Source organism: Pinus tabuliformis, chromosome 1_1 (assembly GCF_031772625.1).
Source record: "Pinus tabuliformis cultivar Carrire ecotype Pingquan chromosome 1_1, CPIR1, whole genome shotgun sequence".
NCBI classification, from domain to species: domain Eukaryota; kingdom Viridiplantae; phylum Streptophyta; class Pinopsida; order Pinales; family Pinaceae; genus Pinus; species Pinus tabuliformis.
Window position 1 is genome coordinate 428,401,082 of NC_142297.1, and position 72,089 is coordinate 428,473,170.

General features: G+C 36.6%; 1 protein-coding gene and 1 pseudogene across 1 annotated transcript; both read right to left on the reverse strand.

Annotated features, from left to right (window-relative positions):
• Nucleotides 1–16,781: 16,781 nt before the first annotated feature.
• LOC149213535 (uncharacterized) lies at nt 16,782–22,960 on the reverse strand. The gene is made up of 2 exons (XM_089389059.1): nt 21,086–22,960; nt 16,782–20,810 (listed from the first exon to the last, which is right to left on the reverse strand). Exons 1-2 carry the CDS (start codon nt 22,958–22,960, stop codon nt 16,782–16,784), a joined length of 5,904 nt encoding a protein of 1,967 aa, XP_089245185.1.
• Nucleotides 22,961–52,277: 29,317 nt separating this feature from the next.
• LOC149213536 (WUSCHEL-related homeobox 8-like) lies at nt 52,278–53,968 on the reverse strand (annotated as a pseudogene).
• Nucleotides 53,969–72,089: the final 18,121 nt, after the last annotated feature.

Genomic DNA, 72,089 nt, shown 5'->3' on the forward strand with positions numbered 1-72,089 from the left:
ATTTGTCCACTCTCGCCCATCGCACCCCATAGAAGGGCTTTCCAAGATGCATCGCAACTCCCATGTGTATTTAGGTGGGATGCAACGCACTTTGACCATGGAGCAGGTGAGATGGTCCAGTTTTGACCAGTTCTGAGCAGTTTTTCATGGAGAACTTCTGGGAGAAGATGTAATCAGTTGACCTTGTTCTTTTAGAGGTTAGAACAACACTTTTAGGGACTTAAGAGCCCTTGGTTTAGGGACATTTATGATTGGGGTTGCAGTGCCCAAAAATGTCTATAATAGTTGCCCCCTAAAGCATGAGGTCGTTAATCTGTTGATGTCGGGTGAAATGCTTTATCATGAGGATCTGAAGTTCTTTCAAGCTGGAAGGCAACCTGTAATAAGATACAATATAATACATTATCTTCATAATATTTTCATGATCTAGCTGAGGTGGGCATTCCCATGCTCAGCTTTATAAATTAATTTTCATGTACATAAGACAGATAATCGTCTGAGTGTAGACTGATGATTCTCGTAGAGCCATCATCCCTTAGGTTGGATGATCATCTGTGCAGTAATGATGTAGATTCGATGTCTTTATTTTCCTGAATATATATCGCAGCCCGGATGGATGAAACTAGATCCGGGGTCTTCTATCTCGTTCGATCTTCACTCAAAGTACAAGTCGATCCATGTGAGAGATGTTCTGGAGTCGAACATGGAAAGACATCGCTTGATTACCAGACAGTGATGTAAGCTGTTAACAGGCGCGAGAGGAATCACCGATAAGGATGATGACCCTCAAGGTACTACAGTACATTTCACGTGGTGTGAATAAGGGACTTGGCGTTGAACACCACGCAAAATCTTTCGGCCGAAGGCCATTGATGTAAACCTGTCGCCGAAAGTGAGAAACTTGCTATTGAGGCATGCAAGCTTCAAAGTACTGAAAGGGTTGTTCCTAGATCGACTTCTTGGATAATGAGCTGATGTCGACAAGAAGTGATCCGTCATAGGAGGGCCTTAGTGAATCCCACATCAATGACACGGAATGGAGCAAATGATTTTAATGGAGGTGAAAATGATCTGGTGATATAAGGTTCAGGGTGGCGGTCATGAAAGAATGGAGAGTGAATGTATTGCAGTGGGTGAGACATAGGTGAATTCTCTGAGTGACTTCTCTTGAACATATCGGTGACACTTACATGATGGATTGGTAGCATTAACCCCAAATATGGATGGTGTGATGGAACCATGGTGATGTGACCAGTGAATGGAACAACCCAACCCGACTCGGATGCAAAGTGAAAGTGTCATGTTCAAGAGCGACTTGCTACCAATAAAGTTTTTTCAAGTTTTCTTCCCAATTTTTCCCCAGTCATTGCTAACTAGTACCTCTTTATTTTTGTCAAGCTTGAGGAGGATAACATATGCTTGTTCTATAATTTGCCCTTTGGGCAAACCCATCGCTATGTTTTAACGAGCCTAGCGATAGTGAAACTCGTTCTTGTCTTTATGGACAAGTTTGTCGCTATTCGGTTTTAACGAGTTTAATGACAAGGATAACTCGGTCCTTTTCAATTTTAGAGAGTCTGAAAAAGGGATGTAAAGAAAACTCCAATAATCCTTTTTCATCATATAATCCATTGAGTCCGAAAAAGTATAAAACAATAGTAACAAAAGGGATGAATTTTCGGTACTTTTAACGAGCCGAACAAAACAAGCGCTTGATCTTTTTGTGTAATAATCCCTCAAGTCCAAAAAGATTAAAATCTAAAGGAGGGATAGCACTTCCAGTCCCTTTAACGAGCTGGAGAGGCCAATTTCTCGGCAATCTTTTCATATTTTACGAGTCAGTTGAAAAGAGCTTAAAGGAGACTTGTTTTTTGAGGAACGAGTGATAAATTCGGGTAGCAACTGATTCCAGGTAAGGTTTGGAATTTTCCAATCACGACAGTGTCACAAGGGTGGCTAACAGGATCACTCTTCGAAACTGTTCCTCAAAAAGGGTAAACAATCAAATGGAGGTGACTGATCCGCCAATGCAGAGTGGAGGTGATGATGAGAACACTACCAAGGCTTCAAAGGCTGATGGTAATACATTCACAATGGTTATTTACTGGAAAATGGTTCATTTTTTAATGAGCTTAAACTTTGGGGGAACATTTGCTCATTGCTTATGTTTATTTTTTAACGAGCTTGAATTCCGCGTTAAAACTGCTCGATCCAGTCATATAATAAGGATGTCTCATATAAAAACGGCATTTATTCAAAGCTTTGCCCCGCATCCTTTCTTTATGCAAGTTAGGAAACGCCCAATCCTATGAGTTTAAAGGGTTAGAGGACCTATAAATTTAAAAAAATAAATGGTCGCTTTTTGCTTGCACGCCAAAAGGTTTGCATGCCCCCAGGTATAGCAAAGTAGAGTTTCCAGGTTACCCCTCAATTTGCAGACAAATCATTTGTTTTATCAGGAAAGGCCTACCTTTTCCAAGTTACCCCTCAATTTGTAGACAAAACATTTGTTCTATCGGGAAAGGCCTACCTTAACAGAGGTATCTTATTACGGTCTAATCCAATTTTCCAGAATGGACGGGTGTGTCAGCCAGTCATATATCCTCTACGGAAACCTGCCCTATACCCAAGGTTTTCCTGTCGAAACAGGCCATGGTGCATGCCCCCTAGGTTTCAGTCATATCCTCCGAATTACTCGCGCTCATCGGGAGGATGGACTGGGGATTAATAAGACATTCCTTGCGTGCAAAGACCATTCAGGGTTGGTATATGACTATTTTCTAAGTGTGAACCAGGGAATGAAAGCTGGTCTATGAGCTTGACCACTCTTCCTTCATGCGAAAAACACATTACTATAAAGAGTGAGGAGACAATGGTTCCCACGCAATAAATATAGTCTCGTCCAAGGAGTAGATTATAATCTAGGGGTCCTTGGACTACCATTACGTTCATGTGAACGGTTTTCCTTCTCAATGTTATTGGCACATCGGGAAGGATCCCTAACGATCCACTGGTTCCTTTGTCAAAGCCCGTTAGATTTCTCATCTCAGGCAAAAGCGCTGGCAAACCAAGCGCTTTCCAAGCAGTTGAGGAAAGGATACTCACAGAAGCCCCTTCATCTATGATGGTACCGGCCATGACCATTCTATATATTTGAGCAATGATTCGAAATGGTACACTAGCCGGTAAACAGGGTCTGCCTAGTAGATTCCAATCACAGGAAACAACCAGGTTGCTTGGAGGTGGGACCGAATAGACAGGCAGGTATGACTCTGACGAACTTCCTTCCTGTGGTAAAGGAACGGGTAGACTGCCCCCATGTTCATCGGAGTCTGTGCTTACGAAGAGAATTTGAACGGTGTCGTTCTTGTTTTCTTCGATGACTGTATCATCTGAAGATGGATCCTTTGAAGGAAAGACCGGGTCAACTGCCACCTCGACCTTTTGACTTTTGTCTGGTGTGGATTCAGATGGTTTATCTTCAATGGTAGACACTTCAGCCAACCATAAGGGCGTGTCAGCCCGATTTTCAACTAGTGACAGACTCGGCAAGAGCTTCTTATATCCAGGAGGAAGCCGTAACGGTGAAACCGAACGGTCGTCCAAAACTCTTTTAGCCTCGTCTAAGAAGGGACAACGGTGGATGGCGTGATCGCCTTCACACAGTTTACAAGGAAATTTACATTTTCCTTTTTGTCCAGGGGCTTCACTTTCACTAGTTGACGGTGTACTTTCAACATGATCATTAGAGGTTGATGACATCGGATTGTGCAAACGAGGAGACCAGTCCCTTAAGATCTGAGGGATGCAAGGACAATCTCGATGATAGTGGTCTCCTTTGCAAATGACACATGGCGATTTAGGCCTGGATGGTGCAGTGTGTGGATTTTCGCTAGACGATGGTTGGTTGCCCCTTTTCGCATTTGGCTCCTTCTTCTTCTTCTCTTTCTTCTTCTTCTCCTTCTTCTTCTCGGTTACTTGATTTTTGTCTTTACCAGCTTCATCAAGCAAAGAGGAAGGAGGAGAGGAAGAATTGGACGAAGTAGAGGGTTGGGGGGTAACTCTGGTATCGTTTAGTTGCTGACTTGATTGTTCAGGAATCACGGTGTTCTGAACGATAGAGGTTGAGAAGAGCCGTACGGGCAAGCCGATTGTCAATCCTGGAAGCGACAATGTAGCCATATGGGGTGCACCAACATCTCCCCAAGATGAGAAAGGACTAGGATTTCCTGCAAGGGGAACTCCTTGGTTGGTGGGCTCCATTTTTCTCAACCTAAGACCAACGTAGGAAAGGTGATATTTATTCCGATTAAAATAAATTTTAGACGCTTTGACACAACTTGCTTTTTCAATTTTTAAGAGTTGAGAAAAAACAAAAGATGACTCTAGTCGCCTTCGATTTTTAATGAGCCTAGAGTGACAAGTGCTCAGATGGACCTTTTCCTTTAAGGATTCTGAAAAGGAAAGAAAGAGACTGCTCTGGAAATCTAGACAGAGGGATTACCAAACCAATCGCAAAACTGCAGAATACTTTTTATGGTACGGCAGTCAATCTTCCCGAATGCTATGTTCAGTGCATTGCGATCGATAGGGTGGCAGACACGGCTTCCTATGGATAAAGGATAAAGCCTATTGTGGTCTCCCAATATATACTCGACGGTACGTGGGAGCACAAGTCCGTACTGGCACTTATCGTCTCAAAGTGGAGGAATCACCCAACCATCAATGAAAACAACAGTTACCAGGCTTTACAATGCCGGAATACGTCTCTAGCCTAGACTTCTAAATGTTGTGCGTTAGGTTCCAAAGCGTTTTTAGATTCATTAAATTTATTTTACAGTTGATCTTGCTTAAGAAATTTTCCTTTCAGGTTCACCGCGTGATGTAGATGTACAATTCCTAAAATGCAATCTAAGATGATAAACAATCGTTTAATCTTCTTTTTGCAATGAAAATCCTAGCTACTAAGGAAAGAGAGATGATGTTCTTTCAACGTAGAGCAGAGAGCACACACTATATGCACTGTCCTAAATCAAACCAACAAACAGTATAAATGAAAATGCACATGAATGTACTTTTTTTCAGCCTTCTTAATGTGTGAATGATAAAAAGAAAGCTAAGCGCAAACCTGAATTATTTTTCAAAGCGACATTACTAACAAGTTTCTTTTCAAGGCAAAATGAAGACAATGACAACACTTTGCGATTTGGAATTGAAAACTTGCTTTTGACACTTGAAAAACTACTAATTCAAATCAAATACAAGAGTAACAGTGTAATCGACTATCAAGAACAATCGGATTCTCTTCTATGACTGAAAACGACACTTGCGACACTTTCAAATCAAGAAACGACAGTACAATTACACTACTTCTTTGTAAAAGAGAACTGAAAATGGCTCAAAATACATAAAAACATTTACAGTCCTTTACACAATGGAGGCGGAATAATGGCAAGGAAGGGGGTTTCAACAGAGGTGTACTGACTACAGGCAACAAAAACCTTGAATAGAGCTGAAAAGAGTGAACACAAAAACCAAAATCTAGGAGCAGGAAAGGCCTTGTCTGATCAGAGCACCTGTAACACAGTGAAAAAGAGATGTAGCGCACCTACTACACTCGGGAAGTGCGATGCATCTAGAATTCACAGAAGAGACAGTGCGCTGGACCAGGGACGAGATTTTAACTGGGTTTTGGATCACAGTTTGCAGCTCAGTTCAGGGATTTATGCCGAGCAAGTGGTAATCAGTAAATCAATCACAGGGGTAGATCTAAAGAGGTTACTAGAGCCACCACAAGGGAAATTAGAGAGCTTGTAAATCAATTGTTCAGTTCATAAACAAAACCCGGAGATAGACTGAAGCAGCATTGATCTACTTTGCACTTGCATAGAAAATGCAGTTCAAAGGCTAGCTGGCTTAACTTCAGGCTCCGTCTGTAAGTTTATAAAGTAAAAAAATGTAGATAAACAAACAATCTATTCACTCCCTAGCGGATTTGCCATTTTGTTATTGGGAAAACTAGTGTGTATGCAGAGCTGCTAGTCCCACTAAGGCTGGTAGCTACCTTAGAAACAAACAAACTAAAACTACTTTCGTTTTCCTTTATGAGAAATAGATAAGAGGGGAATAAAGGAGACCAACCTCTATCTTTTGCTTGGTCCCTTGCTTGATTCCTCTCTCTTCTGATAGATCTTTGCCACTCACTTCCTTGTCTACCCAGCTTCAAAGAGCACCTGTAGAATCAAAGAAGCATAACACTATCCAAGAACATAGATCTATTACCATAAACAATATAGGACCAGATATATATTGACAACACAAATGCATATATCATCAATCATACAAGAATGTGGAGGAAAACTTGAATAGCTTTATTGATAATCAAGAAATAGCAAAGAGGATTACAACCAATTGTTCTGACCCAGCATCATCCTCTCAGCAAGAAAGCCCTTCTTCACCTCATGAAAATCTTAGATCACCCAACACTCTGATGTTGCACCAAGAAACCAGCAGCACTTCCTTACAAGATACAAAATTCCAGCCTCCGGATCTCTGGGATGAGGGATCCATATATAGATGTTTGCAAGGGGTTGCAGTGCCCAAAAATGTCTATAACACCCCTACAACTATGTGCATAGGGTGGATCGAGTCTGTACTGAACTTGAGATATCAATAAAGAGAATTATTCTACAATCATTGTGTATTTTGTCTCCGTTTAATACATATGATTATATTATGTTATGATCTGGGTTTACATTATAATGCTTATTTGATGCGCAAATGTATTTGATTATATCTGTTAATTGAACGCAAGCAAGAGTAAAGGATTACACGAAGGTAATTATAAATGCATTGTAGATTACATAACACTTAAGATAAGTTGGGAACTTATAGAACAACTCAATCATAGAGGGGTGTACGTTCTTGGACCTCGAGTTAGGAATGCAGAAAGATCAGTTCAATACCTTTGTAGAGGTACTAAAGAGCGAAAGAGAAGGGACATTGATAAGCCCTAAAGAGTTATTGATCTAAACAGAGGCGGGATCAGTAAGTACAGACCGACATCATGACCATCTCAGGGTGCACGAACTTGGTTCCTGCATCCCCCCATACTACTTCAGGTGAGACTTCGGTCCGTGCTCTGTGGGATGATGCCGAAAGGGCCAGTAGTGTAGGGATTTTCTTGGTTGACTAATGCTGAACTCACGTCAGGGCCCATCAAGCCAACAAATGGTTCTGTTGCCAGGACCGGGATATGCGTGAGAGATGTGTGATGTCATATCATTGGAATCCAAGTAAGAAAGAAATTGAAACCTGGTTGGATAGAAATATGCACGAATTCATGGCGCAAGAAAAAAAGAGCCCGCGATTGACAAAATAACAGTGGTTGGACAGATACATGTACACAAAAATACACGAAATCTTCTTATGTTCCTTCCCAGTTGAGTTATATGAGAGGATCGCTAAGTTGGCAAATGGTCAAGGAATGTGGAGGCTTGACAAGCTAATTGTTTGGACACCAGAGCTAATCCGGAGGTTAGAAGCTTCTGAATATAAGATCATGCACATTTTCAACCATTGGCTTGACCACATCATAGGAGGATTTGTGACCAAGTTCATGGTCGATAACTCTGTCAATTACAGCAAAGCAGAGTGCCACTTCTTCAAAGGACCGGGAGGTAAGCATTTAAAATCACTCAATACTTGGATTAGGATGCTCTTTTGTGAACAAAAAGTTATGTGATTACCTTGATGTTTGAAGCTACACAAAGCGGAAAAAATTCTAGGGACAGAGGAAGAAAAGGTCCTGAGTATATCCCATTGATCGGACTCCCTTTAAGTGACGACAAAGGGACACTGCAGATTTCTCCCCTGAGCGTTAGTTAGTTGATAAGACGAGGGTTCCTGTGAATACCTACACTGAATTCAACCTCATCACATCCATCCACACCACCTCCATCCTCATCTCCACCGCTCACCGCATTACCCACACCACCGCCACCTCCACTGTTCAATATTGTGAACTCCATAAAACTACCTGTATCAAGGACATAGGGAATGAGGACCCGGAGTAAATTTGGTTCGTCATAAAGGCTGTATGGGAAGCTCAAGGCGTTTTATATGATCACATGAATAAGGCGACATTAGTTAGTTCTTTACAAGATCACCTGTTAACCTAGTACATTAAGTAATCTAATGATAACCAGGCAGCTACGTTAGACCCCTTGGGAATTAGATCACATATTGAAGTGTAAAATCCATGAAGCTAATATGAATTTTACAAATGGGCAACACCGCGAGTTATTTGTGGCTTCGCTTTTGCCTCACCTGAGGATTGCACTGTCACAATAGAAGATTACAACTCAAGCGAGAGCCTTATAGATTGTAATGAGACTGCATGAAATGTTGATGCAAGACCTGAATCTGGGGGTTTAGCAGATTCATGCACAGTTGCAAAACCTTTGTCTCAAAATTCAAAGTCTGAAGCAAGACAGAATTGCTCGACTGGAGGCGCGTGAATAGGTTTGGTGCATAAAATGCAAGAGTCAAGGGCATGTCAAGGATCACTTCCCAGTGTTCGCGAACTATGTTGCAACAGGAGGACCAATGCCTCTATGACCGGAGGCCACATCAGGGCCAAGTGCAAGACTTGAGTTTTCGTGTGCTATATGTCAGGTATTAGGGAAACACACAATTGATAATTTCTCTTTGCTACAGAAATTTGTACAAACACTATAGCAACTCTTCTACAATTTCTGTCAATTAGTAGACCATGACTAGCACAATTGTCGAAGTTACGAATTGATGATGGATAGGACACTTGCATACAGAATGAAATTAGAGATGTGACCTCTAGACCAAGGTGTTGGGAGAATGTAAGGTGAATATAAGGGACGCGGCTAAGGCTGAGGTGGAGGATGGCCTGGGAGAGGTCGAGGACAACTGATTTATTCCAATTGCAGAGGCCCAAGGCACTATGCGAGGGACTGTCTGAGTCCAGCGCGATTGTCATGCTGCTACTGTACTCAGTTTAACTATGCGACTGAGGATTGCCCAATATTTTTGGATAAGATTCGTGAAAAGGGAGCCCAACCTCCGCAACCCATGCAGAACCTCAAGATGATGAGGATTGAGCCTTGCGAGGAAGACCCCAAGGTAAAAATTATGCTGCCGAGTGAACCACAGCTGGGGAGGATAAAGGGAAGCAGCCTGTAGAAGGTGTATGGGTCTGCAAAGCAATGAAAAAGGATACTAGGTTTGATTTGGAGCGTGCAAAAGAAACATCTGTGGAAGCGAAGAAAATATTCGTTGAGGCCTCTACCTCTGGAATTTAGGGGAAACTAGCTGAAGAAATGGACCTATCCATGCTTACCACATTCTTGAAGACCTGCATGAAGCTTCTCCATGATAGTAAGGTTGTGAAGGGCCTACAAGAGTTTATTAATTGGTGTGTTGATAAGGATATCACTACTAGTGAACCGTGCATGGTCAGGAAGCTTGGCAAGCACAAGGCAAGGACCGAGCGGGAGATGAGACTCACTTCGTAGATAGGGGAATACAAGATGGACCAAGTTATCCTGGATTTGGGGTCTGACGTGAATGTTTTGCCAAAATAGACATGGGAAAGAATGGGGATACCTATGCTCTAGTGGTCTCCGATACAGTTAAGGATGGTGAATCAACAAAAAATTATCCCAATGGGGAGGCTGCAAGGGGTCACAGTTGACATTGAGGGTGCAAGTGCACTGGCGAATTTTGAGGTAATAGAGATTGTGGATGATAGAAATCCCTACCCTATGCTCCTTGGAATAAATTGGGCCTCTAACATGAATGGGGTAATCAACATGAAGAAATGGAAGCTGATATTTGAAAACTAGTCGCTTCGCGTAGTGGTGCCATTAGATCTCGTGGAGGGACCGTGCTATACAGAACCAGTCCGAGATTACAAAAGTGATGATGATCTGGACCAGATTTACAGAATAACGGCATGAGAATAGGATTGGGTGAATTCGATAGCGGATGGATGCATTGCATGGGATCGCAAAAGCACCTGCACTTCAAATTCGGATGAATAATTGGAGCATTCATAGAATGGGTTACATGAAGTCTTGACGCTGCGTTGTAATATGATGACCAAATCGCTACATTGTGTGTCATCCGAAGTCAGGAATTTGCCTCATTATGATGGTCTAACTGATGTTGATTTCTTTTTGGATGCATTTGACAGAGGATTACCAGAGAAACATCATTTCCAGGCCTTGAACTTGGTACTTCACGCTACACCTGCAAGATGGCGAGTTACACACAAGGATAGTATTAGTGATTGGCGTGACTATAGGAGGATAATGAGAATATGTTTTGGGCATCCAAAAGTGCAGATGATAGATAATTATGATAAACGAGATGACCCACACGGTCACTTGGCTAAATGGAATAAGGCTTACGGCACGGACCCCCAACCTAAATGGGTGGATCTATTTTGTCATACCCTACGCCTCATACCAATGAATTGGTACTTGGAAATTGAGCTCCGCCATGGCATGTAGGAATGGCACGTCCTCTAGTAGGGATTTTTAATGACATTCAGCTTTGAGGATGGGTTTGACTATATTGACGCGGTGCTACAAGAGGATAAAGTAGTGATGTTTAGGATACCAAAAGATCCATTGTACCTGATCCATCCTGATTGGACTACCCAGTTGAGTGATGCACTAGAATGCTATAACATGACCGTTGAATATGAAGACGAGGATCCCCGAAAAGTTAATATTACAGAAACTTCAGGTCACGACAAGGTTGAAGATCCACAGATAGAGGATCCTGACACAATCGCGCCACTAAAAAATAGGCAGGTCAACATTAGCACAGAGGAAGAACCAAAATTTGCACAAATTTGGGACTATTGAGATGGTGCGACAGTACACAAGGTTGCTGAGCTCCTACACGAATATCAGGATTTGTTCCCCATAAAGTTCTCTAATCTAAAAGGGATAATAGGGGACTTCGGTGTCATGAATATCAACTTGAAACCAGACGTGAAGCCTGTAAAACAAAGATCTTCCCACCTTAATCCTAAGTATAAGGAAAGGGTTCCCACTGAGTTGGATAAGATGCTCGCGACAGGAATTATTGAAGAAGTAGAAGAGTCTGATTGAGTAAGCTCGATAGTGGTTCAAGAAAAGAAACAGAAATAGGAAATAAGGATATGCATGGATATAAAAAAGTTGAATGATGCTTGCATGCATGACCCCTTCCCGGCCCCATTAACTGATGAAGTCCTGGATAATGTAGGCATCCAAGAAGCATACTCTTTCACGGATGGGTTCTCTGGGTATCATCAGATCAAAATTGTGCTTGAAGATAGAAGCAAGATGACCTTTGTAATGGAATGAGGATGTTTGCAATATACTGTAATGCCTTCCCAGCTAAAGAATGTGCCAGCGATCTTTTCACGCGTAGTCATTGCGACATTCAAAGAATTCATTCATAAGTTCCTGGAAGTGTACTTTGACGATTGAACAATGTTTGGATTGGTCAAGCGTTATGTGGGAGGTCTGCACTTAATGTTAGATACCTATCGAAGGTACTAGATTGCGCTCAATCAGAAGAAGTTTCTTTTTTGTATCCCCTTTGGGATCTTGTTAGGGCATGTGGTGTGCAGAAAAGGATTAATGATAGACCCTGCAAAAATTGCAGTGATAATCAACTTGGAGGTGCCAATGAATGTGAAACATTTGCACGCGACCCTGGGGCATACTAAATATCATAGGAAGTTAAACAAGAGATATGTCGAGATCACTTTTCCCATGGAGAATTTATCGAAAAAGTATGCTACGTTCTCTTGGAGTGATGAATTCCAGAGGAGCTTGGACATACTAAAAGAGAAAATGGTCACTATGCCAATCCCAGTCTTTCAGGACTGGAAGAAGGAGTTTCATGTGCGCATAGATGCCTCATGTATCACATTGGGGGTCGTGCTAACAAAGGCAGGCGAGGGGGAATCAGACCATCTTATAGCATTTGCAAGAAAGAAGCTATCCAAGGTTGAGAAGAACTATTCCACTACAGAGCTTGAAGGACTAGCCATGGTATATGCACTCCAAAAGTTCAGGCATTATCTGCTAGGTGGACATTTTAAGATGTATATAGATCATTCTGGATTAAAATACCTGGTTAATAAGCCCATATTGGGCAGGAAAATCTACAAGTGGTTGTTATTATTTCAGGAGTATGATTTTGAATTTATTATGAACCCTGGATGCTTGAACGCAGGACCAGATCATCTGTCACACATCGAAATGGGAGAGGAGCCCACTAATTTGGAGGAAGGACTGCTTGACATGCATCTCTTTGTGTTACACGTCACGAACAGTCACTTTGAGGATACCATACAATTCCTGACAACATTGACTGCCCAAGAAGGGTATACAAGCCAACAGAAGGAGGAGTTAGTAGTGCGCGCAACAGACTTTTCCATCATTGTAGGACATCTGTACAAATGGCGTATGATGAAGTATTATGACGCTATGTACCTGACTTTAAGCAGAGAAGCATCCTCGCAGAGGCTCATGGAAGAGCTATAGGAGGAAACTATGGAGGAAAAGTGACAATGTAGAAGGTTCTGCATGCTGGATTGTTGTGGCCAACTCTGCATAAGGATGTGAAAGCTTATTGTAGGGCCTGTGACGGATGTCAGAGGATTGGCTAGCCATCACGAAAGGATGAACTTCCATTAACACCATAGATGACATTACAACTGTTCAAGAAATGGGCGATTGACTTTATGGGACCAATTCAACCTCTGAGGAAGAAAATAGTTGCACGGTACATCATCACCGCAACAGAGTACTTGACCAGATGGGCAGAGGTGTAGCCTGTGAAGGAATGTATCAAAGCGACAAAAATGAAGTTTCTTTTTTAATATGTGTTGACAAGATTTGGCTTTCCAAGAATCTTAATGAGCGATTGCGGTACACACTTTCTTAACGAAACAATCAGTGTGTTGACAGAATAATTTCAAGTATATCATTAGAAAAGTACACCTTAGCATCCATAGGCTAATGGGATAGTGGAAGCATTCAATAAGATACTGGAGAGCGCACTGGTGAAGGTCTGCAATTCTCAGAGAAATTACTGGGATTTACCCATACCCACGGTGCTATGGGCCTATAGAACGACTTGCAAGAAGCTGACTGGGAAAATGCCTTTTAGACTCGTGTATGGAATAGAGCTGTGATGCCAATGGAACACATTGTACCTAGTCTGAGCATAGCAGCACTCACTGAAATGGTGACCCACGGAGCCTTGGGAGAGAGGCTTGCATAGCTAGAAAAGCTTGAAGAAGACCAATTTCTAGCTGGATTTCATCAAAAAGTTCAAAAGGAGCGTGAAGAGGAATGGCATGATTGACACATTAAATTGTGCACCTTCTAGGTAAATGATATGGATTTTCTATATGACAGCAAATTTGATAAATTTCGAAGAAAATTTAGGATGCACTGGTTGGGGCCCTATGTCATCAAAGAGATTACCAACGTTGGAGAAGTTTGGTTTGTTAAGTTAAATGGGGAGCCCTTCCCCAGAAAAGTGAATGGTATCCAATTGAAGCCATACACTGGTGATTCGACTAGATGACTATGTGAAGGAAGAATAGTCTTAGTGCTCGAGGCAGTTGGAAGGAGGCACGGGACAATTTCCCTCTTTCGTTGCTTCATCCATCAAATCGTTATTTTAAATATTCATGACAATTTCCGTTGTGGCTAAGCCTAAATTTGGGTTTGGTTGGATTGTTTTCCATCGCTTAGAAGAAATGAATAAATTAACAGGCCTTTTTCTGCCATGGCCATGATTCTGGAACCACTAGAATCTAGGCATGAGCGCAGTATTGTTATCTTTTTTGGTTTCAATTAGGGTTTTCATTTTTCTATAGAAGGGGTTTTTCCATTTGTCTCTACAACCGGATTCGCAGTCTCTGCCTGCAATATCGCCACCATTGTGGTTATAGAGTTAGGCCCTATTATAATTCACATTCATTTTGATTTCCTGTTTTCTTTTTCTGGTTTGAGCATGTCGAACGTTTCACACATTTGAATGTGCCCTCTCTGTTTGCAGCACTAGCTACTTAGATAATTTCCTCCGGTACTAAGTAACTGGGTTCTGGGTGCACACAGGGCCCGAAATTGCATGGATTCCTAAATCAATAAGTTCTCATTTACACAGGTTATTCTTAAGTTAAAATAAGAGGTTCTCAGTCACATAGAATATGCTCAAGTTACATTAATAGGCTCTATTTCCACATAATATTATTAATTTTATTATACTTGCTCTATATTACACGGGATTCTTAAGTTATGTTTATATATGGAACTATTTTTCACATAATTCCTTATGGTTTTCTACCTGTTTGGAACATACCACCACACTATTCTGTTATCAATGTTTATCCGTCTGTACAGAAACTAATATTTTAGTTGGTTTCAACCAGACACAGCTAGCCTACTTGGGTTGGTTAGTCCTCCCCTACCATGGTTTGGTTCACAGGAATAAGATTAATTTGTGTTGTCCAGGTAAATTTTATCAAGTTCCAATGGTAATGTCTTTCTGTATAAAGGTATCCATTTTCATAGAAACAACCACCCACATAAACCCTACTAACAAAGAAATTCCAGTTAATTTATAGGTGGGAGCCCGCTCCCTCTACAACATTCTTAGTTAAACAAACACAGTAGTTTTTGTATAGTGAAGTTGTCATAAGCTCTACTTACCTGTATTTCCTGTGCAGTGGATCCCCAAAGCACTGTCACCTTTTATTCTCTAGTTGTCTTCCTCCCGTCCACGAGATTCATCTTCGCGACCAAATCTCTGCCCAGGCTTGCTTGCGAGACTACAGTGTTTCGCAAGTTTCGCACTTCGTGCCAATGCTATCTGGTCCTCACCAAACTCAGTATGCTCTCCCCTTTATCATCTAACCTTTCAGCACGGTTTTCCCTCCCCTCACACCCTTTTCCTTAGGGTGTTTTTAGTTAGTGGAGGTAGTTAGGGTTTTCTTTTTTATCGGCAACTGCCTCTTTCCAACTTCTCAATGAGAAGTTACAAAATCTGATATTACTCAATCATTTCCTAAATTAAGAAATTAACAATATTATTAATCTAAACAGAAAATAACAATATTATCTAGTTTGTTTTCATACAGTGGTAAATAAAATACTTACAGTTTTCGAGGGACATTACAATTCAAATTGAAATATATGTCTTTTCAAATTTCATCCTTATTTACATCTTTTTTATAAATGTGAAAAATAATAATTAAAACATAAAAACAAAATTTAAAAACATTTAAAAAAAATAACAAAATATTCCTAAATATCTATTATTATTATTATTATATATATATATATATATATATAAACTTCCCATCACTAGAAGGGAAGAAAAAACAACAACTAAAAAACTTTTATATATATATATATATATATATTCTTTTAAACAAAAAAAAATATTTTAATAAATATCTTTATATTTAAACGAAAACCAATTTAAAGAATTTGATAAACATATTATACGAAATTCATATTGATATATTTAACATACATATTTTTTATTTAAAATGTATCAGATGCTAGAGTCGTGGAAGATTGGGATCTGTAAACTTGTCTGTCCCACTTACTGCCCCGTGCTCAGGAAAAACATTTGTGAAAAACAGGTCGAGCGATACATGCTCAAAATCCTCAGCAGGTGACTTCAACTCACACGTGAAAGTCACCCCATGTAGCAAACGAAGCCTGTTGTGTTATCTATCGTTTAATTAGTCATCTTCGTTTTTTTATATAAAAGACAAATATTCCAACATTCCGAAGCTTTCTATATGATTGACAGAACATGATTCAATTATAAAAGTATAATTCATAGTTGTCATTTCCGCAAAATATTTATAATTAATCATACTTCCAAACGCTCCTAGAAAGGGAAGATTCATAGAAAGGGAAGATTCAATTAATATGGGGGCATTATATTTTGGGTTGCATATTTTCGCTTATTACCTTTTTCATAGTTTTTTTCTATGGACAAGTCTTTTTATGGACAAGTTTTGTTATATGATATTACAGTATAAGAAGATAATACTTAGATTGATGTATCAGATTAAGCTAATAAAAACAAAATATATATTTTTTTATTAAAAAAAATCTAAATTATTTTAAGAGGAACATGAATATGAATATTTTGTAATGATAAAATTATTTTGTAATGATAAAATCTTTTTTATGAGAAGTGATTGTAATATATGTATAAGTACTTTTTGAGAATTATTTCTATTTATGTACAGGTAATATGTATTTAATATTTTATAATTATTTAAATGTATGTTTTTTTTTTTTTTCCACAGAAAAAAACGAACTTTTTTTTATAAGAAATAAAAAAAGTTACATGCAGATGAGTTAACATTCTGTAATGACCGCCTAATAACTAGGCCAACCCCTCTAAAGAGAGACAACAGCGCACCTACAGCGTGCAGCATGTTAGAACAGACTAAAACACTCGGCCTAGACAGCCGAACCAAAAGCAGAGAGATATTAACAAGTTTGAACTGGGTTCTGTTGGGCCTCCTTTCAAGAGGAAAACGACCCAAACATGCAAAAACCAGCATCATAGCCACACAGCTCAACAAAAAAGGAGCAGAAATGTATCTGAAAACAGTATATAAACCCGAGTTTTTCTATGACTAACAGTTCAAGAAACAGTAATAGGAAAAACAACTATCGTCTGAAAACAAAAGGATGGAATTATGGGTATGGAGGGAGGTCCGACACACGGATCTGATCCTGTATCTGTTCAGCTATTCTCCACGAGCCCATATCTTGTTGTAAACCTGCCTTAGAAAGCCCATCTGCGACTTCATTGAATTCCCTGTATATGTGTTCAATGAAAAAAACATTAAACCTCTGTTTTAAGATTTGTATTTCTTCTAAAAGAGGCAGCAGCATATAATTTTGACATCTGTACTTCCCAATAACCCAGTTTATAACATTCAATGAGTCTCCATAAATCTGAATGGTGAGGATGTTCTTTTGTATAAGCCAGCACAGCAGAAGCTTTAAAGCCGAGAGCTCGGCAAAATTATTTGTGCCCGTTCCAATGCCAACCGAGGCCTTAAGAGAGTGAGAGTTATTGAGATGAATGCAGATCCCGGCACCCACGATGTTGTTTTGAGCAGCCCCATCGAAAAAAGCCCAAGGGACCCCTTCCCGTATACATGGGGCTGACCTCTGTTTTTGATTTTTTTCCTCCTCATCCAGTGGGATGCTGTCAAAAATGGCAATGCTCTGAATGGCCACCGCAGTCTCGGGTGATAGCTTCTCTCTGAATATGCTGCGATTTCTTGCAATCCAGATACCCCAGCATATGATGGGGGGTAAATTCCTCAGATTCCTCCCCTGAAAGTTGTTCCACCAGTATTCCCAACATGCCATTAGATCGACCCCTTCCCATTTTAGCTTTGTATTCAGAAGCTTTTCCGCCTCTAGCCAAGTCTGTTTGGTGAACGGGCATAACAGAAAGAGGTGGTTGATGGTTTCTTCATCCGCACAACACAGAGGGCATCTGCCAGGTCCCTGTTTAAACCGGCCCTGAAGAACATCCCAGGATGGAATTTTGTGATTTAATGCACACCAGAAGAAGATACGAGCTTTTTTTGGGCACTTTAGCTTTAACAGGGGCTTTGACCACCAAGCAGGAAGGGTCCACCCTTTGTTTTTCACCAGAAAGGAATAGCCTGCCTTTGGGGAGTAGAGCCCAGAATCGGCATGTGCCCAAACCAGACTATCTGGCCTATCCAATATTCTGACATTTGATCTTTTCAGCTCCTGAATATAACGCTGCCAATCATCACCCCAAAAAGCGTTTAGGCCAATATCCTCTCCAGCCTTCCAGGCTTGGCCCCAAATAGAGGTCTGCTCCAAATTTGCTATCTGGTTTAATCTATTTATGCCTATGCCTTCCAGATGAGCAACCAGATCCGGATGTAGGGCAAAATCTTCATTGCAACCCACCCATGGGTCTCTGCCAATCCTCAAGCACTCTCCATTCCCAACCCTCCATGCCAGTCCTCGCTCAATTATCTTGAAAGCCTCCGTGGTGGCTTTCCAGATGACCGAACAATTCCTCCCTTTCTTGTTGGGCTTTCTTATCCAATCTTCAATCGGAGTGGGATCAATATATTTCCTAGTAACCACCTTCGTCCAAAGGTTCTCTGTAGTAATGATACGCCATCCTGCTTTTGCAGCTAAGGCCTGACTAAAATCCACAAGGTTTTTTAGCCCCCAACCACCCCATTCTTTTGGCCTTGCAATTTTGTCCCAAGCCACCCAAGGGAGTACAGTTTCCTCCTTGGACCCAGACCAGAGAAATCTGCTGCAGAGTTGTTTTATTTTGTGGAGTATTCCTTTGGGTATCCATGTTAAAGCTGCCCAGAAAACTGGTATAGCCTGTAACACGGAGTTCACCAAGGTTAATCTTCCAGCCCTCGACAGCCATTTATAGCTCCAGTGAGCAATTTTCTGCTCAATTTTCGCAACCAACCAATTCCAGTCTTGCTTCCTGTAGGAAGTTGGCTTGAGCCAAAAGCCAAGATATTTAAAGGGATGCTCCATATTACAGGTGCCAAAGGGCAGCTGGGTCTCAATTGCCATCTCCTCTTGTCTACTGAAGCCTTCAAAAATCAACTGAGACTTTCTATCATTAACTTTGAGCCCTGTTGCTTTCAGAAACAGATCTAGAATAGACTTTAGCTCTAAGATTTCGGTAATATTCCCATTTGTAAACAATAAGATATCATCAACGAAAAGCAAATGGGTAATGAAAAGGTTGACAGCAACCTCCAAACCTTTGATCAAACCTGTACTTTTTGCCTTTGAGATGAGTCGACTAAGACCTTCAGCCGCAAGAAGAAAAAGCAGAGGGGAAAGTGGACACCCTTGACGAAGTCCTCTTTGGCTTTTGAAGAAACGGGAAGCAGCACCATTTATCAGAACAGCAAAAGTTACATTTGTAATGCATCCCATGATCCATCTAATGAAACCAGCTTGAAAACCAAGGTGCATCAAGAGCAACTTGAGATAAGTCCAGTTGACCCTGTCATAAGCTTTTGCTAGGTCAATTTTTAGAACTGCTCCTTTTTTATTTGCCTGCCTGAGGCTATGTATTGTTTCTTGAGCTACCCCTATAGCCTCATGAATCTGCCTCCCATCCAGGAAACCAAATTGTTCCTTGGAAATATGGCAGGATAGGATAGGTTTCAATCTAACCGCGATAATCTTTGCAATAATCTTGTAAATGGTGTTACATAGGGATATAGGCCTAAAATCTTCGAAAGAACCAGGATCCTCTTTTTTCGGGATGAGAGCAATGAAAGTTGCATTGAAAGGCCCATAAATTTCCCCTTTTAATCTGGACTCCTCCACCACCTCAGAGAGTTCTGCCCCAATGGATTCAAAGAAATGGGTGAAAAGTTCTATAGTCCATCCATCAGGACCAGGACTTTTGTCTTTGGCCATAGACTTTATAACACCCTCAACCTCTTCTTTTGTCACTTCCCTGAAAAGGTCTTCTGCCTCCTCCTCTTCCACAAAGCGGGGAAAAGCCTGAGCAGTTCTGATGATTTCTGGTAAGTTGATAACCCCTGGATCCGCAAAAAGGGACTGAAAGTGATCTTTCCCCATATTGGACAACTCTTCAAAAGAAGAAGCCTCTCTACCTTCCGAGTCCCTCAGCTTCCAAATAGTGTTTGCATTCCTCCTCCCTTTTGCATAGTTGTGGAAGAATTTTGTGTTTTCGTCCCCTGCTTTTAACCAGATAGCTCTGCTTTTCAGCCTCCACTCTTCTTCTTTATCCAGTAATATCTTCGCCCTTTTCTTTTCCAACTCCAATATTTTCTCTTTTGATTCCGAATTTGCATAGGCATCAGCCTCAGGTTCTTCAAGGACCCTCAAAGCTTCATCAATGCTTACTAAAACCTCAGATTGTTTCCTTCTTCTTTCAGATGCCCAAGCAATGGTTGCTTTTTTCAGTCTTTTTAAATTTTCCATGAGTCTCCCAGCTAAACTTCCCTCGTAATCCGGCCTCGGATGAATCCAAGTTTCATGGAACAGCTTTTTGAATGATTCCTCCTGGAGCCAGTGGGCATTGAATTTGAAAGGCGAGGCCGGCTTTTTTGGAGGTTTTGAGAATTCAAGGAGGATAGGAAAGTGATCTGAGTTTCCACCTTCCCCGACCCACTGCCTGAATAAAGGAACCAAAGCTGCCAGTTTTTCGCTGATGAGGAATCTATCCAACCTTTTTGCGATTCTATACTCTCCAGTCCTCCTGTTTCTCCAAGTAGGTTTGGCTTTTATGATATTCACATCAATCAGCTTATGAGACACCAGAGCATTTGAAAAGAAGTCCGTTAAAGGATCCTCCCTTGCAAGTGGTCCCCATGCTTCCGAGGAACCCATAGAGAAATTTAGGTCACCTCCAATGATGAGATTCTTGTCCTGGACTAAACTTTTGGAGAGAAGCTCATTCCAGAACAAAGCCCTTCCATGACAGGGACCATAGACATTAACAAAAGTCAGAGGGAAGTCAAAATCCTGCGAAACAACCTCCATGCCTAGTACATTTTGGAATCCCCATGAGGATATCAATTTTAGTTTCCCTTTCTTAAGACCCATCGCTATACCTCCCGAGCGCCCAGATGCATCTGCAGCCAAGAACTCCCATCCCGGGAGATAGGAACAGAGTGCTGCTTCAACATCCAAGCTATTTCCTAAAGTCTCCTGAAGAAAGACAATATCAGGGTTGCATCGAGAGATGAGCTCTTTCAAAGCTAGTTTTTTAGGCTTACTAGCTAACCCTCTACAATTCCAAGAGAGACAGATCATTTGATAACCGTCTCAGGGGGTTTTGCTGCTCTAAGCGCCCCAGGAATTGTCATCTGTTTCCCATCAGCAACATCAAAGATTGCTTTCTCCTGTGTCATGGTTAATTTCGATTTCCTGCCTCTGTTCTTCTTTGAGTGACATTTTGAGGTCTCTAGCCCTAACCCTCCTACCGGTTCCATGACATCATTTGGATTTATTGGTTTCTTACTATTGGATCTCAGGTTGTAGGGCCGAGGTACTAGACCATGATCATCACCAGAGTTTAGTGGGGGAAAATCTTCACCATCCAGATTTATGGAGACAGACTCAATTGAAAGGTTGTCAATTTTTTTCATCACATCATTACAGGTGTTTAACACAGAGAGCCCCCCAATACAAGTATCATCTATTATAGAAGAATGCTTTAAGACAGAGGACGGCATACCCGATTGATTGCAGTCTTTTTCGGCCGTCGGCGGATCCATTATAGAGGTGTCCATCGGCTGGCAGTTTGCAGGGCCCATCGTTTCTTCATCCTCCTTTGGTAAATCCGTCACCGACTGATACTGCATATCCTCTCCTTGGTTCCCCGGGTGAACAAATCCCTCAGTCTGAAACTCCTCCTGTCTGTTATGCTCAACCCATTCCTCTGATTCCTTCTGAATCCTCCTCCTTCTTCTTCCCAGCGGGCAATCGCGCGCCAAATGCCCATATTCATGGCAAAAATGGCAGCGAAACGGAAGGTGTTCATAGTCAAGTTTTTGTTCTATTCTGAACTCCTTATATCTTAGAGGAATGGTTTTTGCAAGGCCTTCCTTCGGATTGAGCTTAACCAGTATTCGAGCCACCCTCTTCTCGAAAGTATGCAGGTATGATTTATCTGCATCCAAGTATGTCCCCAATACATTCCCAATCGATCTGAAAACTGAGTCCGCCCAGAAGTACGGGGGTAAATTGGGAATTCTAACCCAAACTGGAAATGCATCCATCTTTTCCGTTTCCGCATCAAAAAGAGGCGTCCACCTTTTGAAAAACACCGGCCTGTTTCCATAGGACCAGTTCTGTCCTTCGACCCACTCCATGGCCTCTTTACTCTCAAATTTTATCATGAACCATCCCTTTACCAAGGCATTCGAATTGAATGTGGCCGCCAATGATCCTGCCCACTGATTCTCCGCCCATCGTCTAAAAGCAACCCCAGACACAGCCTGACCTCTGATTCTGCCCACCAGTGTAATCCCATCCACATCTAGCACCTCCTCGACCTGCATATCCATCTCCAAAACCACTTCTTCGAATTCCCTTGTCTTCAGAGGTCTTGATTTTTTTCGCTTTCCCCCTAACCTTCTACGCTCAGAGGCGTCGGACATGCCATCGTGCTCCCGCGCTTGCTCTTCCACCCTCCTTCGGCTTCCACCATCCGTTCCTTCTGCATGATCGATCCTTTGCTGGGTCTCGGCCAAACCCTCAATCGGGTTGACATCCTTCCCTTTCCCAGTCTTTTCTTGACCTAAATCCAACCCTTCTCCCAATAAATGTCTGGGTTCCCTGACTGCTTCCCCAACATTCGGCCGTGAGGAACCCCGTTCCGGTACCTTTGGGAACAGGTCCCTAATAACCTCTCCCAACTGAGTTCTCTTCCCAGGATCTGCCACAGAGGATTTTAACCCCCCAACAGGCCTCCAGACTCCAACGTTTTGGACTGAATTTATAATGTCTTCCAAACCCCCAGAAGGGGAAAAGACTTTGGATGGAGAAGAAAGCTTACCCGACGGCGGATTTGCGTTCCGAGCTTCACCAGATGGCTTCGCGACCAAAAAGGGGTCGTTCGCAGAGTCTTTCCCCGGAGCACCCAACAGCCCTGACAAATCCCAGCTTTTTTCCGGCAGCAACTCGGCCACACATGAGATACTGGGTATATCTCCTACGTCCGCGCCAGCTCCAGATCTTCCTTTTTTCTTTCCTAAAGCCTCGCCGAGAGCCTGAGCAGCAAACTCCCTTCCCCAAACAGTTATCAGGTCTTCTGTCGAGGGTTCCAACTCCAGAGCTTCACTCGGGTTTACCATGGTTTTTGAATACAACGAGGAAAAGCTTTTCAACCACAGCCCGAAACCGACTCAGAACAAACCGCTTACAGTTTGTGATCCTAGGGTAGCAGCTGGCCAGAGCAGCGTAGACCTCCACGAAAATTACTGCAGGGTAAAAAGTCTTGAAACCGCTCCCGTGACCAAGATAAACCCAAACGCCAAACCGCTGGTTGAAAAAAGTGGTTTCATTCCTAGCTGTCGCCATCGACTACCTCCACCCTGAATGATGTACTGTCGACAGCTGCCTGCGCCGTACCTGTGTGTCGACTGCTGCGGTCTGACCTACCTAGGCCTAGGGCCTAGGGTTTCAGGAACGAAACCCTCCCCTATCATCTCCTCTCCTTTATTTAAATGTATGTTAAAGATTGCAATTTTCCTATTTTGAATTTTTTTTAAAGCTTTATGTTTAATTTCTAACACGTAACAACTTTTTAACATTGTGTAACAAAATAGTTAGTTCAATAATATTTTAATCAATGCTAAAATATTATAATAAGTATGTCTTAGAAAAGTGTGCCAACCTCTCCACACATGTGATTTAAAGTACATGTTCCATATGCAAAGCTTGGTCAATATTGTGATCTTCAATAAGTTCTCAAAATACAAGATTACTATTGTGATCTAGCTCAACTTGTGTGCAAATGAGTTAGTGCACTCTATTAAAATAAAAGACCGTGTAAAATAAGTCATATATCCTATAATAATTCCACCATTGGTTTGAAATTAAATAGGAATGCAACAAATTACAGATATAACAATAAATAAAAAGATGTAGAAAAAATAACACTTCATTTCATTAATATCAAAATACTAAACAAAATGAAAATAAACTAGCTTGGGTGATGGTAGCTTATCTCTGAGAAGAGATGTGGTGGCTACATGCGTCTAAACTATGTTACAATGAGGCTCAAGGGCCTATTTATTATTAAACGGCAAGGGAAAACCCTAAACAACCAAAACCTGAACCCCATGAGATGGAACACCAAGAGTATGTGGTCCTCGTTGGGGTTAGTTGGCCAACCAACTTCCCAGGGTTGTAACTTGGTGATATTATCTTCGTTTGGTGTGTACGATACCTTGTTGAAAAGGTCTCTCCATGTACTACAATATTTTTGGTAGGGCCCTGCCTATGATTGTGGCACTCCAGAAAACCTCGAAAAAATGTCGTTAAGGGGTTCAAAACTACTTCGGATGTTTAGGAACCAAAATATTGCTAAAAATAGTAAATGATCCAATAAACAAGACAACAAATGAAACTAACTGAACGTCTAGGTGGAATAGGTGGGTGGCCACCAATATCCAACTAGATCAGTCCTCCCTCTTTAGGAATCAATGGTCCCCATTATGTGCAAAGTCTCCCTCAGGTGAGGAAATTTTTGTTGAATCTAGTCGCTGGTGAACCACTTTCCCTCATGAAGGAGTTGGCCTGCTTTGATAACTCGATATAGTTGGATCCTCTGTTGGCGATTTTTGTTGATCTGCGTGTCCATGACTTGACCAGTTGTGGCCTCTTCCATGCAGTTGTGATTTAGCTATGTTAGTGTGAGTTGTTCTGTAATGTCGAATGTGTTAAAAAATGGTGGAAAATATGGTCGAACACAATCTACATTTAACACTAGTGTAGACCAGGGAACAATGGAATAGTGAGATCGAAGGCATCGGTCCCTATAGCCTTGGTGATGGTGTATGCCACATATAGGAGTGGTTGAAGCTTGCAGTGGGGTCCGACGAGGTGCTCCTTCTACAAATGTAGCCAATCTTTGTTGCCCACCTCGAACTTGTGCGACACTCGATTATTATTAAAGCATATAAATATGTCAAACTTGTGGGACATAATGGCTAAAATCCTAGCCCTGCCTGAAAGGGGTTGTGACTCGTTGAGATATGGAGAGATTTGTTGTAGTTGTGTTGGCCATAGGGGAGGATTTAATCCCATGTGTGTGGATGCTTCAAAATGTACATGTGCAGAATGTGTATGATCTTCCTGTTGCTGACCTTTGTTTGGCCATTAGTTTGGTGTTGGAAAGCCATGGACTTAGTAAGTTTGGTATCCAACGTCGTCCAAAGACTTGACAAAAATTTACTTAGGAATCTATTGTCCCGATTTGAGATAATGGACCGTGGGATCCCCAAGTATACCCATTCTCATCCAAAGTAGAGCTTACCAGTGGCCTCTATTGTGATACTCATTTTGTAGGTCACCATGATGGTCATCTTAGAGAATTTGTCGACAACTACGAAAATGTAGTCATTGTCATTCTTAGTAGAAGGAAGGGCCGACATGTAATCCATCGAGATGGATTCCAAACGTCGACTAGGAGTAGGTAGAGGAGTATATAGGCCTTGCTTCTTATTGCCTGGGTTGGAAATGGCACAAGCAGTGCAAGATCTATTCTACTTCCTAACATTCTGACGAAGGTTCGACCACTATTTTCTCTACTCTAAAATTTCTAGCGACTCGAGTATAATGAGCCTCCTAAATCATCTTTCCACCCTCGCTTGAAGGAAAACATATGTGTCCCAGGTGGCATAACAGTGCACCCTGGAAGTGAAAATTTGGAACTTGCTTACCTTGGAGGAATGTCTCGAATGTGGTGGTGAATTCTGAATCACCTTTGTAAAGACGTGGTCACCCCGAAGTCTCATGCCCATAGGAGTCGAGCACAGTGATTAGTTCCATGACTCGTGGTTGGCTGCAACCCTCTGGAACATTATTGGTGGTGCCCTTCTTCTAATTAATGTTGAAATGGAAATGCTTCAAGTATGTGGACCATTTCTGATGGCAATCATTCTACAACTTCGCTTGTGTCTCTATGAAATGTAGGGGTTGGTTGTCTGTATGGATGATTATTTCCTTCCCCATAATGTAATGCTTCCATTGAAGGAAGGTCTGCATAATTGAATACATTTCTTTGTAATAAGTCAGATACTTTTAGACTGTGTCTAAAAGTGTCTTACTATGGAAATAAATTAGATGCCCCTACTCAGTAGGAACTGCACCAATAGTATATTCGGAGGGGCCTATTTCAATCTAAATTTGTTGTTGTACGTATGGTAATGTGAGCATTGGTACAAAGAAAAGGCGATGCTTCAACTCGGAAAACATCTTCTGTTGGGTCTCATACCCAAAAAACATTTCTTTCACTTTTACCTTGATGACTTGACTTAAAGACCAAACGATATGAGAGAACCCCAACATAAACCTGAGATAGAAATTGGTAACAAAGGAAATATGCAGAGCACTGTGAGAGTGGTTGGGGTTGCCCAATCCTGAATGACTTGTATCTTGGCTAAGTCCACATGCACACCCTGCTCATCAATGATGTACTCGAAATATTGAACCTCAGTCATGCAAAAAGTGAATTTCTCCAAATTGGCACACAACTTGTGTTGTCATAGGGTTGGAATGACCTCTTGAATATGGTGGAGGTTCTCTTCCCAAATTTGGCTAAAGATCAAGATTTCATCTAAATACACCACCACAACTGCATTGGTGAAGGGACGCAAGATGTCTTCCATTAATTTCATGAATGTTGTGGGGGCATTTGTCAACTCAAAAGGCATGACCAACCTTTTGAAAATGGCCTCCCTAGATTTGAAGGTAGTCCTCCACACATTGAATGGTTCCATAGGTGCCTGGTGATAACTAGACTTCAAGGCAATCTTGGTGAAATATTTATTCCCCTTAAGCTGGTCTAGAAGGTCATCAATCCATGGGATTGGGTCCCTATTCCAGACAGTGATCTTGTTCAACTCTCGATAGTCAATACAGAGTCTCCAAGTCCTTTCCTTCTTCTGTACTAATTAAAACGGGCTCTAACATGGTGATGAACTTGGAATAATGTGCCATTTCTACAAAATATCCTCAATCTACCTCTTGATCTCATAGTTCTCCAGTACAGAGCATGAATAGATCAATCCATTGGGTAGCAGTGCGCCCGGGTCATATCGATGGACTGCTTAACTTGACAGTGCAGAGAGACCCTTGTAGGTGAGGTGAAAATGTCCGTGTAATCCTCCATGACATTGTCCATCTATTGTTGTTATGTGTTTGAGCCTTATCGAGAAGCTGTGGCCACAACCTTATTTTTTCGCTAAGGATGAATCACAAGGAAAATAAATTTCCTGGTTTGGGAAATGATATTAATACATTTCTTTGCAGTGATCAAAGAGATGGCAGTAGGCAGGGCTACCTCGAGTATCTTGTACAACTTATTGCCCAAATTAATAATCACAGAGTGAATTCTAGACTCATATACAACATGTCACTTCCACAAGTATGGTTTTCCAAATAATATATCACAAACTTCAACATCACACAACCCCTCATCCATGAAGGGCTTGATGTTGTAGGGAAGGCGAAACTGCTAGCTGACGTAGAGATATCTTCCTTGGTGAAGCCAACCGAAGTTGTACGACTGCGAATATGTTGTATTCAGCAGGCCCAACATCTTCACGATATCTGCTAAAATGAGGGTATTTTTCCTCCCGTTGTCAACAATGAACTACAGCAGAGAACCCTTCACCCACATCTATGAGTGGAGGATGTGTTCCCCCTCCTCTAGATCTTGGTGGTAGCCACAATGAAACTGGGCTCTACATCAATGATCTACTTCCCTTTTTCATTCCCCTTGTCAGGTTTTGACTCAGAGTTGGAACATGCATCTGATTCGAAAGTATTCAGCTGGGCCTCCTATGACTGGTTGGCCCAACACTAACTTGTGTTGTGATTGAATCTCTTACGGAACTCACACCATTTTCCAATGTCTTTCATTGTGTTCTTGGTGTTATTATTTGCTTGCGGCTTCAGCACGTTACCCTGGGTCACCTTGCCTTAGCATTTTCCTTTGTTGTGTGGTCTGGGCATGCCTTTTCCTTGCTTTAGATACACAAATCCAAAGTCTCGCTTCTTCTGTTTAAAATTTTTCTCAATCTTGACAGTGTATCAATACACCATGTCGAGCGAGGAGATGTACAAGAACTCCATCTTGTCTTGGATTTACTTGTGCATATAGTTGTGATAGTTGAGTACCAAATGTTGTTGAGAATCCTTGATACCCAGCTTCAAGTAATCATGGTTTCCTAGTTCCAGAAGGGCCATAAACCAAAACACCTTTTGTAGGACCAGGGAACTTGCACTCAACAAACAAGTTAGGCCTCTGTAATGGAAGAACAACCAACTCATAAATGTTGGTTAAAATATTGAGGGCGGCAGTGAATACACATTTTAAATTTTTCCTTTTCAAGTTGTATACGCTAATTTACAGAAGCCAACCAGCATATATCTGTGACTACAATGAATGAAACTAGCATATAGATAATAAACTTGTAAGATAGTTAATTCATTGTTTATTGATCTTAAACCAAAGTGTGATGATTTTACTAGGTAGTAAATAGATGCAGTAAGAACAAAATAAATCAACACACATAAGTAGCACACATGAACACCAAGATTTAAGGTGGAAACCCAATGCAAGAGAAAAAACACCTATTGTTGTTGTCTTTTTCTTCTTTTAATATAAATAAAAGTTGTTTACAATATTTTTTATGTGCAGACTTATACTAGCATGCAGGAACGCACCTGCAGAAGGCTACAAGCTTCTCTCATTCTCCAACTTCTACTAAAAGGGAGCTACAACCCCCTATCTCTTGTACTGGCCGATATGTTTACTAGTACGTTGGAGCTGACCTATAGAAGGCTACCACCTTCACTCCTCCTCCACAGACAACATTTCATAAATTTTCAGACTAGATACTCCAGGTACACAACAACACATTACGTACACCATGTTTCATTAAATTTTCATACTGGACCCATCGATAACTTTGAACTCAAAATAAATCACCACTACAATACAACCAATCATTGAAACCCATCAACTCTGAAGAAAATCACAATCGATCAATCTGAACCATCAAATCACTATAACAAGAACATAGAGTTAAACCCAGAACTCTGCATCAACAACCAGAACCAACTACAACTTAAAAAATCAAATGTCAGAATGTATACGCTACGTAGAAGTGTCGAACCAACATGTATACATGCCTTCACCAAGGCAAACCAGTGTATAGATCTGCAGATAATAACTTATAACTTCGCAACTATTCCATACTTCACATATGCCCATATCATGGAATATAATGGATAAAACATGAATTAACAATGAGATCTATACTATCCATTATCAAATCATACAATGATAAGTCATTTTAGGTCTCATGATCTTGATCCAATAGTGTATCCAAGGGTGCACAAGATATTTCTGATCTATATCATAGCCATAGTCCTTACAATCCAAAATATACTTCAGATTGAAGTATTCATTAAAAACCATTTCACGTGCACACTTAGCCCTTTGATCTTCTCCTCCTTATCTAGTTTTAGCCTTTCTCAATACCTGAGACCAAAAAAACACTTAAAACCTGTGATATTCTTACACGGGATCAAGTAACCATTATTCCGCTCAATATTGTGGGCTAATACCATGGTATGGACCCTTGGTATTATTTAACCTTAATTTTCCATCCCATATGCGCTTTTTCTCTTATGAAAGTGTGTGCATACGTATATGCTCGTTTGGTTCTATGCACCCGCGTGTAGGCATGCCTTGGACAAGGATAAACAACGTATACTTCTTAAAACATTCTATTTTTTCAATATATGGAATCTGATCTATAATCCTTTGATGTTACCTCTGAATTGACCTATTACACTGTCATACTTCACTGAATCATTTGTGAGTCTCCATCAAGGCCAAAACCTATACCATAATTCCAACAATAAATTTGTTATTTAACCTATCCTAACTCTCCAATTGAGTCAAAGGTTACAGCAATATCATCTATATTTATAACATCACAAGCTATCACAACATGTAAGAGAAAGGAATCACAATCCAAAAAACACAATTGTAACAACCAAACTAGAACAAAAAGAATGATATGGTGATTAGAAAAATACTATATGTGTACTAACATAGGGATGTGTAGTAAAAAAATATTGATAAGTCTACATGGAGATAAAAAACATTCACAATTAATGTGGGGAAGAAATTATAAATAAATTTATTTAAATCTTTTATAATTATAAGAGTAAAGAAGGTATAAATATATTTATAGGTGGTTTTGTTGTTGTTGTTTTTTTTTTCAATATTAAATTAGGTGTTAATATAATAATGAGGAAGATGGTTTGATTTACTATTTTCCATAATGTAATCTTCTCTTTCTAGGTATTTTTCATAATGTATTTGACTCAAATGTAAGCCTTTGAATTTAATTCCTTGTGAATGTGATCAAAGGATATAACCTTGAAGGTTCTAATAAAATCCATAACTCTAATCATCTATTGATCCAATAAAGATATTTTAAATGAAGTATAACCTTTGAGCCAATTTATAACAACCTTTGAATCCCTTATCGCTTGTAAGTTCAGATTGTTGAAGTGACACATTAAAATGAATAACATAAATGAATAATTTGTATTATTGTAGTACTTTTTAAATAGTCGTATTTTTGTTCCTAAACTAAATTAGTCATTTATGCTCATGATTTTTAGTTGGGTCACTTAAATTGCTCATTTTTTGTAGTATTTCACTTAGAAAAGTTGTAGTGACTAACATTTTTAGTCACATGGTCACTAATTTCATCATTTTCTACTAGTGGAAGTGAAGATGGGAAGAAGCTTCAAAGGAGCAGAAAAGCTCAAAAGTTTCTACAGGAGATAGTAAAGAATACGAAAAGGCTAGACTCGAAAATAGCTTTTTGAGATATTGTAAAATGTTATGGAGTAAATTGTTATTGTAAAGGGTTTGATGTAGTCTACAAGCGATCAAGGCAAAGTTCTTGGTAGAAGTGAACTAGATAAATGAAAAAGGTAGAGGAGAAAGATGTGCTCAGAAGAAGGAAGTTATAAGTGAAAGAAATGGAAGAATACCAAAAGACTATGCCATGGAGAATCTTAGTAAGGTATTTGGTAATAGTTTGATGGAATCATCTTGTTACAGAGGCTTGAATGCACCTCACAGTGAACAAGAGGAAGCTCAGAAATGAAGGATGATTATGACTATTGATGTTAATAATAGAGGTTTAGAGATAACCCATAGACAATTTAGTAATCAGAAATTTGATAGAGAGCTAGCTATGATTAAGATGCAGTGTAATGTATTGATGGAATTACTACAAGAAGTTGAAGAACAAGAAATTTATATATTGTATCAACATTAAAAGTTTAAATGAAATTCGTTGTAGCTTATACTTAAGCATAGGAATAATAGTAAATGGAGGGATGAAAATATCAAAGGAGTGGATCTAAAACATAGATTAATTACTGAAGAAGAATTTCACTACTATGAAGTTGGACAAGAACTTATACTTAGAGAGAGTGATAATGATGATGAAGGGAGACTAGATGAGATTATTGTAGAGTTTTGGGAGAGTGAATATCAACATGATGATTTGATGGATGAAGCAACGAAAGAGGGTAGCGAGTCTTGTGATTTAAACTCTAATAAATTTTGTATGGTTGTAGATTTCAATAAAGATGGAATACCATTTACAATTTTCATAAAGATAGAGTAAAATATAAATTGAAATTCGGTTAAAATTGAAGAAGGAGTGTCTTTATAGAGCATTGAATAAAAGCATTACCATAAACCTATGATGAGGGAAGATGAGATATAACAATCTCTCAAAGGTATAATTCAATTCTATACATAGTCTTGTAATGCAACAACTAAAGGACATGTGCAAGAACCTATCACTACAATGAAAAATACACAATTGGCTTAGGGAGAAAAATAAAAGGAGGACAATGATGAAAGACATATGAACGCAATGATCGTAAGGGGTGATGAATGTCGTATGCTAGAGGAAATCAATGTAGAATTCTAGGAAGAAGCAAAGTTCTTACAAAAATGGTTAGTAGAAGACATAAATGTTGAATATGTCATGCAAGATACAATTTAGTTAAAGGTCATTTTACTAATTAGTTCGAGGAGTTAAATTTCTTACGATAAATTATAAAATAAAAGGGTTCATATTCAGTATGTAAAAATGCAATTGGAAGAAGAGGAAATTGTCTTGAGAGACAATAGGAAGAAGGAATATCCAAAACATGATCAGAAAATCATAAAGGAGACATTTCAATCAAAATTTATTAAGAGTCATATAAATATTATAAATCAAGAAGATAAGTAGAAAATAACAACATAGGATTTAGAATCATGGGGAATTGATGTAAGTAACAATATTTGAACAATAGTATAAACAAATGGATGATCAATTGTATTACAAATTTTGTGATGAAGGAGGATTGGTTCATTAAAGGCTTATTACCAAGAGGTCATAATTATTCTACCTTTGGAGTTTCATATAGGAGCATCCCAACTTCCAAGTCATTCTTGGAAAAACAAGCTTTCAGAAGGAAAACCTCCAAATAGGGAAGTTTTCACATATATAAAGGAATTCTAATTTTTTGTTGTAAATAATTTTAGTTTCTTAATTTATTATAGAAAGTATGAGTCATATTTCTAAGAGAACCATGGATACAAATGAATTATTAGGATAGAAAAAACCTTAAAGATCTTCAAAATTGTTGGAGTCATATTAGGATCTAGAAAAATCTACATTGCTCCAAAAATGGTATTTAATGTTGTGAGCCTATAGGCGTGAGAGGGACAACTAATATAATTTGTAGTGAGGCAAAAGAGATGAGATATATAATAAAATTGAGGCTATAAGAGTGCCCAAAATCATGAATTTGGGTCTATAGGAGTTTTGTTTACTGAGTTTGGCTTATAAAATTGTTAGGTTATTTCCTCCAACTAGCATATGCCTCTTTATATTTTGTTATGTGTTATATTGAATAAATAGTTGAGAAATTAAGTATTTGAGAATGAGAGTGGGTTGATTTGGGTTGATTTGAGTACTAGTGCAGTGCATTAAGATGTGGGTAATTAATGCAATGAGGCGATTTGGCCTTAGTGAAGTGGTGGCCTTATGTGTAGATGATCATTGCATGGCTGTGACATCAAGATAAGTAAAAGGGATTATTTGTGAGTGAGTTGATAAACCTATAGGACAACAAACTAGAGGACTGAAATCCTAGTTTAAGCTAAGGTGAAGAAAACTATATATGGATTGTGAATATGTAGAATTCAAACAGAGTAAGATAATTGTGTGGTATTTAGTTTTTAATTAATTTATAAACAGATCACACTCAACTATTATGATTGCAGTCAATCTTTAGTAATGAGACTTAAATTTCAAAATTCACTTTACGGAGTGTGGTAGATATTTTAATTTAAGTTTGGATTGTGGCTTAGATTATTGGTTGATGATTATTTGAGTTTGATAATATTCTTTGGGTTTTAACACTATTTTTAATTTTTTCCAAAGCCCCTGTGAGTGTCGATGCAGTTGAACAGATTGAGGGAAGTTGGAATTTTTTTTCACCGAGATTTTATTGTTGATTTTTCTTATGTACTATATGGATGCTACAATGAGTGGAAAACAATGGAAATTTGGGACCATTGTTGAATTATAGAATAACAGAAGGCTTCCTTTGTGATAGGACAAAAAATTCTATTGATAAGAAGAGCAGAGTAATATGGAAATTTTTGAGTGCTAATGTATACATCTTTTTTATAATAAGAGTTGCCAAGTTGGATTGAAGCCAATTGAGACAAAAGTTAGTAGACAATTCTCTAGAAAGGTAGGTCACATCTATAATTTCTAAAATTGTTATTATACTTAAAAGCAATTTCAATCCCTGATTTTATGTATGTGTTGAATCTTGAAAAGGACGTTCAAAGTTATTTGACGGTTTTAGAGGTTTCACTCTAGATCTTATAGCCACCTTAGGAAGGCTAAATAATAAATGATCTAGAAGAGTTGTTTGGTTACTTTATTGATAAGCTTGGTTTTTGATGTTGGAAATAATACTGAGAGCAGGGGTGAATCAGTATTAGCAAGTTAATAATATTTCTTTTCACAATCAGATTTGTATATGCTACTTCAGTTAATGAAACTTCCGTATATATGCAATTGTTGTTAAGAGAACTAGCGTATATCCTGCAGACTTATAATTTATTTAATTCATTAGATGTTGATCCTTAATCTATGTATTAGAACCATATAACACTAACTAGGTACAGTAAAAACAGAGTAGACAATCGCATACAAGAACACAAGATATAAGGTGGAAACCCAATGTTGTTGAAAACCACCTGCTGCAATTCGTCTCTATATTCTTTTAATAAGAAACTTATTTTTATAATATTTTTGTATTGGTGTAGTCTTATACCAGTACGTAGGCTTCTACCTGCAGAAGGCTACAACCTTGTCTCGTTCTCCAGCTTCTCCTAGAAGGGAGCTACATTCCCCTTAGCTCTTGTACTAGCTGATGTAGGTGCTGACCTATAGAAGGCTACAACCTTCTCTTTTCTTCCAAGGACCACGTTTCATAAATTTTTAGATTGTATCCATCAATAACATTAAGCAAACATCTGCATCAATCAATCTCCTTTCAACGAAAACTGAATCAAACAATCACTTTTTTGAATGTTGTAACTAGAACACAGTAACAGTAACCAAAACCCAATGTAAAACCTAGAACATTGCAATAGCAAACAAAAGTAGCTAAAACATATTTCATGAGACGTATGCTACTTCAATGTGTCGAACCTGTGTTCATACGTTGTTATCTAAAGGCAAACCTATGTATATGCTATTTTGAAATGTCGAACCGGTGTGTATATGCGCCTTTGCTATGTTGAACCTGTGTATAGATCTGTAAAAGATTATTTAACCTTTACAACTATTCAAACATCAGTTTACATCCAGATCATTAGATTATAGATTATGACACACTCCAATTATAAAAGATCAAAAATCACACAAAGATACTTCTCTTCAAGCCTAAATATCTTGACCCATCAATAGAACTTATCCTTCTTCAAGTGCTCAGGTTCCTCCTTAATTCAAATCCAACTATGCACCATAACCCAATGACTAGTATTCTAGATCTTGCCCTTCATAAGATATTCAATCCTTCAGCGCATTTCCCTAATGATCTCCTCCTCGTTTTATAGTCTTAGGCCTTACTCAATACCATGGCCCAAAACCACTTAGAAGTAATACCTTGGACCAAATACCTAGGATCAACACTTTGGTCAAGATACCTTGGATAAATACCACGGGTCAAAATACCAGGGACCAAATACCACGGACCAAAAGCAAGTTTTCCAACATGTATGCACTTTTCCTTGCAGGAAAGTGCGTATATATGCATAAGCGCCTTCTGGATTGCGAACCCGCGTGTATACGCGGCTTGGTCAAGGGGAACCTGCGTATATCTCTTTTCATTCATTCTGAGAACCTAAACTGTGATTTGTCATCTGAGTGGGTTGCCATCAAGGACAACATTTGTGCCAAACCTGTGCTATAATGCCAATAATCTCCCCCTTTGGACTTGATGGCAAACCCAATTCATTCTCCCCCTTTGTAATCAAGGGCTAAGGGTTATGCTCCCCCTGAGTACATGTTGAATTCTCTAATATGTTGAAGTGTGTTGTTCATGCTCCCCCTGACTGTAAGCAAGGTCTGCAAAAAGATGTTCTATAAGAAGAACATGACTCTATACATCATAAATGACCTTCCTATAACCAAAGACTCATACATACATCCATCTCCCAACGAAGTGGGGATATACCAATATTTACTCATTCACCCAATCAAGTGGGGATACATCAAAAGTTTAGACATGATAAAACAAGAACATTACATAATCCATCCCAGGAATAGTGGGGAAACAAAATAGGCTATTACATGACCTTGATAATAAAATTATAGAGACAAAATATCTAAAACAAGAATCTGATAGTCAACAACAACTATCATCAGCAACATCTGTCAATCACCATCCAGACCAACAACCATGATCTCCCTCTGCACCTGTTCCACCTGAGTCAAAAACAACTGTGAAATTGTACCAAGATCTTCTAAGGTAATGCCAACAATGATAATGCATTATTAGAAGTATATGCTCCCCCTGAACCTGTGCCAGATGATCACTGTTAGACCCATATCAAACTCTTTTCATCCTGAGTCTAGCGCATTGATATTCTTCAAACCAACATACGCAACTGTATCCACAGAAACTGGCATATGTACACAGATACGCTTCATGAAACACCCGTACAACCATTTTTCTCTGAAACAGATAAGTGTCAATAGCAAGATGATGCATCAACTACACCCAGCTTCTGTCTGAGGTATTCAAATGTCTCTCTGGACAGTGGTTTCGTGAATATATCAGCAACTTGTTCCTTGGAGGGAACATACTCCAATTTGACCTTTTGTTCAAGCACTTGTTCCCAGAGAAAATGATATTTGATAGGTATGTGCTTGGTCTTGGAATGCATGACAAGATTCTTTGAAATACTAATTGCACTTTTATTATCACATAGAATGGAGATGGGTGGAGTACATGCGATTTGAATGTCTTCCATTGTTTGCATCATCCAAAGAAGTTGTGTGCAGCAAGATGCAGCAGCCACATATTCCGCTTCAGCTGTAGATAATGCAACTGAACCTTGTTTCTTGCTGAACCAAGACACTAATCTAGAACCCATAAAGAATCCACCACCACTAGTGCTTTTTCTGTCATCCATGCTTCCTACCCATTCTGCATCTGTATATGCATGAAGTGTAAGATCTGTATCTCTAGGATACCATAAACCAAAGTTTTGTGTTCCTTGAATATATTTGAAAATCCTTTTAACTGCCTGAAGGTGTGCTTCCTTTGGATTTGCTTGGAATCTTCCAACTATTCCCATTGCATGCATGATGTATGGTCGAGTACCTGTTAGATAGAGTAAACTACCAATCATGGATCTGTAGTTTGGTTGATGTACTGTCGTTGATTCATCATTTGCGCTGAGGCTGCATCCTGTTACCATAGGGGTACATACTAGTTTAGAATCTTCCATGCCATATTTCTTCAAGATCTACTTGAGGTACTTGGTTTGTGATAGAAAAATACCATCTTTATTTTGTTGAAATTGTAAACCAAGAAAATATGTGAGCTCACCAAGCAAGGACATTTCAAATTCTTTCTGCATTACCAAAGAAAAGTTTTGACTCATGGCTTCTTCATTGCTACCAAAATGATATCATCAACATCTACAACAAGTATTAGCAATTTATCATTGTCAATTTTTATATATAGATTGCTATCAGTTGATCCTTTTGAAAAAGCTTATTGATGAAGGCATTTGTCAAGGCGATAATACCAGGCCCTTGGAGCTTTTTTTAGACCATAGAGACCCTTTCTGAGTCTACATACAAGTTTTAGATCATTTTCGAGGGTGAATCTGTCTGGTTGCTCAATATAAACTTCTTCTTCTAGGTCTCCACTAAGAAAGGCAAATTTCACATCCATTTGATATACTTTGAACTTCTTAAAGCTAGAAAGAGCAAGGAACATTCTTATGGCTTCAACTCTAGCAACAGGTGAAAAAGTTTCTTCAAAGTCTATACCTTCTTGTTGAGCATACCCTTTATAAACAAGTCTGGCCTTATTTCTAATAACTTCTACATTTTCATTCAGCTTGTTTTTGAATATCCATTTGGTTCCTATGACATTCTTATCATGAGGTCTAGGAACTAATTCCCAAGTATTATTCTTTCCAATTTTCTCAAGCTCTTCATTCATAGCCTTGACCCAACATTCTTCTTTGCATGCTTCATCTATATTTTGCGGTTCGATGGAGGAAAGCAATGCTAGATAGCTTGAAACTTCTGTAATAGTTCTTCTTGTTTGCACACCTGCCTCTTTCTGTCCAAAAATTTGAGTCTATGGATGTTTTTTCTGAACATATCTGGATGGAGTATTTTCTTCTGCCATTATGCGCTCTTTTGGTGCTTCATTGGTTTCTTCTTATTCAGCATTAGTCTGATAATCCTCATATTCTTCCCAATCTTTAGTTTTTACCTGCTTCGGATTTTCATCTGCTTCATCAACCACATCATCAATACTTTCAACAATTTTCCCAAGTCTTTTATTATAACACCTGTATCCTTTACTCTGGGAAGAGTAACCAAGGAGAATGCTTTCATCTACTCTAGGTTCAAACACGACAAGTTTTTCATCAGTCCTTTTGATGTAACATTTGCTTCAAAAAACTTTGAAGTATTTTACAGTAGGAGTCTTACCATACCGAAGTTGATGAGGAGTTTGAGTGTTGTTTACCCTAACATTCGTTTTGTTGAGAATAGTGACGACACCAAATGCAGCTTCACCCCAGAACGTTACAGGAGTTCCAGACTCATCTAGCATAGCACGAGCCATTTTTTGAATGATTCTGTTCATTGTTTCTACCACTCCATTTTGCTGAGGAGTCCTTGCGGTAGAGAATTCCCTTCTTATTCCACGTTCTTCACAGAAGTCGAAGAATTCATCAGAGGTAAATTCTCCTCCTCAATCAGACCCGAGGCATTTGATTTTGCGATCTGATTTGTTTTCAACCAAAGCTTTGAATGCTTTGAACTTTTCAAATGCTTCATCTTTATGCTTTAGAAGTCCTATCCAACACATTCTGGAAAAGTCGTCAATGAACAATATAAAGTATTCTTCTCCACGAGGTGACCTTTTCCTTGATGGACCACATAAATCAATATGGACAAGTTCAAGCGGCTTACTAGTTGATCCTTCCCTCTCAGGGAAATGTGTTCTGGTTTTCTTACCAAATTGACATGATTTGCATATTGTATTTCTGGAATTCTGATGTCAGGAAGATTGCGTACAGCTTGGAATTTGCATGCTTTCCTTATCTGTGGGAAGCTTGGATGTCCCAATCTTCTGTGCCATAGCTAGTGTTCATCATTTTTGCTTAGATAGCATTGTTGTTGTCCTCCCTTGAGTATGTATAAATTATTTGGATTTCTTATGCCTTTGATCACTGTTTCTATTGTATCAATCTCACAAACAACACATCCATTTGATCGAAATACTACCTCATTTCCTTGATCACACATTTAACTAGCACTCAATAGATTATGCTTTAAACCATCAACATACATAACATTCCCATCTTTGACCTTTTCTTTTAAGAGAATAGAGCCTTTATCTTTTATAACTACAGCTATGTCATTTCCAAATGAGACCTTTCTTTCCTCTTCTAAGGCACTATATGACTGAAGTTTTTCTTTATCACCTGTCATGTGTTTCGAGCATCCACTATCGATGTAACATTGATTTTCTTGTCCTTCTGCATATAAGGCTATACCACATCTTTCAGTTTGTGGTTCTTTCTTTTTCCATGTTTTGGGACCCAATGAAGCTTGCTCCTTCTCAAATGTTTGCCAAATTTTACTCCTGCATTCAGAGTCTTCATGACTGAAGTTGTTACAGATAGAGCATTCTATTTCATTTTCAAGAACAGAAAAGTTATTGTAGGTCCTTTTCATGATCCCAGTCACGTTCCTTTGATTTCGTGGTTCTCTAGTCATGATGGTCTTGTAAGCAACACATTGAGAAACTATGTGTCCAAAGTTATGACATGAAAAACATTGGTCATTAAAGAAATTCCTGTGATTATTGAATCTACTGACCTGATGATTGTAGTTTCCATTAACAATCGTTCTTGAAGCAAATTGAGAATGATTTTCCTGTTGTTGGTTATAGCTTCTGTTCATCCTTGTAGTAGATTGAACCTGATTTATTTGGTGATCTGTTTTAAGCCTCTGCTGACGATTGTTAACCTGTTCATTTCTCCTTGCTGCATCAAGATAGCTTTTGGAGGCTAATGGCTTCTGTGCTTGAGATGGTTCTTCAGTATATCCAAGACCTGTCTTTATCATAGGAGAACATTGTACTTTGATAATTTCATCTAAAGTTTCTGATCCTTTAGCAAACTTCAGATTGAGATCTTTTGTTTTCTTAATTTCTTTTCTTAGACCCACAATTTCACATTCTAAATTTTCATTGTGTTTTTCCCTTTTAGCAAGTTGGAATGTAAGAGTATCTATAATCATACTCTTTTCTTCTAAACAGATTTTAAGTTTAGAAATTTCTTCATAGAGACCATCTTCATCTAAAGCATCCAAGAAATCATCATCTTCAAAAGCCATTAGAAGTGTATAATCATTACTATTTTCATCTTCATCACTATTTGATAAAGCATCACTATCTTCATGCGTATAGTAGCTCTTCTTATTTACATTTTGTTTTCTATTCCATTTTTTTGATTCCTTACCTTTATCAAGCTTATCTTTGTGAGGACATTTGGTAGCATAATGACCTACTCTTCCACAAGAAAAACATTTGAAAGATAATTTACCTCTGAATCTTCCAAAACCCCGTTGAAGGTTCTTAACAAAGTTTGATTCTTCCTCTCCTTCTAACGTATGTCTTGACTCATTAAGTTCTCCTTTTCCTAAAGCTTTGAATGTGGCTTCTCTCATATCTGATGGACCCCCTTTTCTCATTTCGAAAGCAGTTAGGATTCCAGGCAGCTGTGACATAATAATACTCTGAAGATCCTGTTTTTCTTCTATGGTAGAAACTTTTGATTCAAACTTAGAAGACAATGATCTTAGAACCTTTTCAACTAAAGTAACTTCTTTTATCTCTTCACCCAAGTTTTTCACATGATTAACAATCTCATCTATATGTAAGAAATAATTAGGTACATTTTCATCATTGTGCATTATGAGAGTTTCATATTGAATTCTGAGAGATTGTAGTTTTCCACGTTTTACCTTATCGTCTCCTTCATAGCTTAGAATGATCTTGTCCCATATTTCTTTGGCGGTTTTGAGCTGCATAACCTTGACGAATTATGATTGTGATAGACTCCCCAATAGAGTATTGGCAGCCTTTGCATTTGTTTCATACTACCTTTTACTTGCTGTATCTGTAGGAGTTGTTGATGGAAATGTGTATCCTCCTTCCACGATATCCCAAACTTCTATTCCAAGATATTGAAGATAGCCCGTGGTTCTTAGCTTCGAATAGACAAAGTTTCTCCCATCCAAGATTGGTGGCCTAATGGGTGCCTCTCTTTCGTAGTTGCTCATGATGATACATCTTCCTTCAAACGATCAAGCTTCTTCTGAAGGACCTGCTTTGATACCAATTGTTGGAAATAATACTGAGAGGGGGGGTGAATCAGTATTAGCAAGTCAATAATATTTCTTTTCACAATCATATTTGTATACGCTACTTCAGTTAATGAAACTTGCGTATATACGCAACTGTTGTTAAGAGAACTAGTGTATATCCTGTAGACTTATAATTTAGTTAATTCATTAGATGTTGGTCTTTAATCTGTGTATCAGAACCATATAACAGTAACCAGATATAGTAAAAACAAACCAAACAATCATACACATGAACACAGGATATAAGGTGGAAACCCAATGTGGGTGAAAACCACCTGTTACAATTCGTCTCTATCTTCTTTTAATAAGAAACTTCTTTTTACAATATTTCTGTATTGGTGCAATCTTATAATAGTACGCAGGCTTCTACCTATAGAAGGCTACAACTTTCTCTTATTCTCCAGCTTCTCCTGGAAGGGAGCTACAACCCCCTTACTCTTGTACTAGCTGATGTACTAGTACGTAGGTGCTGACCTACAGAAGGCTACAACCTTCTCTTTTCTTCCAGGGACCACGTTTCATAAATTTTCAGATTGGATCCATCAATAACATTAATCAAACATCTGCATCAATAAATGTCCTTTCAACCAAAATTGAATCAAACAATCACTTTTCTAAATGTTGTAACCAGAACACAGTATAGTAACCAGAACCCAATGCAGAACCTAGAAATCTACAACAGCAAACAGAAGTAGCTAAAACATATTTCATGAGACTTACACTACTTCAATGTGTCAAACCTGTGTTCATACACTGTTATTTGAAGGCAGACCTGTGTATATGCTGTTTTGAAATGCCAAACTAGTGTGTATACGCGCCTTTGCTATACTGAACCTACGTACAGATCTATAAAAGATGATTTAACCTTTACAACTATTCAAACATCATTTTATACCTAGATCATTAGATTACAGATGACAACATGTGCCAATTATAAAAGATCAAAAACCACACAAAGATACTTCTCTTCAAACCTAAAGATCTTGACCCATCAATAAAACTTAACCTTCTTCAAGTGCTCAGGTTCCTCCTTAATTCAGATCCAACTATGCACCATAACCCAATGACCAGTATTATAGATCTTCCTTTTCATGAGATATTCAATCCTTGAGTACATTTGCCTAATGACCTCCTCCTCCTTTTATAGTCTTATGCCTTACTCAATACCATGGTCCAAAACCACTTAGAAGCAATACCTTGGACCAAATACCTGGGATCAACACTTCGGTCAAGATACCTTGGATCAACACCATGGGTCAACATACCAGGGACCAAATACCATGGACCAAAAACAAGTTTTCCAACATGTACGTGCTTTTCCTTGCGTGAAAGTGTGTGTATACGCGTACGCGCCTTCTGGACTGCGAACCCGCGTGTATATGCAGCTTGGTCAAGGGGAACCTACTTATATCTCTTTTCATTCATTTTGAGAGATTGAACTGTGATCTGTCATCTGAGTGAGTTGCCATCAAGGACAACATTTGTGCCAAACCTATGTCATAATGCCAACATTTGAGTTGATAGTTACACAAAATTTGAATGAAATTTACAATGCAAGGTCTTAACTAAAATTATAGAAAGCCCCAAGGGTTAGCTCAACCGGTCAAATCAGCGCCTCGCCATACAGGAGTTCACAAGGTCGATTCTACCCGAAAGCCCTTGGGCTCACGTCAGTACATTGGCCGCGGGGATGTGATCCCCCTTCGGGGTCGATCTGCCTAGCTTTACTGTGGACATAGCGGCTACCCAATGACCAAGGGTACTCGTGAACCACCCAGGAAAAAATAAAATAAAATAAAAATAAAAATAAAAATAAATAATAATAATAATAATAATAATAATAGACCTAAGAAGTTGAACTTTCCATGAAAATTGGATTTTCTTGCTATTAGTTGTTCTATAGTTCTTTTTTTTTTGGTCGAATACTTTTAAGGCAATTTGTAGGCCATAAATACAATTTTTTTAATGTTTTGGGGCCTAATAGTTATTGAACTGTGTACTTCTTGACTAGACCTTTCCAATAGACTACTAAGTAGATAGAATAGAGATCATATGAAAAAAATATGACCCTGAGAAGTTGATGTACTAACTAAATCAGGGTCCATAATTTCCTTCATGTTTCATTTTCTGAGGTTAGGGTTTTCGATGTTTAGGTTTTTCACATTGATTCTTTGTGCTAAAAATGTCCTTTCAACCTCAGTCTAATGCACTTTGGTGAATTTAGATGAATTTCACCTCTTCTTAGACATAAGCTAACATCATTTGAACGATTTTGATCCATTTCACAAATTTATAGTTTCAATGCGTGCTATTCATTAATAGAAATCAATTTCTACTATATCTCTATGTTTTTGCTATAAATATATATTTTGTTTCATTCCCTTCATAAATATGAATCATTGGAGGTTGAGTGTTATACTATGGAGGTTTTTATTTGAAATTTATAACTCAAAGTATGATCTTTAGGTATACCACATCTATCTACTCTTAAAATATATTTTATCTAATTTAGCATTGCATCCAAATTTTGTTAGGATAATGAGATTTTCTCTATGGAGAGTTTATGGGTATTATTAGAATATTCAAAACTCAAATTATCCGACCTCTTATGGTTAGGATTATCACAAAATATGGATACAGTTTAAGGAAAAGGAGAATTATATCCTCCCACAAAAAGAAAAAGAAGAAGGAATACACGTGTTGCATAAATGTGTGTAATAACTTACCCATTTACTTATTATATTCTATACAACTTGTTTCTTTATATAATCGAAGTTTCTTCCTAATATATATTTGGATCCCAGGTCCTATGGTCTTAACGTTTGAGCTCATTCAATCCTTGTTTTGGGAAAGTATGTGGCCTAAGAGATTACTAGTTTGAAGCAAATAGTTATCAATGTACTTTTATTTTAATTTGAGTTATTTAACAAGCCCAGATAAATGATAATGTGAAATTATTACAATCTATTATAAGATAGTTCATTTAAATATTTACTCACACACGTTTTGCACATCCTTCACACTTTCGTATTTGATAGTTCATTTAAATATTTCATCAATGAATTATGGACATCTTTCACATTCTTATACTTTGAGTTTGAAAATTCAATATTACAGAGATAAAATTGCTAGATTATTGGATATTTGGAATGTATATAAAAGAATTACAAGGAATTTAAATGTGACATGAAGAATGAGTAATTTGAAATAATAAAGAAAAATTAAAAGAGTTTTTTAAATTTTGGTTTGAGCGAATTAAAAACTTATTTTAACAATATGGAATTATTATTTCAATATTATTATATAATACTAGTTGTAATTGCATTTATATATAATAATATTAATAAATACAAACTTCTGTTACAAAATTATTTTAGTAATTAAGATAATTTTTTTATTTCAATTGCATGGAGTTTATCTAAATCTTAGATTTATTTATTTTTATTTATGATTTTGTTATTACAATTAATTATAATTATATATATATATGAAAAATATATCTTATATCTTTTGGCTAAAAAAATATTGATTTAATATTTGATTTTATCTTTTAATTTATTTTGAAAATTGTTATCAGAAATAAAAATTTTGGGTAAGAAATGGAAAAAAAATTCATACTTTTGAGAGGATGATCTGATTGGATTCAATATTTTCCATCAATATTTTCGATCAAAAGGATCATGTTAGTGTTGTGCTCCACGAACATTTTAGTCGAAAATTAATTTTACATGCATTGGTTTTGAGTTTGAATAACATATTAATAAATGAGTTGATCTAATGACATAGGACTGACTTTAAATATTTTATCAATTATTATTAATGCCTTAACTAAATAACAAATAAATAAAATCACTCAATATGGGGAATAAGGTTTTTGCAAGATAACTTCCCTCATTGCTTACCCAATCATGGTATCATATGCCATATCAATTCTCATACATTTGGTCATAATTTTTAATTGTTAGTGCAATATTTATGTACATATAGTTTCTAATCAGTAAGTTTATTTTTTCTCAACAATGTCAGTTACTAGCAATACAATAAATACACTACTATTAAAATGTTAATTACAATTAAATTTGGGAGTCAATATTGAGATGTTATATTATTTACTTTCATGCATCTACAAGCACTATTAAATTTGATTGAAACTATATTGGGAATCAAGCACTATTAATTTTGAGCTAAACTATATTGGGAATCAATATTGGGAAGTTATATTATCTACATTGATGCATACAAGCAGTACATTTTTTGAATGAAACTATGTGAAACTATATTCGAGATAGTAGATTACAATTATCATATATCATTATATGGATATTTGGAAAAAATTATTGTTTAGATTATGAAACCATATTTGAATTATTTTTTTCAAAATAAATGAGTATAATTTTTTCATATATATAAATATTTTCTCAATTTTTTTTAAATACACCCTATATGTTTAGGGTATATTTTATCTCCACAGCACAACACACTGTCAAAATGTTAAAGAAGTATCAACTATATTAAAATTTAGGAAACATTTTATTATTACCTTTTCCATGTGAATTTATAAAGCATTGAATTAATGAACTTGAAATAAAATCACAATATCTATTAATATTTTTTTATATTTAACATTTTTAATTTGAAAAAAATGATATAAAGAGCACCTTTCTATATTATATTAGTCTTTTTTGTAGATGAATTTTAATGAATAGTTTAATAACATTTTTATTATGTAATATTTTATAAATAAGAAACATTATTTTTCTTAAACTAAAATGAAATTAATATTAAGAACTTAATATTATAAGAGTAATCTAAAAATGTGTTAATTACTTACATAAATAAAGCAAGCTTATATTGGTTTCATGAATGTTATTATATATTATTATATTATCACTAATAATAATCATGAGGGAGGGCATTTCATGCTAATTTGTAATAGTGTTGATCAATGTATTTTAGGTAATTTTTTATAATAATGTTGGATGAGAACTAAAAAATTAAGCATTCATGATATAATGGCAATTATGCCAACCTACTTTGGATTTGACTCTTCGATATTTTTGTTTATACAATACCCCATATCAACAAAAACTCCAATTGAGATACACCTTCATGAAAAAGTTATTTTTTAAAGATATTGCATACTGCAAAAAAAAATATGTTGTTAGATAGTGATTAATTATATGCTTTGTAGTAATAAGAGAGCTTTCTAGATAATTATATTTTGTAAAACAAGTCAATTATATTAAGATAAAAAAGAGATACACATGCATCATGCTTTTATTGTTGGATTCCCAAAATAGAAATCAAAACAATTGCAAAAATTCATGTCTTAATATTACATATCAATAATAAAATAGGTCTTCTACTTCTAATCTGGGCTATACTAAAAAAAAAAAAAAAAAAAAATTGAACTATAGTCCTATTGTGCTTATAAGAAAAATCAAATTCTTGGTTAAAAATAGAAAGAAAAAACATAAAGACACAATATGTTTTAATGAGGCACAAAGTCCACCTATATAAGGGCTTTAGGTATTGGAGAAGGAATCTTGCTAATAATATCGAAGATGTGGATTTCCAATCTGTACACCATTTCAAGTATATCATAACTCGACAATAGGAGGTCTCGTCGTGTTTTTGAACATTCTAGAGAGTTTTGATATGTCAACCTAAATTAGTATTTTTGAAGTAACATGTCTTTCTCATTCTAGTATTTCTTGTATGTGGAATATAACTCCTAGTTTCCACCTCAATATGTTTTTTTCAAATGTAACAGCTAGTGAAGGGAAATTCATCTTCCCTGTTAAAGATTATACTATGAATATATGTATAAGTGATGTAATTATATTATGGCATATATCCTCTTGCATACATATAAGTTCATGCTTGTGTAAGAGGGAAGCCCTTTTTAGCTACATCTAAGCTCATGGTTGTGTAAGAGGGCAGTCCCTATTAGCTGGTTGACGGAGCTTATCAATTAGCCATGTAGATAGAAAGAAAACTAATAGAATTCCACATGTAGGAGCAATGTAACTCAAATCCTTTACACTTTAAATAATTCCAAGATTAAAAAATGATATAACACAAACTCTCACTAACTTCTTGAATAGTGGGACTAATTTTCACACAATAATTATATATATACCAATATGCAGAATATTACAAAGAAGAGGAACTAATATGTGTCTTCTAACTTGAACAAGAAAATATAGTTGACTCTAGGGAACAATTGAACCACTACGGTGTAAAAAAGAAATGGTATGATAACACACTAACCCACCACTTAAAAATAAATAATAATGTAGAGTAGGGAAAGGAACTCACATATATATAAATATAATAAAAGTCTACCCCTTCAACCCAAAGTAGCCGACAAAATAATAAAATTCCTTACCCTTCAAGGGAGAAATGATGTTATAACTCAAAGTGGTCAAATGCTAAAAATATATTTTTCGCTGTACAAAGTTGCTTAATTAGAAACATGTGAGAACTACTAAGAGAGGCTATTTTCTCCTATTCCACAAATGAGCCACACTTATACGAAATAAGTGTCTTATGATAAAGCTAGGTAATAACCAACCAAAGGCCTAAGTAAAACTAAGAACTAGTGAAATTTAAAATAATAGCTTGAATTATAACCCAGAATGTTATGAATAACATCAATCTTCTTGAAAAATATAGAAGAAAACCCTAAATTTGAAAAAATCTAGGTTAGAGAGAAAAACCGAGAGGTTATTGGCATTGGATAAAAGAGGAAGAAAAAATCAATGCTAGAAGAGGATGATAGAAAAAAAAAATTGTAAAATATAAATTAGAGGAAGGTAAGTGAATAAGGGAGGAAAATGAGAGCTTTGAAGAGATCCATTATCTTTCCAAAAAGAAAATGTGTGTCAATTTCAACCATTGTACTTAAGGTTCTAACACTTAATTTCATAATACATACCTACTTTCCCTTTAGTTTCCATATTTCCCTATGGTTAGATCAGATGAAGAAAACAATAGGTGGGTTGTCCTGCAAAGGAAACCCACTTCTATATATAATGATTAGCTCCCACATCACACCATAATCAAATGATGTATGCCATTTGTGGGGAGCACTATGCCCCCTCTTAATTATTTTTTCCCAAGGTTGGGTATGTGCATTCATCAATGCAATCCCACCATGTAGAGAAATATCCTAAATAGTTGTCTCATTACGTGAGGTTCTTAGCAAGCCTGATTCACCTTGTGACCAAGGCTCATTCAATATTGTCTCATATGTTGTATTCCCTAGGTAGCTAACATGTCTACCAATTTGTTTATGGTCCTTCTAACATGAGATAAGATAGTTGCTACATTTTTTGCAAAAATTTGACTCACTCGATATAGACTAACCTCTAAGATCAATCTATCTAATACTTTAGATTGATCTATTTTGCATTGAAGTTTATTTTCCATTTGAATCTTGTTGGAGGATTCTCCTACTATGATAAATTTTCAAAATCATTTTTTTGAATGCAATATGTAGACCTTATTCTAATGGAAATAAATTTATCCCATTATTTTTATTTTTCTACAATAACCCAATATAAATGTGAAATGTTTTCCCTTAGAAAAAATTTCAGAGATCCATGGAGTTTGGGCTGGCTTGATTTTTGTTTTGAAGAACAATTAAAATTAAGCTTAAGAAAGCGAGGAGGAGAGAGAGATCAAATGTGTAGGGTAACACAACCCACAGGTGGGGAGATAGAAGGAGCAAGAATGGAGGAGGTTTGAAGCCCATGTATGTTAAGTACCATATTTTCTTAAGGAGTGTAGATCCAATATTGAGGCAAAGGCAGGAGGTTTGAATCTCATGTAAGTGAAGTACCCTATTTTCTTAAGGAGTATAGATCCAATATTGAGGCGTCCAAGTGGAGATCAGGATAGTTTTAGGAACGAGTTAAAGGATCTAGTGCAAACGTAATTGAGGGAGGTGAAAGAATTTTTAAAAGTCCTTTGTTACGTTTGGCACAAATACCCCAGAAAATGAAGCTTTCTAGTCATTCTCTAGCTTTGTTGAGAATCAAATTGTATGGAGGGAAAGATATCCTTTCTTATATGAATGATTTCAAGCTTATCGAGGGAGGTGAAAGAATTTTTAAAAGTCATTTGTTATGTTTGGCCCAAATACCCCAGAAAATGAAGCTTTCTAGTCATTCTCTAGCTTTGTTGAGAATCAAATTATGTGGAGGGAAAGATATCCTTTCTTATATGAATGATTTCAAGCTTAATTTATAATGGGAATCTTATCTAAAGAGCGTGGTATTTATATTGAATATTTCAAATGAAAAAATGCAATCAATAAACAAATACTCAATTGTACTTAATCTAGAAGAATAAATCTTTGAAATTTAGTGTCCCTCCAATTTTTTTGTAATTTATTACAAACAAGAGTTTTGTTTCCAAATAAAAATGAAAGGAAAAGAGTGTCTTTAGTCCATAAATTAAAATACTAAATTTTACCCAATTGGTACTAATTGTTCAATCATTTCATCATTATATTATCTTATAAGCTTCTTTTAGTGAAAAGGTTTCCTTTGGATCTGAACCCTCTTAGAATATCAAGTCTTTATTGAATCTTTTAATTATTATTCTCAAACACATATTGTAAGGATTGAGGAATTATAATGTTAGACTTTGGGACACATTTAGAGGGGGACCATGTACCATTGTATCTAGGGGTTATGATTCCGTGAGGATGCTAAATAGTGTGCACTTAGAATTTAGCTTATAAATTTGGTGAGTTACATAATTCAAATTAGGTCCTTATTGCCACCAATCCCTCTAGAAGAGAGTAGTTTCCTCATATCTCATTTCCCAAAAGCTAGGATATTCTATTAGATGACGATTTTTCCAAGTTTCATTCTATAGATGAAATCCTTTGATATTTCCATCCTTTCAAAAATTAAATTATTCCTTAATATCAAGGGAAATTTTCTTCTCAAGGTTAACCTTCATAAGTATTAGTGCTTTTGAACCATCTCCACCATCTTTTAGCTTCGAATGGTTGGCTTAAAATTTTGAGATCTCTTAGACCAAGAGTTCAATTTTTCGATCATTGAAGTCATTGAGAGAAGTAGTTGTCTCTCTAGCCCTAGGGAGAGACCCCTTTTATATTCTACTTGGGATTTCTAGATTTGAGTGGGATCTCCATTCACTTTTCCCACACAAAGGTGCTATAGGAGGGGAATCCTCCTAGGGAAACCATATTAAAAGAAGGATAAAGATGTTGAAGAAAAACTTAATCTAGCCTACTAGAGCTTCAATCTCTTATTTGACCTATACTTTGAAAACACTTGCCAAAGGACATCTTTTAGATGATTTAAGGAAAACGGTTGAATATAGAATATGTAAAAACTTTGTGAGATTTTCCTCATTTGTGTTTTCAAGGAGGTTATGTTATTAGAAGCCAAGTGTATTGACTATTTCATATATATTTTATTTATAGTAATGTCTTAAGAAACATATTCTTATACATATAATTTAGGGTATTTATATATTGGTAAGTTACATGACCGCTTTGATAATTTTAACTTTATTTCAACACATCATTTGTTTCAAATTCAAACCTTCTTTACAATGAAAATAATTTCTCTAGTGCATGGTAGAAATTATCATCTCTTTAATCTAGGCTTTACATAGACAAGGTAAAAAGTAAAGAATTTCCTTTTGCATCTTTTTGATATGAGAACACTACAGGTAGATAAATTATTGAAATTTAGCTTAAAAGGTTTAATAGATATACTTTTTATTTAGTAATTAATACAATAGAGTATAAGAAACAAGTCATGGTTAGACCAGAAATTTATAGAAAATAGAAAATCTATAATTCATCTCTAATCCATTCAACCATATTCATCACTAAAGTATAAGAGATATCTAAACATTATAACTTTTGATTGTTTGCTTGTGTATTAAAATGATCAAAAGATTTAAAAGAAATTCATTTTCATTTTCTAACTATATTGTTTTTTTTGGTTGAATTCAGACCACTATTATTAAATATTTACTCTATTTATAAAAAAATCACTTATTCATAACTTATCACTATTATTAAATATTAACCTTATTTATGAAAAAAATCACTTATTCATAAATTATTCCATATTCAGTAAATTATATTTTAACCATTATATCTAAAAACATTTAAAAACTTAACTCTACATATACTTAAAGTAAAATACCAAGAAAATATGTATATTAAAAATATGATATCTAAAGAAGCATGGTTATAAGTTTTATCTTTTCCGTTTTACAAACATAAAAACAATTTTCTAGACAATTTTCTTGTTTTAATATTCTCCCTTTCACAATGCAGGCATTCAAAGGAATGATGTGTCATTTTTTTTTTCCTGGTAACTATTTTCCGTTAACAAGGTTGAGTTCAAGGGAATAATAAATAATATAATTAAAAATACTATATTTGGCAAAGCTATTCTAGTTTTCATATAGTCTAATCCAGTAGCATGCATTATTAAGTTCAGAGGAAAGAGAAAATACATTAAGTTTGGATGAAAATGAAGATAAAATACCGAGAAAACGTTATTCAAATATAACGTAACAATCTCCGATTTATATAGGCACAACCACTTAAACTCAGAGAAAATGACACAGAATACCTGAAAACATGTTTCAAATATCCACTTAAACTCAGAGAAAATGACACAGAATACCTGAAAACATGTTTCAAATATAACATTATAATCTCCAATTTATACAGGCACAATCACTTAGATATTTATAACATATTATAGAATGAAGTGCGGTGGTCTTCATGTTTTTATTACATAAAATAAAAAACACGAAACCATACTCGCCCTTTTTTTCATTAAATAGAGCGCATGATATAATATTATAAACACACATACCCCTACCACAAATTAACAAGGAATTAAATATAAGGCCAACTGTAACAAAGAGTTTGACAAATCCTACAGAAGCAATAGTATGCAAATATAATACCAGAACCAGTCGACAAAAAAATTGCTCTATCCTAGATAACGAACAGTATGCAATTCAACATCGAACCAAGATAGGAGATCCAGCATTGATGTAGCACTATGCAATTCCAAATCGAACCAAACCGGCAACACCCCCAATGATGAATAACGTTTTATATCTGGAAAATTGAATAAAACATGTTAAAAACACGGCAGTGAAGTTAAATTTTACCTTGATTCTACAAATATTTTGAAAATTTCTCAAAATATAGCGGTATGAAAATCTGCATGGGCATTAGGCATACCCAGTAATACATAGCTCCATGCTGCAGCCCTCCATGGTGAACCCCCATTCATTCAGAAAAATCGGCTGGTCAGTGGAGTGAAACAAAACTGCATTTTCCCCGAACATACCCTTGACGTTTATCGGTCTCACGGGGACTTGAACTGAAACGTTTTTTATGAATACAGTAATTGAACAATCATACATCAACTTCTCGCCAGTCCCTGTAGAGAACGTTAATGGTGCATATATCAAGCAACTTTTAGGTGTTTGTTCGGGTATCGAGAAACAAATATATAGCCACAGAAGCAATCATGGCACCAATCTTAAAAATTGAAAGGCCTTTTAGGTGCTTCTATATATATGTGGGACTTAAAACTTTGTTCAAAAACTGACGCGAGGGGCATGTTCAAATCTACATATGAAATGTCAGTACATGTACCTTCATTAAATATTCCTCCTCTTGCTATTGTAGCTGCTACTGCGTCAGTGTAACTGCATTGATCATTACTTATTCCTGCATTCATTTGCAGATGATAATGGTCCTGATGAGAAGAAACCTGAGCAGCTGGCACAACAGAAGAGTAGGTTTCACCAGCGTTGCCCAACGAATTCGTTGTTGTGTCAGCAACCCCGATGATTTCTTTAGACTGATCGGTCTTACTCTTTTCTGAGATAGATTTAGAAGTCTCTCCAGACTGAAGATGGCGTTGTCGTTGCTTGGTTCTAGCCTTTTTGTTCTAAAACCAGTAGAAGACACTAGCGTTCCTAACTTGTCCGAACTCTTGCAGGTGATCTCTGATTCGTTTTATTTCATCTGGGGTAGGGATTGTCACCCCGGAGTTAAATATCGACTCTAAAAGCCGGATCTGTTCTGGCTTTGGATTCCATCTGGGATTTGTTTCCCGCTGGCTCCTTTCCTCATTCTCTGATGATATACCTGCACAAAATACAGCTTTCAGAACTCATATTGTTGAACATTTTATCAGCCTGTGAACTCATATGATTGAGCATTTTATCAGCCTGTTATTTTGGATCATCCCTTTCAATGGGAAATTGTACTAAGAGGCAGACGTAAGCCACGAAAGCAAGTTATGCCTGATACAAATGTTTATCTAGAGTTTTGTTTGACCCTGAAATTTCACTGCTCGATGCTAAAAGTCAAATTTCATTCTATCATTACCCGGTTGCTATTAATGGATTTGTGTATAGCTATAACGGGATTCTCTTATTCATCTAAATAGTGTTCTAATTCTATTTGTGTATAGCTATAACGGGATTCTCTTATTTATCGGTCTCTCAGTCGTATTCTTTCGGCTCCATATTTAATCTCCATTTATAGGAGGTAGAGATGGTAAGAGCGGGCGCATTAATCTCCAAGCAAATATCTTTTAATTATTGTTATCACAATGATGCTATAACAAACATAGAAGGAGAAGGTTGGAGTTACAGTATATGGTCACCTTCATAAGATTGTCTCTGGCTGGAAATCGCTGAAGGATTTGAAGCTTCACCCCATTGGCTCTGAGATGTTGAGGGATTTGCCATGAACATACTCGGCCAAGGGATGTTGGGATTCATATTGACCGGAAGGAGAGGTAAGATGGGTGTCGACTCTTCAACCCTTAACAATTGAAACTGAAAGACCTACAAATTACAAGAACCTCAAAGCAGGTTTCAAATTAGCCGCTGCTGCTGAACGAACAGAACAAATCAATATACTGTCATTGGATACCAGGTAATCGCACAAATAGATATACCAGGTAATAGCTATCTCCAATGACAAATGACAGAAGCCGGAATATGCCTGGAAACTAGATTATTCATAACTTGTTCAACAAGTATTCGTTTTAGGACGTGAGTGGTTCCAAACTTCCAAGGTCATTAAATGCTTGAATTTCGTTATTCTAAAAGTCAAATTACAGGCAGGCGTTTGGCTGCACGAGGAAGCTCCGTAAATGAAAACGGGTATCCAGAAAAGATTATCATGCCATAAACGCGCATAGGTGTAAATACGAATTATGTATTCGAGGCCGCTGCCGCCCAGGGAGGCCAATTGGAGCATGGGAAAGGCGACAGATTTCAAATGCGTCAAGCCAATTTACGTGCTTCTTGAGAATTTGTGGCCAACTATGGTCATAACCTCCGTTCGTAGCCAATTTCAAGTGCTTCTAACCAATTTCTGTGTCTCATGTGAATTTCCGGCGAATCTGTGGCCAACCATGTTTAGAACCGTCCGTAATACGGAACCTCTTGTGGCTATACATCGGCACGCATAGAATGCTTGTAATATGACTGATGTAAGCGATCTTCTTCGATCGCTCGTTCCCCAACGTAGGATATATATAGAAATTAAGATTTTTTTGAATAAAAGCAATATGTTAAGATTTTTGAACTATTTTTACCTATAAAATAATAATAATTATTTTCTATGTGTGTATATATATATATATTATATATTTATAAATTGTTTCTTATTATTCTTTTTAACGTAATAGGTATATAGTTTTTATAAATATATTTATATTTAAAAAAATGTATATATTCAAATATATTTTTATAATTTCTAATAGAATGAAGAAAATATATTTTAAATTATTGTTCTGCTTTGCTATCTAATAATAGAGTTTAAATTCTTTATTTTCTTCCAAATATGCAAAAGTCTATATTTCCATATTTTATTTGATACGGGAAATTATTTGTTTTTTATATTTTATTTATGGTAAGCAAAGATAAAAATTACATAGTATTAGGAAACTTCCTTTTTATAATTTGTATAAATTTCGCATAACATATTTGAATGTTCTTTTATATAATAATATATTATAAAAAATATTGTTATATTCAATTTTACATACATAAATAGTAATACAGAAAATATAATTATTTAATATAAAAGTTGAATAAAATATTATTAAATAAAAATTTCAAGGAAATAAATTTTATATTACTATTTAAACTATTTAATATATAAATTTTAATAGGGAAAAAAATAAAGTTATGAAAAATAAGTAGGTAAATTAATTAGAAATATTGTATTTTATTTAAATTTATTATTTGAAAATTGTAAGTGTTGATGATGATTTGAGTATTATAAATACTAATAAAATTTAATTATATAATTTTCTGCTTATTTCCGTAGGAATAAAGAGTTTTTTTTTCTTATAAACGAAGCCTTTATATTAATAAAAAATTAACTTTCTAGTAACCATGGGGATGCATCCTCTTCTCCACAAACTAAATTGGTCAATTAGAGCACCAGAGTCTCCAATCCCATTAAAACCAAAAACTCTAACGCTAAGTGCCAAACACAGAATTGGCATGTAACATTATCCAACAGTCCCTGTAACATTATCCAACAGTCCCTCAAAACTATAGTAGTCATAGTTTCTAAATATATACTAGTCCCTGAAAACCTTCAAATCATAGAGAGGCTACCCAAAATACATATAGCCATACAAAATTTTCACCACCCATCTACAAGATAACTAAACAAATAAAATAACAAATAAAATCAACTAATATTGAAGCTCCATAATTGGCCATTGAACATAGAGCAAAAGGACTAGAGCCAACATTTATTGAGCTACTTAGAGTTATTGGGTGTTGCGAAATACGAGGAGGAATTAACTAGATTCATTTACTATTCTGAAATACACTTAAAAAGTCATTGAGCCAAATTAGCTACACCATTTACTATACTATTGGACTTCACTCTATATCGGTATTGGGTTAGGTTAGGTTACCAAAATTTCAATCGGTGGATATCTCATGTAACATCCTTGACATAATGGGAAGTTTGTCTGTTGTAGCTTGCATGCAAATAAGGACCTTGTAATGGTTTTAGGGAACAATAAACACGTGACTATGTTATAGAGTATTTAATGCTCCCTATGTTTGGATCTAAGGAATCTTGGACTTCACTCTATATCGGTATTGGGTTAGGTTAGGTTACCAAAATTTCAGTTGGTCGATATCTCGTGCAACATCCTTGACATAATGGCAAGTTTGTTAGTTGTCGCTTGCATGCAAATAAGGACCTCGTAACGGTTTTAGGGAATAATAAACACGTGACTATGTTACAGATTATTTAATGCTCCCTATGTTTGGATCTAAAGAATCTTGTAAAGTTTTAAGGAATAATAACGGTCGATGCTCCCTACGTTTGGATCTAAAGAAACTTGTAAAGTTTTAAGGAATAATAAAGGTCGATTATGTTACGAAGTATTTAATGCTCTATATGTTTGGATCTAAAGAATCTTGCAAAGGTTTTGAGGAGGAGAAATAGAGTATTTAATACCCCTATGTTTATATCTAAGGAATCTTGTAAGGTTTTAAGTAATAATAACGGTTAATTATGTTACAAAGTGTTTAATGCTCTATATGTTTGGATCTAAAGAATCTTGCAAAGGTTTTGAGTAGGAGAAATAACGTCGTTGCATATTGAGCATTAAATATTCAAATTGTGTTTATTATGCACCAATTGTTTTAGCGTTCATTTAAATTAAGTTTTAATTTATGTATATTATAACTTATGCATCTGAAATACACACAATTTCATGTTTTCATAATAATAATTATATGTAATCATATTTACACATATTTAGGTAGCCCCTTTTACAATAATATATTAAGAGTTTAATATATATCTAATTCTCATTATGTAAATAAATATTTTATCATCTAAAAACATATTTGACTATTTTAAATCATGTTAAGGTTAATAAAAATATTATCATAAATGTCTTGATTCTCAGATTTGAAAATCAAATCATATGATGTAAAAAAATCTACATGTATCTAAAAATTATAATTTCTCTAAGTATTTGGAACAACTTTTAAATTCAACACATTTATTTTCTTCACAACCAAATATTTGTATATTCTATTAATCCGAAGTGACTTTGGTACTAAGGTTTAAATTAAGAGTCATCATTTGCCTATCAAGAACCTTTTGGTACTAAGGTTTAAATTAAGAGTCATCATTTGCCTATCAAGAACCTTTTCATGTGCAGTACGAAGGCATATAATTAATTTCTATACAAATAGAAATAAAAATAAAAATATGACAGGTTGAATTTCTTTAAATTTGAAATAAAAATATTTTTTTTTTTTAAATTAAAATGTAAGAAATTTTTCATCATATATTTTAATCATTATTTTTTTGATATGATTTTTATTTTAATAATCATTTAAAAATATTAACATTATAGCATATCAATTTATTGAAGGATTTTATCATTTTGTTCAATAATCTTACATATTTATTATATTTAATATTGGTATTGTGAAACAAATGTTAAGTTGAGGTGGATTCTTATTCTTCTCACAAAAAGAGATGATTGAAATTTGAATCAACCCCATCCTCTTTCTCATTGGGTTTACAAATTAGATCTATCAATATTATTTTCTTAATGTTATAAGCAAAATAATATAGTCAATAGAAACGAATAAGTGACATAAATTAATTTTGATAGCTTTTATATGTGAAGAAAGGAATTAGTTGATTCGATTTCATACTTATATAACAAGAAAAATAACTTCGTATAAAAAAAGTAATCATTTGTTATTAGAAGGTGGAATATGGAATTTATATTTTAAAAATTGAATATTAAATTTATGATGTTTATCTTCTATAGCAAAAAATAAATTGCAATAAATATTTATAAAGTAGAAAAATGTAAATTAAAAGCCATGTTCATTTTACAGATTAGAGATCCATATATATTAATTATTTTCATTCTACTTATTACATTACAAGTTATGTAACTTTCATTTAATATTATTCAATTATTAATTTAATCATTCTAAAATAAATAATGTCATGAATTATTTTCACAATCTTCCATTGAGCCTGCATTTTAAAAAATTATCTCATATTTTGAATGTGGTCACTACATCACTTTCACGTCACATATATAATTTTCCTTAAATTTATTTTGAAATATATTTGATAATTTTTTGATAAAAACCCATAAACATACTCACCTTGCATTTCACTTACTAAACATATTATTGTATTTATATTAAGCATTATCTTGTTAACATGATATTTTTTGAATTTTGATATAGCATATAATTATCAATTCATTTATATTATTATTATTATTATTATTAATTTTTTTATATTACTATTAAATGCTGTATTTTTTCATTATTTAAAGAATATATTTATTTTAGAGAATAATAAGATAAGAATTGATTTTTTCACAAATAATGATTTTTATCATAAAATATAGATTCATCTTAAGCACAAATCTAAAATAAGCTCAGAAGGATCAAATTGATTTAGATGCAATTTTTTTTTAGAATGAAAATTTTGAAAGAGAATTGCTTACACTTTTTTTACATCTAATTACTTTACATGAAATTATAATATGCCAAACGGAAAACTAATTAAGCATGCATAGCGTATTCATTTCTATTTTTTATTATAGAATTTCGATTTAGAAAATATTTTATTTTTATCTTAAGAAAAACACATATAAAATTACACATCCTCTCATAATAAATGTTTTAAAAAACTTTTATTTATACATAAATAATAACTTGTTTTAATTCATGTCTAAATATTCAATAAAATTTAATCATTCAAATTGAAATATATATCTTTCCATCTTTCTTTATAAAATGTAAAAATATAATAATTTTTTTAACAAAATAATATTCATAAATATATATTATTATTATTATATATATATATATATATATATATATATATATATTTTTTTAAATTCAACTAGTAAAAAATTTCCAAAAAAATTAAAACTCACATCACTAAAATACACAAAAACTTACTAATATACTTTTTACAAATTATATTTCCACCGATTAATATATATGAGAAACATAGGATACGAAAATGACCTGTGTAACAATCCTTCACCCATCCATATGGTAAAACATGTCATATTGATATCCATACGCTAAAGTCCCAGTTACTTCCCCGTGTTGGAAAGACATTTGCCAAAAACACGTCGAGGGATACATTATAAAAACTCTCAGCAGGTGACTTCAACTTACAATTCAAAGTCACCTTATGTAACAAACCAAGCCTATTTTGTTATCTATCCTTTAATAAGTCATCTTCGTTTTCTATATAAAAGACAAATATTCCAACATTCGGAAGCTTTCTATATAATTGACAGAACATGATTGAATTATAAAAGTATAAATCATAATTGTTATTTCCGCAAAATATCTATAATCAATCATACTTCCAACCGCTCATACAAAAGGAAGATTCAATTAATATGGGGGCATTATATTTTGGGATGGAAATTTTTGTTTATTATCTTTTTCATAGATTTTTCTATGGACAAGTTTTGTTATATGATATTCAAGTATAAGAAGATAATAGTTACATTGATGTATAAGATTAAACTAATAAAAAAACTATAATTTTTTTTTATGAAAAAGATCAAAAAATCTAAATTACATTACGAGGAACATGAATATGAATATTGTGTAATGATAAAATCTCTTTATGAAAAGTGATGGTACTGTGTAAGCTTTTTAAGGGAATTATTTTTACCTATTACATATGTATTTATCCTTTAATAATTATTTAAATGTATGTTAAAGATTGCAATTATATTAATGGATTTTTCTTTGAAAAACTCCATGTTCAATTTTTAACCCTTAATAACTCTCAAACATTGTGTAAGGAAACAGCTAGTTCAAAAATATTATAATTAATGCTTAAATATTATCATAGGTATGCTCTAGAAAATTGTGCCAACCTCCCCACACATGTGATTTAAAGTAGATGTTCTTTATGCAAAGATTTTTCAATATTGTGATTTTCAATAAGTTCTAAAAGTACAAGATTATCTATAGTTTTTTTTCCATTGTTCAAGGACCTCAAAAATAAATTATGCAATATGATGGAAGGCTGCTACAATTCTACGAAATTCTATGAAACCTAACCAATTCTCATGTCCAAGGTGATGGTCTCTACACTCAAGAAAAAAAACAAAAAATAATATGATCTAGCGCAATATGTGTGCCAATGAGTTAGTGCACTATATTAAAATAACATACCATGTAAAATAAGTTGTATATCCTAGAATAGCCCCACCATTGATCTAAAATTAAATAAGAAAGCAACAAATTACAGACATAACCATAAATACAAAGATGTAGCACAAATAACACTTCATTTTATTAATAGCAATATACTGAAATATGCTTACAAACAAAATGGAAATAAAGTAGCTCGAGCGATGGTAACTTATCTCTAAGAAGAGATGTGGTGGCTACATGCCTCTGAACTGTGTTACAATTATGCTTAAGGGCCTATTTCTTATTGAACGATAATGGAGAACCCTAAATAACCAAAACCCTAACCCCACGAGATGGAACACCAAGAGTTTGTGGACCTCGTTGGGGTTAGTTGGGCAGCCAACTTCCCGCGGTCGTAACTTGGTGATATTTTCTTCGTTTGGTGCGTATGATACCTTGTTGAAAAGGTCTCTCCGAGTACTACAATGTTTGTGGCAAGCCCCTTCCTACAACTATGGTACTCTTGCAAACCTCAAAAAAACATCATTTACGGGGTTCAAAATTGCTCCGGATGTTCACGACCCAAAAAATTGCTAAAAATACTAAATACTGCAATAAACAAAGAAAACAAATGAAACTGACTAAAGCTCTAGGCGGAATAGGTGTGTGGGCAACAATATCCACCTAGATCATTCTTCCCTCTTTAGGAAGCAATGCTCCCCATTGCGAGCAGAGCCTCGATGAGGTGAGGAAATTTCTATTGAATCTGGTCCCTAGTGAACCATTTTCACTGATGAAGGAGTTAGCTTGCTTTGATAACTGAATATAGTTTGATCCTCTATTGGCAAGTGTTCTTTTTTTTGGGTCAAGTAAGAAGGGAGCCTTCTATTAACCAAACTAGTACATTACATATGTTACAGTGTAAACAAAAAACCTTGCGTTTACCAAAACTCGATCTAGAGGCCCGTGGGTTAAGGCCCACAAAACCTATTGGAAGCGAAAAAGGCATTAAGCCCTTAAAAGACAGAACCATTCACTCTATCAGAATAAAAAGAATACATAGGAAATACTTAGAAACCTGACCCGCAACACTTAAGGTAAGACTTCAAACATTTTACACCCATAGCCAAAAATATCATCGAGTCCGCACTTCTAGTCCAACGTCTTCCCACTGCACTCTTCGAACACCAATCTCCAATCGGCTTGATCCCTGTCGTCCATATTTTCCAACGATCCAACGGCTATTGTCATAATGCCTAATCGCCAATTGGCGAATCAGTAACCAACTCCTTCTCCTCCCCCCGATTGCCGATTGGACAACTTGTGCAATGTAACCTCCACCATTGATCTACACGTCGTGGATCCAAAGGTCCACGGTGATTTCGAATGGATAAGAAGCATGGGGAATAACTGCCCAAAAAAGCAGTCTCCTCTCTCCTCCTCGCTGCTACGTGTCACTTGAAGAGTGGAATTGAAGGCCTTCCTTGAAAAAGTAGTTACCACTTAGACCCCACCCAAAATACCACTTATGGTTCAAGAAACCACTTCCCTCATGAAATAACTTTCAAGCTCTTCTGCCATGCGAAGACAGTTGATCTATCCCATCATACGGTTCTCGTTCCTTTCTACCTATGCCGCTGAACTTCTGCTAGACAATGGATTTACTCTTAAACCCCATTTAGTCTTCCAAACTCCATTTAACACATAGACACTCATGTAGAGAAAAATCTCGTTAAACAGGGGATGGCCATCGATCCTTACAGTAATCGATGGCCAATCAAACCTACACAGTTTCCAGAATCGATGCTTACTACAACACTATCTGCAGACTGTTACCACACAGTGGGCAAACAGTTTAGGCTTCCCTGACCTCCTGCATGTCCCCTAAGCCTCCTCTCTCCATCCTGTTAATCCATTGATCCCTATCTCTGGCACCTAGACACAGACAGTCCTCTAACAGTTTTCCTGGTGGTAACATCTCCCAAACATGCCGAGTGTCCCTTTCCTTATTAGTAACTCCTTCATTCGCCAAATGATCAACTAACCTGTTAGCTTTTCTCTTCACATGGACAAAGCTTACAGTTCTTAGGGTTTGCAGGCTAGTGTAGATATGATGAAAGACGTGCGAAAGCCTCTAGTGTTTTCACACTTTACCTGTTAAATTACCATTGCATATTTTCTTGGCCGCTCTAATAATCAATTCTGAATCTGCTTCAATGATGACGTTGTGTGAATTTGAAACCACCAAGATTTCCAAGCATTGCTCTAAGGCCATGAGTTCTGCCATGTTATTAATGGCCTCCCCCAAGTGACCATGAAAGATCTCTTTTATTTGTCCCTGTTCATCTCTTATAACACCCCCAAAACCAGCAAACCCTGGATTTCCCGTAGAAGCTCCATCTATGTTGACCTTTAAGAAGCCATGAGGAGGAGGCTTCCAAATATTTAAATTGACATTTGTTTGGCTCACACCTTTGATTATGCCCCAATGAAGTAGAATACATGCATCTTGGGGCAGGGGAAGGTTCTTAGAAAGTTTCCTTAAGAAGTTTTTGATTGTATCTTTGAGCTACCTTAACATTTGGTCAATTATATGTTTGGGCTTGCTTGCTTTGTTCTTGAATATCCGATTATTGCATTCTTTCCAAACATCCCAGATGACAAATACTGGAACCAGAGTCCACGCTATCTTAAGGATTTCATTCCTTGAGAAGTTTTTCCTCTAATTCTTCAAAGTGTTGGAGATGCTGAGCCTATCCCTATCAATGTGCCTAAAGATTGAGGCCATGCAATCCCACACGATAGAGGTGAAAGGGCAAAGGTTGAGAAGGTGATCCATCGTCTCCTCTTATGAGCCATAGAGGTAACATTTGGAAGGTCCAATGAAGCCTTTTTTTAGGAGGTTCTCCCAAGTTAAAATTTTCCTATGATGAACTAGCCAAATAAATAACATTATTTTCATCCAGTGGGGCTTTTCCAAAGATTCTTCCAAACCTGATCAGGGTTTAGGTGGTTAAATCCTACTACTACCTGTTTAACTTCTTTTAGGTTAAAGCTTCCTTCGGTGTTCTTTCCCCATCTTAGTTGATCAGGCAAGGAGGATACCAGAATCCTCCTATGCTCTAGATCCTAAGCAAGAGAGTCTTCCTGTGTCTTCAGAGGACTCTCCTCAATGTGGCCTAGATCCTTCGAAATCCTCCATTTTCCATCGTTCCTTACCTTGTCCCAGAAGTCATTTACCATAAATAGACCTTTGTTGTTTGTGTCATTTTCGAGATCTGCTAATTCCTCCTTATACAAGTTGGATTCATGTTGCCAGTTATCCTCCCAAAATCGTGCTAGGTTCCCAGCTTGAATCTCTGAGAAACTATGTTGCTGAACAATGCCTTTATTTTCCCAAGAAAGTTTCCAAATGTGGGAGCCCTTAATAAGCCCTGACATTCTAATGTGATCTTTCTCCTGCCAGCTCTTGGCATATTTTCATTTCCAAAGCTTAGCATAGGGATTTTCCTATTCCTTGATCCACCACCACCAAAGTTTGGCTCCCGAAACTCTACTGAGGGTTTCAGGATCATGAAGCCCCAATCCACCATGGCTCTTGGGTTTGCAAATCTTGTCCAAGACTATTAAAGCCCACTTCTTTTTCTCCTCTCCTTTGCCCCATAGAAAATCCCTTTGTATGCTCCTGATCCATTGCTTAATTCCTTTAGGAGCAGGAAGAGATGAGAGCATGAACATGGGAATTGCCTACAGGACAACCTGTGTGAGAACAAGGCACCCTGCTAAATTTAAAGACATGCATGTCCATTTTCTGATCTTGTCCTGAATTTTATTGATTATTGGCTCCCACACTTCCTTTCTTATAGGTTTATCTGCGAGCGGTATGCCTAGATACTTGTAAGGTAGCTGGTCCCTTTGAAAACCAAGAATTCTGGTGATGTTTCTTTGAATAGCAATGTTAGTATTAAAGAAAAATATTTTTGATTTGTTGAGGCTTGCCTCTGTGCCAGCTTCCATAGCAAAGTCATTCAAATTCTGTTTGATCGTTCTGGCTTCCCTGATTGTGGGTATGCTCTACAACATCGTATCATCCACAAATTGTTGATGAGTGTTTTCCGCTCCATCCAAGGTGAGTTTGATACCCTGGATTCTTCCTTCAGCATTTTCCATTTTAATCACTCTGCCTAGTCATTCCATGATGAGAACAAAGAGGAAGGGTGAGAGCAGTTCCCCTTGTCTGAGACCTCTGGAGGGCGTGAAGAGCCTTGAAGGGGCATCATTAAGCAAGATGGAAAAACTGATTGTGCTAACTAGTTCCATAACCCAACTTATCTAGTTTTGGTCGAAACCATAGGCTCTTAGAACTGCTCTTATATAAGACCAAGTTAGCTTGTCGTAAGCTTTCGCCAGGTCCAGCTAACTGATCATACTAGCTTTCTTGTTGTTTTTGAGAGAGTGTACCACCTCATGTGCTTGGATGATGTTATTGAGGATTTGTCTTCCTTCCACGTAGCCTGTTTGCTCCTCTGAGATGACAGCTGGTAAGAGGGGCTTGAGTCTATTAGCTATCACCTTGGAAATAATTTTATACACCACATTGCATAAAGCTATGGGTCTGAAACCATCCGGAGTCATGGCTTTTTACTGTTTTGGGATCAAAGATATGAAGGAAGCATTAAAAGCCTTCAGAACCTTTTTAGATCTTCTTGAGTCTTCCACCACCTCAAGGATATCCTATTTGACTGTTTTCTAGCAGGTTTGAAGAAGTCTACATTGAATCCATCTGGGCTTGGAGCTTTTCCATTTCGCATTTCATTGATCACTTCACTGACCTCCTCTTCCAACACTGGCCTGTTAAGATTCTAGTTTTCCTCTCTAGTAACCAGCTGAGGGATAAACTGAGTGAAATGGTTGGAGAACCTGGATCTATCCTCTAGAGGCTCCTCTGCTATACTGAGGAAATGTTGTACTAGGATAGCTTCCATGTCGTTGTGAGAGATGAGTTCTCTCCCTTGAGAATATTTGAGCTTTGTGATTCTGTTGTGTGCCCTATGATCCATGGTGGATTTATGAAAGAACTTTATGTTTCTTTCTCCCTCTCTAATCCACTGAATCCTAGATTTCTGTCTCAAGAAAATCTCCTCTTGAAAGCATCTATCTTCCCATTCTTCCTGCAAAAAATCAACTAGCTTTTTCCTCTCCTCGACAAAGCCCTCTTTGATGTTGATCTGATTGATTTCCTAGAGTTTCTATTCAACATCTCTTTTGGCTTTGAAGATATTTCCAAATTCCTTTTTGTTCCAATATTTAAGCCTAGATTTGATATGTTTAAGTTTCTATTGGAGCAGGAACATTTTAGTGCCTTGAATGTTCAGATCCTCTCTCCACCATTTGTCAATATTACTGGTGAATTCACGGTGAGAGAGCCAGGCATTATCAAACCTGAAAGGTCTGTTTCTTGGTGTACCCATAAAAGTGGCTTCCAGCTGTACAGGCCAATTGTCCGAACCTCCAAAGGGAAGAATGGAAGCTGTCATGGCAGGGCCTGAGAGGAATAGGTCCTCTGAAATAATGAATCTATCTAGTTTAGAGGCAACTTGTGAATCCCCTCCCCTCTTGTTGTTCTAGGTGAAGGTCCCATTTATTGTTTTAGTGTCCACTAACCCCATGCTCATTATGAAGTTTTGGAAGGCCCTGGAGTCTCTGCCTAGTTGTCTAATACTGCCTTTTTTCTCTGTAAGAGATCTTATCATATTGAAATATCCTGCAACTATCGAGGGCATATTAGGGTTTCTTGTTCTTAATTCCTCAAGGGAGGTGAGAAGATTGAGTTTTTCTTATTACTTTTGAGGTCCATAGACATTTGTGATCATGTGTATCTCCTTATCACCTAAAGGTTGACATACAAAAGAATGATAGTTCCTAGATGCCTCAGCATCCAGGATTCCAAATTTCTGAGGATCCCATAGTGTGAGAATCCCCCTCGCTGAGCTTCTTGCTTTAACCTCTAGATACTCATACTTGATTAGCCATTTATTATGAATTTCTCTAATCTTTTCCATTGAACATTTTGTCTCCTGGATAAAAATCATATTTGGTTTCTCTTCTTTTATTCTATTACTGATATTTCTTTATTTCCTTCTATTTCCCATGCCTCTAATATTCTAGGTTGTGAGATTCATTAAGAAAGGTTTGTAAAGGAATAACTGGTGAGATCTTTCATCCTACCTGAACTAAGCAATAGTTTCCCACATTCCTTCAGCAACTCATTCTACCTTTTTCTTCCTCTTTTCCTGCCTGGGTTCTTTGGAGATTGTGCCTGTGTATCCTCCATCATCTTAACCCCTCTATGCTCCTGGATTTCATGAGTTATTTTGACTCCATATCCCTTCGACTGTGATCTCCATAGGAAGAGCTTCTAAACCCTATCATATTCCTCTTTTGGCAGGGAGTGCACTCCTTTGGTATTCCCTTGTTCTAGAAATTTCTCTAGATTTAGATTTTCCCTATCTAGAATCTCCTGCAGTTCATGGTCCTCTATTCCCGCCTCACTTGGAGTCATCTCATGGTTCCTATTTATCTCCATACTTCTTGGCAGATCCTCCTTTTGTTGGTTGTTATCTATGATATCTTCCATGCTGTCATCCCTTTCCTTCTTATTGATAATGTTCTCCATTTCCTGGTTTGTTTCTTTGTTTCCGTCTTCTTCTTCTAGGATCTTAAAGCTATTGTGGCTCAGTTGTCTTCATTGTTCTTCTTTTGCGGCCGCCTTCCGCCTTTCCATTTTCCCCCAACCTTGGTAAAACCATCAGGATTTTTATCCACATTGGTATTCATGTTTCTCTCCATATTGTTTGATGGGCAGTCCCTATATAGATGCCCATGTTCATGGCATTTGCAACACCTAAATGAGATATGCTCATAGGCCACCGCGTGCACCCATTCTTCATCATATACTTCTAAAATTATCACGTCTGGGAGCACTCCAGATAAATCCATCTCCACACATATCCGGGTGAAGGAGGTATATTTTCCTTTCAGAGTTGTATCTGAGATCTTTAGAAAGTGCCCCAGTTTGTTGCCTATCATCTTCATAGATTCCGGTAATCAATAATCCAGAGGAAGGGAGTATAGTCTGATCCATATGGGTACTGATGTGAATGTCTCACGTTCCAGGAAAAACTTCATTATCCATGGCTGCATGTAGAGGCCTGCTGCATCATAGAAATATGGTCCTCCTTCAACCACTTTGTCTTTATCCTCTAGGCTTGAGAATACTACTGTGAAGAAACCCTTGGATCCCAGATGAAGGTGTATCTCACCCTTTGGCTTCCAGTGGCTCCTTATCCAAACATGCAGTGACCTCTCCCTCGGCCAGATCCCCATGAATTTGCATATGACTACATATTCCGTCATATGATCCCTATGCGCTTGTAGCACTAGGTCACTTAAGATGACCCGAGGTATGATGTTCGACCTGGATTTGTAGACCCCATTTGTCCTTATGGGAGAAGGTTTTTGACTGCTACCCCCTTTTTCCTTCTCCTTACTAGCCTCCTGCTACTCCCCTTCCTACTCATGAGGTTTGCTTATTCCCAATGTTTCTGTGTTTCTTGCCTCTATTGTCTTCTCCAAAGGTTTCTTGAAACTCTGCTTTCCCACACCCTTGCTTCTATCTGTAACGACTTGACTATAGGAGGGAGCTGCACTCCCCCCTGTGCGTCCTGCCATGGTACCCAACTCCAAAACCCTAGTGCCAATCCTAAATCTAGTTGCAGAGCTCCTTCGTCCTTGTCTGAGATTCTGATGATTGGCAAGTGTTCTTGATCTGCATGTCCATGATTTAATTAGTTGTGTCCTATTCCATCAGTCAGGGTTTAGTAAGTTATTGAACATATATAGTATGATGGATTGTAATCCTGTTGCTACACCAATGGAGAAGAATTTGAAACTTACTTCAAAAGAAGGAAAATAATTTGAATATCTAACAAAGTATAGGCAACTTGTTGGAAGTTTGATTTATTTATCTATTACTCATCCTGATATAATAGCATTTGTTGTAGGAATACTTTCCATATTTATGCATCATCCTTGTGACGGGAATTTGGTAGGAGAAAAAAGAGTACTGAAATGTTTAAAAGGAACCCAACATATGGCATCAAATATACCAAATTTTTAGACTTCCATCTTGCTCGTTATTCAAATTTTGATTTAGATGGAGATAAAGAGAATGGAGTCTCTACTTCTAGCTATTTGATGAATCTTGGATCAACAACCATCAGTTGGAGATCACGCAAGCAATCTGTTCCTACTGATTCTACCAATGAAGCTGAATCTGTTGCAGCAGCTCAAGCTACTAAGGAAATCATTTGGCTTCGGAAAATACTTGAAGATTTGCAGGAGAAACAAAAAGCTTCAGCCCCTTTATTTCTTGACAACTCTTTTGAAATTCAATTGGACAAGAATCCAAAGTTTCATGATCAAACCAAACATATCAATACCAAGTATCATTTGATTCGTCATCATGTAGAGGCCACAACAATTCATCTCACACATTGTCCAACATCAAAACAAATTGCAAATATCTTTACTAAAGCATTGGGGCATGAAAAGTTCGATAAATTTAGATCTTTACTTGGTATGTCAGATGACCCTTCAGATTAAGGGGGAAATGTTGTAATCCTTCGGGATTTATGTATAAGTAGGGATTTAGTTATAAATTAGGTATTTCTAGTTATAATTGTTTCAGTTATATTTTTCAAGTATAAATGTAAAATTCATTGAATGAATTAACACATAGATTCTAGCATTTGAATCAATGGAATTCTCTAGACCTCTTATCAACTCGCATGTATATAAAGATAATAAAAGTCCACACCTTCAATCCAAAGTAGCCGACAAAAGAATAAAATTCTTTACCATTCAAGGGAGATATGATGTTATAACTGGAAGTGGTCAAATGGTAAAAAAAATATTTTTCACTGTACAAAGTTTCTTAATTAGAAACATGTGAGAACTACTAAGAGAGGCTATTTTTTTCTATTCCACAAATGAGCCACACTTATACAAAATAAGGGTCTTACAATATAGCTAGGTAATAACTGTAATAGCCCTGAATTAACAATACGTAATTATTTGATTAATCAAGCGATTTATAATCAACAAGCAATGTATCAACTAAATAACATAAAATTACAAAAGAAAATGTGAGTGAAGAGAGGCAACTTACCTGTGGAACACTAGTTGAATTTTGCTACCTTCAACAAAGTCTTGGGGATGACTCTCCACCCAACCGTAGGCTCAGTTGCACAAACTCTTGCTACAACTAGCCACCCCCGAGCCCTCAATCAACGTACTACTGCCAGGGTATCCTTTGTCTCACAACACTATTCTCCCAAGAGAATGGATGGTGGAATGATGGAATGCCTCTCATTTTCCTCCCCATCTATTAAATAGAGCAAACATTGGAAGGGGAACCACATGCACACACTCCATGTGTTAACATGCAACTTTACTACTTTCTTGTTTTATTCTTTTGTTTTTACTTTTTGATAGCTTTACTGATTTTTACTCCTTTCTTGCTTTTTTTCTTATTTATATTTATTTAGAGCATGTAATTAATTTATTAATTTATTATTATGTATTATTTTTTTATTATTACTATTTATTTATTTAATATTATATTATTTATTATTTATTATTTTTCTTATATATTATTTATTATTAAGGGACATTACATTTATTTTGTTATTTATTACTTGATGTAACAATCCTGGCACCCTCTGCTAAACAAGTATAACCAATAGGCATAGAAAGTTTCACAACACCCGAGAAATCCCAAGGAATCTTTGTCCTTTTTCCCACTTTTGGAATCAGGCATAAGCCTCCTCAATCTGTATCATAGGCCAAGGTTGGCCCCAAGGCTCGCGCCTGACTCGGACCTCATCTACCCCCAAGGCCCCAAGGAAAGCATCTGGTATCGTGCTAAATGTCTCTGGGCATCTCGCAAGGTTGGCTCACTCCCTCGACAACTCACTAAAGCGCACAACCCCAGGCATCGAAGTCCTTACACCCCTACCAGACTTCAGCATCCCAATACAATAATAGGCACCTAGCCTAGAATATCAGGCACTTGGCCTCCTCCAGATGGTCCCATAGCCTTTCAAGAGCTATCCATCAACAGCTATACAAGACAAAGGAACCACTAGCATATGTAGTGTTTATTGAGTTTGTCCCCAGCCGATATGGTGTTACTTATTCTCCCTCGTGTGTATGGGCTTGCACGAGATCATCAAATAAACCGGCCCTCTTGGCCCATTTGTGGAGTCCTGTCAATCATCACACCTCAACATGCAACCAATGTATTAGCTACACCATCATAGTATCATAGAAAAGAATCCACATGCCAAGTCTTGCATGTCATCATGTAAAATTCATCATTGTTAATCGCAACATTATGAATAATAATGAACTACATGCTCATGCGTGTCATAAATTTGTATGCAACTATCACATGCTTCCCCTCATGAAATACCATCATAAGTTATAACATCAACATATTTGCGTCAAAGATATATCATGACTTCACATAATAAATGAACCACATGTCAATAAACCTCATATTATAGCATCATAATTCCTATGCCGTGTTATGCATATCATACCCATCATGAGTATTCGACATTAAATACCTACCATCACGTAGTAAATGAATATGTCAATATACCTTGACATAACATCATAATGCCTATGCATATCATCATTATCATAAGGATACATCATCACTATTGTAACAACTATATAAATATGAACCACATGTGCATGATCACCCTCATACCATCATATCATGAAACATCATCAATATGAGAAACATCTCAATACTTATCAAATATAGGATAATACTCTATAAGCATTCTTATCATGATTCATCAGAAAAATCAATTTCATTTACTTTACAAACATTCAACTATGAATTAAGATTATTCAATATCCATCTAGGATCTATGTTATCTCAACAGTGTTATTAGTGTTATGTTTACATCCAGATACCTATTACTATTTCAATAATCATTTCCACTTCTTTCAACTAGGAAGTTGACCATTTACACCATAGGTATAATCATCTAAGTACATCATTAAATTTCACATGAGCCTCATCATCTTGAGTCTTAATCTCTCGTCATATATTCTTCCTTCCACAAGGAAATTTTGGTGAAATTCATTGTTAAGATATTACTAGTTATACAATCATTATTTAAATCATCTATTTCAAAATTAAAATCCCTTGGTTTTACATCCATTTACCCTTTGGCTTACCAATTCCAATACTGCTATATGCAATTGCATATAAACACTAGGTTATCATGATTTAATTTTATATCATTCTTAATTTATTTGCATGAGGATTTGTTAATCCATGTTGACTTATACATACATCAGTTAACAATTATCATTTTCATCCACAAAAATATTTTCTTATCTTGTCAAGTTCCTATCTCAATACCACTTGATTGATTTATCGTAAATTCACCCTTCTTCAAGTTGGACAGGAGACTCTTGCTCATTAAATAGTATCATTATTTTAGATTTTGAAACAGTTGGAAACACTACTACCATCATTGTCCATGAAAAATTTAAATGTGTGGTGTCATGTGGAAACAACCTCTTTTAACGCTATGGGAACAAAACTTGATAAGTT

What these genes read in the sequence shown, in the direction of transcription:
- LOC149213535 (XM_089389059.1), bottom strand. Translation starts at nt 22,960, where the DNA reads ATGGTAAACCCGAGTGAAGCTCTGGAGTTGGAACCCTCGACAGAAGAC. An exon ending in CAAATGATGTCATGGAACCG is followed by an intron (nt 20,811 to 21,085) that starts GTAGGAGGGTTA and finishes GTCTTTCTTCAG; the next exon opens with GAGACTTTAGGAAATAGCTT.